At 42.4% G+C, this 72089-nt stretch overlaps 1 protein-coding gene and 1 pseudogene across 2 annotated transcripts; both read left to right on the forward strand.

Annotated features, from left to right (window-relative positions):
- Positions 1 to 3133: 3133 nt before the first annotated feature.
- On the forward strand, positions 3134 to 13346 carry PROC (protein C, inactivator of coagulation factors Va and VIIIa). 2 transcript variants are annotated; one of them, XM_044240958.1, is made up of 9 exons: positions 3134 to 3199; positions 4720 to 4810; positions 6138 to 6304; positions 7802 to 7826; positions 7976 to 8113; positions 8241 to 8375; positions 10381 to 10520; positions 11380 to 11497; positions 12655 to 13346. In XM_044240958.1, the coding sequence occupies exons 1-9, from the start codon at positions 3134 to 3136 to the stop codon at positions 13230 to 13232; spliced, it is 1458 nt and encodes a 485-aa protein (XP_044096893.1). In that variant the 3' UTR covers positions 13233 to 13346. The 2 variants fall into 2 exon arrangements, with proteins under 2 accessions (XP_044096893.1, XP_044096894.1); XM_044240959.1 differs by having other exon boundaries at positions 3146 to 3179.
- A 12878-nt stretch (positions 13347 to 26224) lies between these two features.
- LOC122903541 lies at positions 26225 to 26975 on the forward strand (annotated as a pseudogene).
- The last annotated feature ends 45114 nt before the right edge of the window (positions 26976 to 72089 follow it).

Below are 72089 nucleotides of genomic sequence, written 5' to 3' on the forward strand. Positions count from 1 at the left end.
GGAAAGAAGTTGAAGTTTAAACCCATGTGAGGAACACGTGGGTGGCTCAGTCACTTGAGCGGCTGCCTTTGGCTCAGGTCATGATCTCAGGGTCCTGTGATCCAGCCCCTTATTGAGCACTGCATCGGGCTTCCTGCTCAGCAGGGAGTATGCTTCTCTCTCTGCCCCTCACTCTGCTGGGTCTCTCTCTCTCTCTTAAATAAATAAATAAACAAATAACATCTTAAAAATAAATAAATAAATAAAAGTTTAAAAACAATAAGCTTGTATGAGCCTGACAACAAAAGTGAGGTTTCTGAATCCCCCACTGCTCGATGACATCTCCTGGTTTTGGCTTTCTTTCTGTAGCCCCCCCCCCAAACTCCTCTTCCTCCCACCTTCCCTCCAACCCCACCCCTTTGCATCTTATTCCTCTGCCCATGTCCTCACAAATGCAGTCAGTTCCCTGCGCACGGACGGCCTTCCTCTCTCTGAATCATGGCTGGCTGTGACGCCAAAGTCCTGCTCTGGCATCAGGAGAAAGTTAGGCCCAGCAGGGTGACTCACAACTGGGAAGGAACACCCCAGCGTCAGACAAGACAAACCAGCAGCGGCCACCAAGCCAGGCAAGGCCATCCCTTGGAACAGCAGCCCAGACTGAATTGGGCGGACCAGGGCAGTGGCCCTTGCTAGAAACCTGTTGCCAGTGAGCCCAGACACCTGGATTCCCAGCAGCACTCTCCCAGGGATGGCAACTGTTCAGTCAGCGCAAACTTGGGGAACAGCAGGAGGGGGCCCTCCCTGCTTCAGGGAGATGACTCTGGTTTCCTGAGCTGCCAGCCAATAAGGAGGCCTGAAGCAGGCACCCCTACTGCAGTGCCCAGTTGGCCAACAAGCATGAATCGTTCAGCAAGAAGAACCATCCTGCCCGACTCTGGGCAGCCTTCAAGGCATGAGTCCACCCCTGGCACTGGTCACTTCTCCCACTGCAGCTGCCTTGGCTCTTCAGGGGGTCAGGCTTTGGGCATCGGGGCTGGTTTGGATGTGGGTGCCTCAGGCAGAGTCTCTCATCCATATTCGGGACCAACGTGTGAACCCCATGCAGCCATCACATGGAACTGACCACCAGTGCCAGCTGGGGAGCAGGTGGTGGGTGAGGAGCTTGGTGGGGAAGGCAAGGAGGATGGAGTCCCAGTGAACAGCCCCATACCTTGCACTCGGTAGCCATGGAGGAGAAGGGGTTATTAGGGGAGAGAAGTGGAAGTGAGGAGAGCCCAGACCACTAGCTGCTTTGGACTTAGACTTACTGGGAGGCCACCTAGCACAAGAACATGGGCGCTGGAGGTATTTGGCAAGGTCCTCGGCTGCTGAGCCGCCCCTCTTGTGTGGTCATGCCCATGGTCTCTGGGCTTCCTGCCTGAGTTCTGAGGAACACATGTCCCCTTCTAGAGGCAGCTGCCACAGACCCTCCAAAGACAGCTACTGGCTCCCCACTTGCTGGAGGCTCCACTCCACACGCCATACTCCATTATTTCCTCCTCCCTCTCTTCTACCCCTCCTTGCTGCGATGTTTGCTCCACTGTTTGTCTCCTGTGCCTCCATTCCCTCCCCTCCTGAGGGGCCTTCTTCTGTTCCCAGGGTCCTTCCTGCTCTCTGACCTCTAGGTGTAGCTGTACCTCCTCCAGGCAGCCTTCCTGGGCCACCCCAGCTCGTGCTTATGTCCCCCCATTCCTCTTGCCTTCTCAGGTGGCCTGTGGGCCTGTAGCCCCACAGCTCAGGGAAGGTGCTGTGCCTCTGGAGGAGATATCCTGTCCTAAGAAATGCAAGCTGCCCCAGTCAGTTTAAGGGAACTTAAGGAAAGAGGGGATTTCTAGGAGGGCAGGGACCCTCATGAGCCTAAAGCCAGGATGTGCTCTCTCTGGAGGGTAGGGGCCTACCCCTGCTGCTCCCTCCCACTCCTGAGTGTCCAAGGTCTCCTCTCTCAGCCTCTCTCCTGAGTTTGTATCTTCCTCTTCCTCAGCTTCCTCTGCTTTAGGCCCAAATATGGATGCCTGGGCCCCGGCTTCAAAATCTTCCCAGTCCAGTGCTCACTGTGGAATGAGGGCACCCAGACCGTACTACTAGGGGCTGGGGTAGAGAACTGGGTTGACCCCTGGGTCAGGTGACTTTCCTGGGCAGTCCTGGAGGCCAGCAGGACAGGGTCACATGATCCCTGCAGGAGCTCTGGCTTTGGGGGGTGTGGTTAAGCCCTGGGGTGGGGGTGGGGGTTGGAAGAGCAGGTACGGTAGGGAGGAAATAGGTGTGGATCCCACACAGTGGGTACAGGGAAGCAAGATACCTCATAAATGTCGACAGACTCAAGAACTGGCGCCAAGGCTTCAGGCTGGACCTTGTACTTCTGCCCTTTTCATTCCCAGCATCCCAGCCACGGACTCAAAGCAGCCTTTCCAGAACCCAGTTTGTTTTTCTCCCTTGTTTACAAAGGTGGCCAAGAGGTGCCAGGAAGACCTGAGTCTACGCCAGGCCTGCCACTCAGCAGCTTGGTGAATCTGAGCAACTAACAAGAGATTTCTGAGTGCTCTTATCTACAAAGTAGAGATTCCAGGAGCAGCCACAGGCTGCTGTGCGGGGCAGCTACAGGAGCTATTGGAGCCCAGGGTAGAGCTGAGTGGCCAGCGCTCACATGGGAGGGACCCAGAGAGGGGTGTCTTTTCATAGTGAAAATTGGAAATCAGGATGCTGTGATTCTGTGTACCTGACAGTGTTTCTGCCACATAAAATAGGTGCATTTTATAATTAACGGCGTCCTCGATTTGGTGAAACACAGAATCATCACCAGTAGTGCTAATCTGGGGAAAACTAGTATCTTTGGGTAAAAGTGTCCCCATCTGCAACATAGCCATGATGTCCCTCCTACAGCCAGCCACCTTCGAGGCCCAAATGAGACCACATCGGTAGACAGTTTGACGCTGCCCATCCCTTCCCGCCCTCCCTCCTGGATGGCACCCATTGGTGGACAAAAGTGGGCTTTGGGCAAACAGGGCCATCAGGAGCTGGGAGCCCGTTTGTTTATCTGTGGAGGGGGAGGTCTCAGCACTGAGGGCCAAGCAAATATTTGAGGTTATGGATTAACTCACGCGCGGTTCAGGCTGTCATGGCGGCGGGACAGCGACCTTGCAGCCTCTCCCTGGCCCACCCCAGTAAGGCCCCTTCATGGCAGGTCTGTGAGGGGGGACGGGGGTGGGAACAGCAAATGTGAAGGGTGAATGCTCCAGCCAGGGTTCCAGAAGCTGGCTGGAGCTTGGGCTAATGGGACGTCAGGACTCCGCCACAGGCCAGGCCAGGGCGCTGGCTGGCATTTTTCAGGCCTGGGTGCCACAGTTCCCACGGGCCTTCTTCCCAGACTTGGAGGCAAGTGGAAATAGTCTGAGGGTCGCCAGGGACCTGGGACATCGTAAGGGCAGCTTGGAGCCCAGGACTCCCCCTACTCCCCACCTCACCCCCTCCTCTAAACCTAGGGTGTCTGATTCAAACAAATATCACAAACAGCCTCCGGCGGGGGTGGGGGTGGTCAGTGAAGGCGGAAAGTGAGGTCAGATGGAGTGGGGGAGGTTGCGGGTGGGGCCGGCAGGCCTACCGTTTGGGCTTGGAGGCAGTGGAGGGATTGCTCCTCAGTTTCCAGCCTGCAGGAGTACTTCTGGGGTTTCGTGAAGCAGCAGGTAGTTTGAGGCAGGGGTTAAGATTCGAGGCCTGGACACTGGGCTGGGGTCCTAGCTCTGTCAGGTCCCAGTTGTGGGTTTTCAGTAAGCTCCTTCTCTCCTCTAAGCTTTGATGTGACCACCTTCTATGAAATGGGGTGAAGACACCTCACTCGCAGGCATTGTGAGCTTTTTTTTTTTTCTAAAGATTTTATTTATTTATTTGACAGAGAGAGAGAGAGAGAGAGTGATCACAAGTAGGCAGAGAGGCAGGCCAGAGAGAGGAGGGGTGGAGCAGGCTCCCTGCTCAGCAGAAAGCCCGATGCGGGACTCGATCCCAGGACCCTGAGATCATGACCTAAGCTGAAGGCAGCGGCTTAACCCACTGAGCCACCCAGGCGCCCTGTTTTGTGAGCTTTGACTGAGAGAATAAAAGCCAACATTCCCAAGCATTTGCTGTATACAAACCCTGTTTTAAGAGTATTATGTGGATTAATTAATTTAATTCTCATAGGGTTACTATAAGGCAGAAATACAGTTTTTCTAACTAGGAAACTGAGGCATGGAGCCGTTAGGTATCTTGCCCAGCATTGGTGTCCCAGAGCTGGGATCTGCACCAAGTGGTTGACTTGGTGGCCTGCTTTCTGAACTACGTATAAGTTGTTCGAAAAATACCATAAATGTCTGATAAATATTAGTTACGACTCTTAGCCTGGCCATTAGATCAGCAAAGTCACCACCCCCTGATCCTCAAATAACAGGGCAAGAGAGGGCATCTGCCATGGCCCTTTTGTGCTGAGTCCCTTTGATCTTTCCCAGGAATCTGTGTCCTTTCCACCTTTTCTCTTCATCCCTCAGATGCTGGGCAGCTGCTGTGATCCTAGCCCCACACAGGCCAGGACACTGAGGGGCTAGTAGCTATCTGGGTAGTGAACAAGGACCCCCCAAGCCCCGGCCCTGGCAGTCAGCTCCCATCTGGGGCAGGGGTGGCAGGCAGAGCAGGGGCTGGTGAGGCTGCTGGAAGCTCAAAAATCCTCCTCAGACAGGTGGCAGCAACTCCAGAATGTGGCAGCTCGCAAGCCTCTTACTGTTGGTGACCATCTGGGGAATTTCCGGCACACCAGTTCCTCCCGGTAAGGCCACTGTCCTTCCCTGGGATCATCAGGGTCTTCACAAGGCCCCACACAAGGCCCTCATACTTTGCAGCATATCCTCTGAGCCTGAGAGTGACAGGAGAGGCACCATGGGGAGGAGCAACCTGATAGTCCCTAAAGGCCAGCTGCTTGAAACCAGTAGCCCCCACCCCTCCACTCTGGGCAGGGGTGGGGGCACTGTGATGGCAGAGTACTGTGGTGACAGCAATGAGCCCCAGGGGGCATGTCATGAAGTTCCTACCTCCAGTCTGGGAGTGGGCCACAGAGTCCCCTGGGTCTTTCCCCTCCATCCACTCACTCCCTTAACTGTGAAAGCCCGAAAGCTGAAAGCCAGGACTGGCCAGCAACCACACTGCCACAGGGCAGCCTCTCCTCCTAGGCACGTGTATGGTGACTGCCCAGCTTCACCCCTTCACCCCCTTAACCCCCAGCCAACAGGAGGAAGCCAGGGTGCATGAGGAGGTCTGAGGGACAAAGAGCTACCAGTGCCTTGCAGCAGCCCCCCTGCCCCAGTCTCCTTGAGGCACACCAGCTGTTGTTGGCATTTGAGCTCCATCTTGAGCTGCTTATCTGCCTGGGGTGTCCCCACTCCTACCTGTGGTTCACTTGGCTCCTGTATCCAGAATCAGGTCAGATGCCTTCCTTTCCTGGACACTGCACTGCCTCCTCCAGCCTGTCTTGCTCACTCCCCTTACTTGGTCCCTCCATCCCAGCTATAACCAACAGACATCTCTCAGAGCCCAAGGCACAGGTCTGCTGTCTTCCAGGTCTGCCCTGCCCCTGAGGGGAAGGCAGAGGAAATGCTCCACTCAGGAGAGGTCAAGGGGGGTGGAGGTGGGGAGGGGTGGGAGATAGGTGGGACAGTCAAGATAGGGTTGCACAGGGGTACTGGGAGAATAGCAAGACAGGGTGACGTTTGCAGTCCTGGTAATAACAACATCCAGCCAACATGTGTCACTGAGTGCTCATTTCTAGGTCAGGCACTGTGCTGTTTGACACCATTACCTCATCCTCATGTTTGTACAAATAAACTGAAGTTTAGAGAGGCAAAGGCACTGGCTCAAGGTCATACGGAGGTCAGGTTGGGTCCAAAGGGAGGACTGTCTGTCCAGCACATATCCTCTGAATGGCCAAGTCTCCTGTCTTCCCCGGCTGGCCATCTGCTGTATGTGGAGGAAGAGAGCAGAGGAGCAGCAGAGTTTTAAGTCCTGAAGGCTCAAGATAAAAATATTTCCTGGGCCTCACTGCAGAGTGGCCTCACCCTAGACCCCTCTCCCTAATGAGCTTCCCCTTACCCCCCAACCAGACTCAGTGTTCTCCAGCAGCAAGAGTGCCCACCAGGTTTTGCGGATCCGCAAGCGAGCCAACTCCTTCCTAGAGGAGATCCGGCCAGGCAGCCTGGAGCGGGAGTGCATAGAGGAAATCTGTGACTTCGAGGAGGCCCAGGAGATTTTCCAAAATGTGGATTACACAGTAAGGCCATCTGGCTGGGTGCAGAGGACGAGCCTCAGGGGCAGGCTGGTGGCCAGCAGGGGTCTGGAGGAACAAGCTAGGGCCCCACTGCTGAGGCCCTCCTGGGAGTCTGGGGAGGCAATGGGCAACAGCCCCTTCTCCATCCAGCTTGCTCGGGGGTGGGGAGGGTGAGTGGAATGAAGGAGACGCTGGCCCTACAGTCTTGGTCAGGTCACACATGACTGCAAGGAACAGAACTCTGCAATTAGCTCCAGGAATAGGGAATTTGGGGAAACCTTAGGCTCAGATTCCCAATAACCCCACTGGAGGAAGTTCAGCCCGCCCTCTGCCCATAGCTGGCCCCTGCCTCCCCTGTTCTCTGTGACCAAAATCCCACCTTCTCTGTTTCCAGCCACACATCTGCCTATCAGGGGGTGTGTGACCCAAGATTCCCTGATGTCTGTCTACATACACTCCCTCTGTGCCTCAGTTCAAATTCTCAAGAGGCAAAATCTGATTGCTCAGGGGATCAGAAGGGAAGTCCACATCCTCTCTGGCTGCCAGGGCGCCGTGGTGGCAGCCCTGAGGCAGAAGGATGGATTGGTAAGGGAGGTAGCTCTCTGATACAAGGCTCAGACCCAGTCCATCTCAAGAGCTTACTTGAGCTACTAGGACGAGAAGTTGTGCTGCTACCTGGGATGCAGGTGTGTAAGGTCTATAAGGATGCCCTTCCTTATTAATTCAGGGCTTCCAAGACTAGGGTGGGAAACTCTGGTCTGTCCTTTCATCTGCTACCTCCTTACCTAGATCCCCACTGGCCTTTTTCCCAAACAACCTCCTCAACAGATGCCCAAAGGACTTTGTGCAGCCACCATCTGAGCACCTTACCCTAAGGTCTCCCAGGCCCAGCAGGGCAGAGCCACTGCTACAGGGAGGGGTTTAATGTTGCAGGCATCCAGCTGTGGATCTCCCGTGTGGTGGTCCCAGACCAGCAGCAGCAGCAGCAGAAACAGGGACTTGGTCAGACAAGCAGACCTTCTCAGCAATCCATGTCTAACCAACAACGTCTCCACTTTGAGAACACTGGCTTAGGGAAAGACCACATGCATGAGAGGTCCAGAAAAGCCCAAGAGAGTGACAGAGGCTGGAAGGAGGCAGAGCAGCTGGGGGAGATTTGGGTCGCTTCCAGTGTAAAGGTTGTTGCTGTAGCAGGCAGTCCAGAGAGCAGGGTTACAGCTGCACTGGGGGTGGGGTGGGGTAGGGTGGGGTGGAGTGGGGTGGCGGGTGGTACCTGGGATGTGGCTTGGACTTGGGCAGCAGGGTGCAAGGAGGAGTGTGGTGGTCCTCCTCAGAGGGCAGTTGCACCAGCGGCTGGCAACAAGCAGGGGTAGACCCCTCTTTGTCCAGAAGCCCTTCCCTCCCCTGCTCTACCTGGGCCAGACTCAGGGGGCACCCCCTGGGCTCCCTGTATACTTATACATGGGCTGAGGCCTTTGACTGTGTCCCTTTTCTTCACAGCTGGCCTACTGGTCCAAGTACGTCGGTGAGTGCGCTCTAGACCCCAGGCTGCGGTGCCCCTGCCAACCACCCCTCCCCCCCCCCCCGTTTTTTTTGAGCCGCTGTAGGGACGGGGCGGGGCGTGGGGCCCCCCCCGCTGGAGACACCAATGACGTCCCTCCTCCCATGTCGCAGACGGGGACCAGTGCGCGTCCCTACCTTCTGAGCACCCGTGCGACAGCCCGTGTTGCGGGCACGGCACATGCATCGACGGCATTAGCGCCTTTGGCTGCAACTGCGACGGGGGCTGGGAGGGTCGCTTCTGTAGGCACGGTGAGAGAGCCGGCCGCGGAGGAGGGTGGGGGTCGGGAGACGGGGTTCCTGGGGGGCCGGGGGGCGGGGCGGGAGTCGGAACGCGCCGCGCCACCCCCTCCTGGCGCCTCCTCCCGTGTCCGTCCAGAGATGATCTACTTCAACTGCTCGGTGGACAACGGCGGCTGCGCGCACCACTGCCTGGAGGAGGAGGGCGGGCGCCGCTGCCGCTGCGCGCCGGGCTACAAGCTGGGGGACGACCACCTGGAGTGCGAGCCCACAGGTGAGCGTCCCCAAAACCGGCGGTGGGGGCGGCACGAGAGGCTTCCAGGGAGTGGGCGAGGAGACGGGCCGCCCCTGCACCGACAGGGTGCTTGGTAGTGCAGTCAGCCTGGGAGTTGTGTGGGTGCCCTTGGGTCGCTTTCCCTCTCTTGCCTGCCTTCCACCAGGTTCCCCAGCTCACCTTGGGGACAACTTCCGGAGGAGCATGAGCCCATATGAGCTCATCTCCCAAACTCTGAGTGGGTGTTAGGGGCCAGGCCTCCAGCATCTTCCTCCATCCACCTTGGATAGCTTTATTTTCTGAAGACACCTCGTCCAGCTTGGCATCCCAGCTCCCCTCTGGCTTCCCTGAGGAGAGACAGGAACCTTGAGTCTGCCTTCTTTTCTGTTTTCCTTCTTATAACATTTTAATTTTTATCAACTTTGTGTATGTCCTAGAAGTGAGAATTTTACAACTCTTATCATGAATTTCAGCAGATTGTTTCCCAGTATGGGTCTTTTTGTCATTCGCTGAACAATGCCCTTGATGGAACCTTTTCATGTGGAAATTCCTGTCTACTGCCTCAGGCACATTTCCTTAGTTATTTCTTTCATATTCTCCCCTGCGGTCTCTTTTCTCACCTCTGGGACCTCCAATTACTCAGATCTCCGCTCCTTGGGATCGCTTCTCTAGGTTTATTTTCACTTCTGTTTTCCATCTCTTTGACTTGGCTTCGTGTTCTTTCAGGGAACTTTCCACAATGTTATATTCCAACCCTTTCACTGGGAAGAAATGTCTAACTTTTTATTTTGAAATAATGATTCACGGGAACTTACAAGGAAATGCCTGTGGACCAGTTGGCCTAAAGGCTTTCTAAGAGGCCATCAGAAGGCCCAGGTCACTGGTAGAATCCCTATTGCCAAGCTCTCAGTTCCTCCTCAGAGGCCGCTTCCTGAGAGGAATTCTCCAGATTCACGTTTGACTGGGCATAGCCTGCCTTCCAGCCCCCCTGGAGCAGAGTAGAGAAGAGGAGCTGGCATCTGCCCAGTCTGCAGATATCTGCGTGACTCCGTCTGGCCAGCCTTGCATGTCACTCTTTCCTGTGGCTGGAGGCCCAGATCATAGTCTCTGGTTCACCCTGTGCAGAGAAGGCACCTGTGGTCTTTTTCAGGACTGAGAGAGGAGCCAAGCCACTGGGGGCCCAAGACAGAGGACTAGGGCTTTGGCAGTTTCATTTCTAAACTCAGCGTTCCTGTCTGTAGTCCCAGCCTACACTGTGTCCTTCAGAAACACTGAGGCTTCTGGAGGGTTCTGTAATAAAAAGCAGTCTGCTGCTGGAATTGTATTACTAGCTAAGGTTTTTGCTTTCTCAGTCAGCCAAGTTAGTTACCATGTCTAGCTTCTGGAATTTTTTGCTGTTGTCTCTCTCTATTCTCTGCCACTATGCAATTCTTCTGCTGATGGTTGCCCATCAACTATCGTACAAGTCTAAATCTTTCAACCTAGCATGCATGGTCCATTATAAGCAGATGTTGAAAGCCCTCCCAGCCCTCGGTTCTCTGTCCTGTTCTCTGTCCTCTTGGCAGGGGACCTCACAACCGTGCTCAGAGCTACTTTGGGGGCTCCCCCAGGAATGCCCACCACTTCCTCCCCATAATTTCTTACCTGTGTTAAGAGCTTGGCGGTATCCCAGCATGAGACTTTATTTTACGTACCTCAGGGACTGCTCCCAGCAACTTCTGGAGGAGCAAATACTGAACTCCGCAAAGTTTAACCTGTCCGAGGACACACAGATAGGTAGTGATGGTGCTTGGTCTGGCTCTTACCATTAGGTGGCACTGTTTGTTGACTGACTGACTAACACAAGGGGATTTGCAGGCTACTCGAACTGGGTGCCTCAGCGTCACCTAGCCTTTTAACCCTACAATGGAGCAAACTAGCCTGCAGGCAGGAAGTAGACAAAGATGGGAGGGCAGTCTTGGGGAGTAGTGCCTGGCAGGAATTCACTTGCTTCCCCTATCTTCAGTGAAGTTCCCTTGTGGGAAGCCAGGGAAGCGATTGGAGAAGAAGCGCAAGCACTTGAAACGGGACACAAACCAAACTGACCAAGTAGATCCAAGGCTCGTCAATGGGAAAGAGACCAAATGGGGAGAGAGCCCCTGGCAGGTGAGATGAGAAGCAGCTGTTCAGCAGTTGGGGCAGGAATCTCTGAGCCCCTACTGGGAGTTCCTGATCAGAATGCACAGATGGAGAGAGGAAATGCTGCCTTCACTTGGGGTGGGGGGCAGTGCTAATGGCGAAGCAGTTTAAGGGAAATCCAGGGGTACCTGATGGGAAAGTAGTGGTCGGGGCAGGGTGAATTGGGCACAGGGGCAGGGGGCAGATGTGCAGGAAGGTGAGTTATAGTTATAACAAAGAGCTGGAAAGATCATGTGCTGCTGGTGGCACATTAGGCCAAGGCCTGGCTTATGACAGAGGTCTTGCTTGGGTTGACCCTGCTACCATGGGAACTAATACTTTAAATGGTCCCAGGCACTGGGTGGGAGGGAGGGGTACAGAAAATCAATAAGCAGAAGATTGGCAGGCCTTGGGGATAGATCCTGCAAGGGTCAGGCCCATAAAAACAGCCACTCAATGGGACCAAAGCCAGGATGGCCAGGGGGATAGGGGCTTATGGAATCCTGAGGGGGATACTCAATACAACCTTGAGGCTTCAAAGGCATCTTAGAGGACTTGAGTCCCAGCCTAAGTCTCAAGGGTGAGTAGAACTTTCTGGGTGCTGCTAAGGGTGACTGTAGCCATAGCATGGGCAGAGGCAAGGAGATGCCCTACAACAGTCCAACTCTGTAAGACAGAAAATGCCAGCAAGGGACCATAAGTCCATGCTGTGTGACCATGAAAAACTGACCAATGCAGCCAGTGCCTCAGGCTTGAGAACCATGCTGTGGCTGTGCCAAGAACTGTAGGCCCAGACTTGGAGCTGTCAGAGGTAGTGTTGTGATGTCACTGCCTACTCCCATTCCAGGTGATCCTGCTGGACTCAAAGAAGAAGCTGGCCTGCGGGGCAGTGCTCATCCATACCTCCTGGGTGCTGACAGCCGCCCACTGCATGGAGGACTCTAAGAAGCTCATCGTCAGGCTCGGTGCGGGCTGGGGCTAGGCAGGAGGGCGCCACCAGAGACCTTAGTGAGCTTTGGGGACCCTCGTCTTTGGGGTGCTTGAGCAAGAGGCTGCTTGAGTGAGTCCCCTGGAAGGTGTCTGGGGAGAAGAGGCCTGTGTGCTCCCCGCAGCTACTCTTGTGGTATTTTAGACACAGTGGCACCTGTTGTTCTGCAGGTAGGGGATTCTCTTCCAATCTGGTGCCCAAGTGCTTACATACACATGTTTGCAAAGTGAGGGGGGTCTCTCACACACACACACACACACACACATACCCTCGCCTCTTTATTCACACTCAGATGAACAGGCTGTGTGTGTGGGTGTCTGGCACCTTAGGTGCAGAGATCCACAAGGCATCCACATGGCTTGGGCTCAGGGCCATGCTTCACATGACTGACAGCAGTGCAGAGGCTGAGCTGAGCAGCAGAGGCCCCAGCATCTTCCCGGCTGCTTCCCTGCAGTAACCCAGGGCCACAAGCCTGGGCCCCGCTCTACCAACTTCTGGAGGGGGCTCTCCATTGCTCATGCAGAAAAGAAGGAAAAGATATATTGAGGATGACCAAATTCATATTCTCTACAATTGCCTCCAGCATGACCAAAGTCCCATGGCCTCCAGTGGCACTCAGTTTAGATTTCTCAGCTCCCTGCACTGCCCCTGCTGCTCCAGGAGCCATCAGCCTTGCTGGAGAGGATCTTGTCCCTTACGTGTGATCCAGATCTTCCCTGGCAGAGCCTTTGTCCCGTGGGTCCTCTCTAGGTCTTGCTGTTCTGGCCCTGTCCCCATCGTGGCTTGTCACTGCCTTGTTCTTGGGCCAGCACTGCTAGGAGAGTTGTGTCCCTCCACTGCTAGGAGAGTTGTGTCCCTCCACTTCCCAGTGTGGATCTGATCTGTGTTCTAGGCTGCCATGCTGACCACCCACAGCTGCTTACTTGCCAGGCCTCACTGCTCCATCTGGGACTGAGTATTAAATTCCAGCCGGAATAATGCCCCTTTAGGACTGACACCCCAGCTGTTACCACTGGCAGGGATATGAAGCACAGACTTTTGGCACTCGTAACTGCCTGGGAGAAACAGCGACCACTCCAGGTGTGGGCCCACTGGCTGCCCCAAACCGCTCTTAACTGCTCCTTTGTCCCACAGGGGAGTATGACCTGCGGCGCTGGGAGAGGTGGGAGATGGATGTGGACATCAAGGAGATCCTCATCCACCCCAACTACAGCAAGAGCACCACAGACAATGACATCGCACTGCTCCGCCTCGCCCAGCCTGCTGTCCTCTCGCAGACCATCGTGCCCATCTGCCTCCCAGACAGTGGCCTTGCAGAGCGTGAACTCACTCAGGTTGGGCAGGAGACTGTGGTGACCGGCTGGGGCTATCGCAGTGAGACCAAAAGGAACCGCACCTTCGTCCTCAATTTCATCAATATCCCCGTGGCCCCGCACAATGAGTGCATCCAGGCCATGCACAACATGGTCTCTGAGAACATGCTGTGCGCGGGCATCCTTGGGGACGCGCGGGATGCCTGTGAGGGTGACAGTGGGGGGCCTATGGTTGCATCTTTCCGTGGCACCTGGTTCCTGGTGGGCCTGGTGAGCTGGGGCGAAGGCTGCGGGCGCCTCCACAATTACGGCATTTACACAAAAGTTAGCCGCTACCTTGACTGGATCCATGGCCACATTAGAGCTGAGGAGGCCTTCCCTGAGAACCAGGTACCTTAGCATCCCTCAGGCTTGTGTCTGAACCCCAGAGGCCACTTGTGGAATGGGGGCTGGATTGCTGAATGGGAATATTTGAGACATTAAAGGGGACATGTGACATGCACCTCAGCTACAGTTCTGTCTGTCTTTGAATCCTTTTTCTGGGCTGTTCTGGAGAGAAGTAACATTTGTGGAGCATCTACTGCATTTCCCACACTTTAGGAACACAATCTTCTTTAACTGCCAGAGCAGCTCTGTGGGGTGGGGAGGAGGAGGTCCAAGTTCGGTGAGGTCTTAGGCTGATAGCATTTGGAGGGAGCTCTCTATATGAAGAAGAATAGAAAATGTGACTCTGAAACTGTGAGAGCCCCTCCCAGGGTCTTGGAAGGAGCCCACGCAAAACAGATCTGGAAGCCAGAGCTTTACAGTCAACCCAACAATGAAGGCAGAGGCTTTGAACTCCTGTTACAGAGGAGGAATCTGAAGTTCAGGAGGGTTTACATGGTGGAATCAGGATTCAAGTCTAAGTCTGACTCCCAAAGCCCTATGGCTCTGTCTGTTCTCCGCTGTTCTTGGAGAGCAGCTGTGTTGAGCACCTGCTGGGTGTAGAAACTATTATCAATCCAGTGGAGGAAGTAGCCAGAGACTCAGAAGGTGTTGGTTCAGCTCAGCATGAGCTCACAGTGTAGCTGGGGAAGCTGTTTAAGGACAATTTCACACGATCATGAACAGCAGTAAGCAAGAGGTTCTGTCTTGACCCAGCCTTCTAAAACTGACTGGAGGAGGCAGAGAAAGAAGCAAGGATGTACCCAATAAAAAGGGATAGAGGTGAGACAAGCTGAGACAATTAGCTGAAAGTTATACAAGGAATCTAACTCTGTGTGGCCTTGGCCAACTCATTCTCTCATCTGGGCATCATAAAAAAAGGGATTAAATGAAAGCTGTGGTTCTCAAGCCCATCTGTCCGTTAGAACCTCCTGGGGAACTTTCACAGACATCTAGCTAGAATTGCGCCCTTGGAGACTCTGGTTTAACTGATTTAGAGTAGGTGACCCAGGCATTGATACTTTAAAAACTCCCTAGGTGATTTAAAAGTGTAACTGAGGTTAAAAACCACTAGACAGATGGTCTTTAAGGGCCATTTCTGCTTGGATAGGCACTTTTTCCAAGCCTCAGGCAGCAATCTCAGAAAAGATAGCACAGTGAGTCAATAGTGAAGGAGACCTTGACTTGTGATTATAACCAGCTTGTCAGACCCGAGCTGCTAATCACATCGGAGAGATACCAGGACCCTTGGAGTTATCTATATTCAACCACAAGAGAAGAACTGTGCTGAGAAGGGGCCTGCAAGATTCATCTCTTAACACACCCAGGAGAGGGGTAGATGGCACAGCTAGGAACTGGGAGGAAGACAGGCCCAGAGTTGGAACCACCTCCCAATTAGTGCATTGGGCCAGCATCCCTGACACTTGTGGGACATAATGGATTGAGAGAGTGACAGCATGCTGGATGCCTCTGCACAAGGTGAGCTTCCCATAAAGATAGTTAACTAGCATGGATGAGAAAACCCGGGCATGACAGTATGAGGAGCATAGTGAAACTAGTGAAAATTATGAAAAAAAAAAAAAAAGAAAAAACATTTAAAGTCTCTGGAAATGGTCCTAAAGGCAAGAAAACAAGAACAAAGGTACATCTTTTAAACACACCCAAGAAAACTGCATCTGTCCAACAGAAAACAAAAAAGGAGACTAAAAATAAATAAGCAGTACACATAAATATATTTAATTCCTATATAATAACAATGAACATGTCCAAATCAAAACTAAAAACAATACCACTTCCAACCACCCTAAAGAAAATGAAGTACTTAGGGGAGCTTGGGTGGCTCAGTGGGTTAAAGCCTCTGCCTTCGGCTCAGGTCATGATCCCAGGGTCCTGGAATCAAGCCCCACATTGGGCTCTCTGCTTGGCAGGGAGCTTGCTTCCCTTTCTCTCTCTTTGCCTGCCTCTCTGCCTACTTGTGATTTCTGTCTGTCAAATAAACAAATAAAATCTTTAAAAAGGAAAGAAAATGAAGTACTTAGATATAAATTAAACACACAACTATGGGCATCTGATTTTTGACAAAGCTGCAAAAGTAATTCAATGGAGAAAGGAGAGACTTCTCAACACATGAAGCTGGTACCGTAGACCATCTGTAGGCCAAAGAATGAAACCCAATCTAAATCTCACACCTTATACAAAAAGTAAATCAAAACAAACATAAACTATAAAATGAGACAAGAAGAAAATATAGTTAATGGAAACTATGGAATGAGTTGGAAATAATGATAAATATAACTAGGTTAAACTTGCCAATTAAAAGAGAGAACTCACATGGACCAGATGGACTTAACAGATATATTCAGAACATTTCATCCTAAAGCAGCAGAATAAACATTCTTTTCAAGTGCACGCAGAACATTCTCCAGAATAGATCATATACTGGGTCATGAATCTGCCTTCAACAATACAAAAAGAGAGAGATCATACCATGCATATTTTCAGACCACAGGATTATAAAATTTGAAGTCATCCACAAGAAAAAATTTGGAAAGACCACAAATACACACAGGTTAAAGAACATCCTACTAAAGAATGAATGGCTCAACCAACAAGTAAAAGAAGAAATTTTTTTTTTTTAAGATTTTTATTTATTTGACAGACAGACCACAGGCAGAGAGGCAGGCAGAAAGAGAGAGAAGGAGGAGGCAGGCTCCCTGCTGAGCAGAGAGTGAGATGTGAGGCTCCATCCCAGGACCCTGGGATCATGACCTGAGCCAAAGGCAGAGGCTTTAACCACTGAACCACCCAGGCGCCCTTAAAGAAAAATTTTTTAAAAAATGTATAGAAGCAGATGAAAATGAAAATATGACATCCAAAACTTTTGAGATGCAGCAAGGATGGTCCTAAGAGAGAAGTATATTGCAAAATAGGCCTAACTCAAGAAGCAAAAAAACTCTCAAATATACAACTTAATATTACACCTACAGGAACTGGAAAAGGAACAGCAAATATAGACTAAAGCCAGCTGAAGAGGGGAAATAATAAAGATTAGAAAAGAAATAAATTATATAGAAACAAACAAACAAAAATCTGGAACAGATTAACAAAACCAGGAGTTGGTGCTTTGAAAGAATTAATAAAATTGACAAACCTCTAGCCAGACTTATAAAAAGAAAAGAGAAGTGACCCAAATAAATAAAATCACAAATGAAAGAGGACAGATCACAATCAACACCACAAAGATACAAACAATTATAAGACAATATTATGAAAAATTATAGCCATTGATCAATCTGGAAGAAATGGACAAATTCCTAGAATTACCAAATTAACAAATCTGAAATAGGAAGATATAGAAAATTTTAACAGACCCATAACCAGCAAAGAAGTTGAATCAGCAATCAAAAAACTCCCAGAAAACAAAAGTCCATGGCCAGGTGGCTTCCCAGGACCAAACGTTTAAAGAGTTAATACCCATTCTTGAACTGTTAAAAAAAAAAAAAAAAAAGGAAATGGATGGAAAACTTCCAGTCTCCTTCTACAAGCCCAGCATTACCTTGATTCCAAAATCAGACAAAGACTCCGCTGAAAAGGAGAATTACAGGGGTGCCTGGGTGGTTCAGTGGGTTAAGCCTCTGCCTTCGGCTCGGGTCATGATCCCAGGGTCCTGGGATCAAGCCCGCATCAGACTCTCTGCTCAGCAGAGAGCCTGCTTCCTGCCTCTCTCTCTGCCTGCCTCTGTGGCTACTTGTGATCTCTCTCTCTCTGTCAAATAAATAAACAAAATCTTTTATATATATATATATATATATATATATATATATATATATATAAAATGAACAACAGAAAAAGAAATATGAACAAAAAAAAAGAAAAGGAGAATTATAGTCCAACATTAACAATGAACAGGGATACAAAAATTTTCAACAAGAGACTAGCAAATTGAATCCAACAGTACATTAAAAGCATTATTCACCACAATCAAGTGGGATTTTTCTTGGCTGTAGGTGTGGTTCAATCAATCATGATACACCACATTACTACAAGAAAGGATAAGAACTATATGATCCTCTCAATAGATGCCAAAACATCATTTGACAATATACAGTACCCATTCTTGATAAAAACCTTCAACAGAGTAGGGATAGATGGAACATGCCTCAACATCACGCAGGCCATATATGAAAGAACCACAACTAATATCATCTTCAGTGGGGAAAACTGATGGCCACTCTCACCATTACTCTTTAACCATTATTGGAAGTCAGCCTCAGCAATCAAACAATAAAAAGAAACAAAAGATATCCAAATCAGCAAGGAAGAAGTCAAACTCTCACTATTTACAGACAACATGTTGCTTCATGTAGAAAACCAACAAACTTCACCCCAAAATTGCTAGAACTAATATATGAGTGTAGCAAAGTCACAGGATATAAAATAAATGCACAGAAATCTGTTGCATTTTAATAATGGAGTAGCAGAAAGAGAAATCAAGGAATTGGTCTCATTTACCATTATATCAAGAACCAGAGATACCTAGGAATAAACCTAACCAAAGATGTAAAAGATGTGAACTCTGAAAACTAGAGAACACTTATGAAAGATATTGAAGAGGACACAAAAAAATGGAAAAGCTTGGATTGGAAGAACAAACATTGTTAAGATGTCTATACTCCCCCAAATAATCTACACATTTAATGCAATCGTTATCAAAATACTACCAGCATTTTTCACAGGGCTAGAACAAATAATCCTAAAATTTGTACAGAACTACAAAAGACCCTGAATAGCCAAAGCACTCCTGAAAAAGAAAAGAAAAGCTGGAGGCATCACAATTCTGGACTTAAAGCTTTATTACAAAGCTGCAGTCATCAAGACAGTATGGTACTGTCACAAAAACAGACGCATAGATCAATGGAACAAAATGGAAAACCCAGAAATGGACCCACAACTATACAGTCAACTTATCTTTGACAAAGCAGGAAAGAATATTTAGTGGAAAAAGACAGTTTTTTCAACAAATGGTGTTGGGAAAACTGGTCAGCAACATGCAGAAGAATGAAACTGGACCACTTCCTTATACCATATACAAAAATAAAAATGGATGAAGGACCTAAATATGATATAGGACACCATCAACATCCTAAGGAGAAGACAGGCCACAAACTCTTTGACCTCAACCATAGCAACTTCTTACTAGAGATATTGCTGGAGGCAAGGGAACAAAAGCAAAAATGAACTATTGGGACTTGATCAAGATAAAAAGCATTTGCACAGCAAAGGAAACAGTCAACAAAACCAAAGATAACCAACAGAATGGGAAAAGATATTTGCAAATGACATATCAGATAAAGGGCTAGTATCCCAAATCTATAAAGGACTTAAACTCAATACCCAAAGAGCAAATATTGCAATCAAAAAATGGGCAGAAGACATGAACGGACATTTCTGCAAAGAAGACATCCAATTGACCAACACACACATGGAAAAGTGCTCAACATCACTCGGTTATCAGGGAAATACGAACCAAAACCTCAATGAGATACTGCCTTAAACAGTCAGAATGGCTAAAATTAACCAGTCAGGAAATGACAGGTATTGGAGAGGATGCAGAGGAAGGGGAACTCTCCTACACTCTTGGTGGGAATGCAAGCTGGTGCAGTCACTCTGGAAAATAGTGTGGAGGTTCCTCAAAAAGTTGCAAAAAGAGCTACCCTATGACGCAGCAATTGCTCTATGGGGTATTTACCTCAAAGATACAAATGTAGTGATCTGAAGGGGCATGTGCACCCCTATGCTTATAGCAACAATGTCCAAAATATCCAAACTTTGGAAAAAGCCTAGATGTCCATCAACAGATGAATGAATAAAAAAGATGTGGTGTATATATACTATGGAATATTATGCAGCCATCAAAAATGAAATCATGCCGTTTGCAACAACATGGATGGAACTAGAGGATATTATGTTAAGCAAAATAAGTCAATGAAATCAATTATCATGTGATATCATTAATATGTAGAATTTGAGAAATAGGGAGAGGATCATGGGGGAGGAAAGGAAAAAATGAAGTGGGACGAAATCAGAGAGGGAGACAAACCATAAGAGACTCTTAATCTCAGGAAACAAACTGAGGGTTGCTAGAGAAGAGGGTGGTGGGAGGAATGGGGTGGCTGGGTGATGGACACTGGGTAGGGCATGTGCTATGGTGAGTGCTGTGAATTATGTAAGACTGATGAATTACAGACCTGTACCCCTGAAACAAATAATATATTAAATGTTAATTTAAAAAGAAGACATATAGATGGCAAATAAACATATGAAAATATGAAAAAAAAGAAAATCTTACCATTTGTGCAACATGAATGGACCCTAAGGTTACTATGCTAAGTGACATAAGTTGGACAAAGAAAGACAAATACTGCAGTTTCTCACTTATATATGGAACCTAACTAACTAACGGACCACCCAACCAACCAACTAAATTCATAGATGCAGAAAACAGATTGGTGGTTGCCAGAGGAGGAGAATTTGGGGGTGGGAAAAATGGGTAAAGAAGGTCAAAAGGCACGAACTTCTAGCTATAAAATAAATAAGCCTTGAGGATGTAATGTGCAACATGGTGACTATAGTTAATAATACTGTATTGTATTTGAAAACTGCTAGAAAGTAGATCTTGAATGTTCTCCTCACAGAAAACAAACTTTGTAATTATGGCAATGGATGTTAACAAGACATTGTGGCAATCATTTAAAAATATATATAAATAATCATTATTTTGCACACCTGAAACTAATATGATGTTAAATGTCAATTATATCTCATAAAAAATAAAATAGCAAGGAGAAGGAATTAAGAACTGTTTTGCTAGAATCTAATAAACTCGAAAACATAAATGAAATAGATACATTCCTGAAAACACAAAAAGAAAACTGAAGTGGTGCTGAAAGCCATCTTTCTCCCCTTCCAAACCTCAGCCATGTGTTGTTTTGTGCCTGTGAATTCTATCAAACTTTTTTTTTTAAGATTTTATTTATTTATTTGACAGAGAGAGAGAGAGAACAAGTAGGAAGAGAGGCAAGTAGAAACAGAGGGGGAAGCTGGCTCCCTGCTGAGCAGAGAGCCTGATGCGGGGCTCAATCCCAGGACCCTGAGATCATGACCTGAGCTGAAGGGAGAGGCCCAACCCACTGAGCCACTCAAGCACTCCTCTATCAAACTTTTAAAGAACAGACAGTTTCCAACTTAAACAAGATCATACTTTAAAATGAACAGCAATAACTGCAAAGCCAGCAACAGCTTCCCAGCTCATGTCATATGTAATGCCATAGATATCTCCCAGTTGGTGCCTAAGACTTGCTGCATTACCCGGAACCTTCATATCCTCATCTAAGAACTTGGGTTCATATCTACTATATCCCTAGTGATTGTAAGGATAAAAGACAATAAAAATCTGCAGAGTCCCTGGAGGTATCAGTGAGCTCCTCCCTCCCCTTCTGTCCTTACTCCTTCATGCAAAGTTTGGGACTGAGGGTCACAATAACTGAAACTTCTTTAGAGATGGGAGTGTTCTGCACAGGCTGAGTCATCTATGAAAGTGGGAGTTCAGTACTCCATTGGAAGCCAGTCATGTGCAGAGAGTCCTACACTGGGGTTGCTGGGCTGAGGAATTGGGGTTTCTGCCTCCTAAGGAGTCCTCCACCCAGCTTAACCAGGGGCAGAGCAGGGGTGGAAGGACAGATGGGAAACTGCTAGCTGAACTGAGGCCAAGAGGACCAGGGAGAGATGGAGGGAGGTGGCAGGGGGTGGGGTTTGTGAACTCGTGGGCACAAGTTCAGGAATAGATGGACCAAGTCCCAAGGGAAGCCAGGGGAGACTGAGCAGGGAGATGGACCCCAGGGAAGAGATGGCTAGCCAACCCCAGCTGTCTCAGGGGAGGCTGCAGGCTGAGGACAGAGATGAGGGTAGCTGTATTGATCACCCTCACTTAGCTAACCTTGTGATGGCAGTGGTCTCACAGCAACTGGGAGGGAAAGTACTACTAACTCTCTTCATATTGATGAGGAGGAAAGAGACTCAGTGGGACTCCCTAAATTGTCCCTAATGAAGGAGTTATGTGGAACTTGTGGTAAGCTTCAAAGTCTCTGTTCTGTCCCCTGTGACATGGACCCAGGTTGCAGGTGAAGGAGAGAAGTCATGTATGGTTGGGCAATGGCAGAACTTGGGCTCTGTCAATATTTAGAATAGGTCAATCGTTAGCCAGTTTCAGACTTGCTCCTTGTCAGGCTCCACTGGCAGGTGCTGGACTAGGCCTGATCCTAGCTATAGCCCTTCTGGGGACTTCATGGGGTTTGGCCGGGAAAGTAAGTTTTAAGCAAACCCAGATCACACCGCAAGTCAATGGGAGAGCTAAGCATGAAGTCCAGGTCTTCTGGTTTCTAACCTATGTCCTTTCCCTTCCCATCACCCTGCGCAATGAGTGCAAGGGTCAGTGTGGACACTGAGGTCCCACAGAACCCCTCATCAGACAGGAGAGCACTGTACCTGTTTAAAAAAAATCATGCATGTGCTTAAACAATCACATGGTGCAGAGGACTTCATAAGATTAATCACAATCTGCCATTTCATCTCTCCTTCTTTCTTTTTTCTTTCTTTCTTCCTTTCTTCTTTCTTTCTTTCCTTCTCTCTATGCTGATTTGAGGAGTTTCTATCAATCTGTCTTCAAGTTCAGTAATTCTGTCTTCTGTGTCCAATCTCTATGAAAGCTGTGCAATGAATTATTAATTTCAGAAGTCAAAGTTTTCACTTCTGGAATGTCCACATGATTTTTCTTTTCATATTCCATTTCTCTGTAGAAAATCTCCAAATTTCCACCAATTTGGCCCACTGTTTTCTCTATCTTCTTTAATACGTTGTGGGTCTGTTTGTGGGTCTACGTATATTGGTTCATTGTTTCTTATTTATTGGTTACATTTTTTGCTTCTTTGCCTGTCTCATAATTTTTTTAGAATGCTGAAAATTATTTAAAAAGGAATCATAACAGCTTAAGATTGTATTTTTTTTCATATCAGAATATGTTTCCCCTTTCTGGTTCAATCAAGAACTAAGTTGGTATCAGCTGGTCTTTCAGCAGACATTGAAGGCCATAAAGGAGTGGATGATACATTCAAAGTGCTGAAAGAAAAAAATTACAACCAAGAATATTCTATCTAGAAAGTTTCAGAATAGAAGGAGGGATAAACAGGATAGGAACAAACAAAAAAAAAAAGAGAGAGAGAGAGAGAGATAGTGTTTCCCTGAAAAACAAAAGTTAAATTTCATCAACACTAAACCAGCCTAATAAGAATAAAGGGGAAAAAAAAGAATTTATTTATTTATTTGATAGACAGAGATTACAACAAGTAGGCAGAGAGGCAGGCAGAGAGAGAGGAGGAAGCAGGCTCCCTGCCAAGCAGAGAGCCCGATGCAGGGCTCAATCCCAGGACCCTGAGATCATGACCTGAGCCGAAGGTAGAGGCTTTAACCTACTGAGCCACCCAGGCGCCCCCCAAAAAAATAATTGTTAAAAGGAATTTTTTACATGGAAAGAGAAGGCCATGAGTAGAAGTAAAAAAATTAAGAAAGGAAAAAATTTCATAGGTAAAAGCAAAATACAGTAAAGGTAGTAGGTTAATCACTCATACAGCCAGTATGAAGGTTAAAACACAAAAGTAGTAAGATCAATTATATCTACAAAAATTAGTCATGGGATACACAAAATAAAAAGATGAAAAACATGACATCCTATACATAAAATGTGGAGGGAGAAGTAAAAACTTAGTTATCTTAGAGTGTGTTCGATCACTTGGACCATCAACTTAATATAGACTGCTACACACATAAAACGTTCTATATGGACTCAAGGATAACCACAAATTTTAGAAAAAGATACACAAAAAATAAAAAGAAAGGAATCCAAGCATAACACTAAAGAAAGCCACCAAGCCAAAGGGAAGAAAACAGCAGAAGAAGAAAGAGAGAAGAACTACAAACACAGCTGGAAAACAACAAAATGGTGATAATTACTTTGATTGTAATTGACTAAATGCTCAAGTCAAAAGACATAGGGTGACTAAATGGCTAAAAACAAAAACAAAAACAAAAGCCATCTATATGCTGCCTACAAGAGACTCACTTTAGACCTAGATAATACAGATTGAAAATGAAGGGATAGAAAAATATATATCATACAAATAAAAAAGGCTGGGATAACAATACTTACATCAGACAGAATAGGCTTTAAAATAAAGATGATAGCAAGAGACAAAGACATAGTGATAAAAGGGTCAATCCAATAAGAGGATATAACAGTTGTAAATATTGATACATCCAATGTAAGAGCACCTAAATACATAAAGCAAATAGTAACAGACATAAAGGAAGAAATCAACAATAATTCAACAATAGTAGGGGACTTAATAGCAGATCATTCAGATAGAAAATCCACAAGGAAACAGTGGTTTTGAATAAAACATCACATTAGATAAACCTGACAGATATATACAGAACATTCCACCCAAAACAAATAGAATACACATTCTTTTCAAATGCATATGGAGCATTCCCTAGGATTGATCACATTAGGCCACAAAACAAGTCTCAATAAATTTAAGAAGACTGAAATCATATCAAACAACTTTTCCAACTACAACTGTATGAAACTGGAAATCAATTACAAGAAAAATCTGGAAATAATCCCAAAACACGGAGGCTAAACAACGTGCTACTAAATGATAAATGTGTCAACTCAGAAATCAAAGGGGAAACCAACAAATACATGGAGACTAGTGAAAATAAAAGCACAAGGGTCCAATATCCTTGGGACACAACAAAAACAGTTCTAAGAGGGAAGTTTAAAGCATTAGATATCTACCTCAAGAAATAAGAAAAATCTCAAATAAACACCTAAAGGAGCTAGAAAAGGAGAACAAACAAAACCCAAAGGTAGCAGAAGGAAGGGAATGATAAAGATCAGAGCAGAAATAATGAAATAAAAATTAAAAACACAGGGGTGCCTGGGTGGCTCAGTGGGTTAAGCCTCTGCCTTCAGCTCAGGTCATGATCACAGGGTCCTGGGATTGAACCCAGCATCAGGCTCTCTGCTCAGCAGGGAGCCTGCTTCCCCACTTCTCTACCTGCCTCTCTGCCTACTTGTGATCTCTCTCTCTGTCAAATAAATAAATAAAATCTTAAAAAAAATTAAAAACACAATAAAAAAGACTAATGAAAACAAGAGCTGGTTCTTTGAAAAGATAAACAAAATTGGCCCACTTTTAGCATGATTTATCAAGAAAAAGAGAGAACTCAAAATCAGAAATTGAGGAGAAATAGCAGACACCATAGCAAAACAAAAGATTATAAGAGAATATTACGAAAAACCATACGCCAATAAATTGGACAACCTAGAAAAAATGGATAAATTCCTAGAAACACACCATCTTCCAAAATTGAATCAGGAAGAAATAGAAAATTTGAACAGATTAATTACTAATCAAATTGAATCAATTTAAAAAACCAACAAATAAAAGTTCAGGATCATGCTTTACTGATGAATTCTATCAAATTTTAAAGAAGAGTTAATACCTATCCTTAAACTATTGCAATAAAATAGTAGAGGAAGGAAAACATCCAAATTTATTCTATAAGACCAGTCTTACACTAATACCAAAACCAGACAAAGACACTACAAAAAATGAAACAGGCCAGTATCTCTGATGAACACAGATGCAAAAATCCTCAACAAAATATTAATAAACCAAATTTAACAATATGTTAAAAAAGTCATCTACCACAATCAAATGGGATTGTGGTTGCAAGGTTGCAAGAGTGAGTCAATATTCATAAATCAATCAATGTGACATATCACATTAACAAGGGAAAGGCCAAAAAATGTACGATCATCTCAATAAATTCAGAAGCAGCGGTGTGGGGAGTTAGGTGAGCCTGGTGGTGGGTATTAAGGAGGACATGTATTGCATGGATCACTGGGTGTGGTGCATAAACCATGAATTCTGGAATACTGAAAAGAAATAAAATAAAAGGAAAAAGGAAAAAAATAAATTCAGAAGGAACATTTGACAAAATACAACATACATTACAAAATACAACATACACTCTCAACAAAGTGAGTTTAGAAGAAACATACGAGATTATGCTGAGTGAAATCAGTCAAGCAGAGAGAGTCAATTATCATATGGTTTCACTCATTTGTGGAGCATAACCAATAGCATGGAGGACAAGGGGCGTTAGAGAGGTGTAGGGAATTTGGGTAAATTGGAAGGGGAGGTGAACCATGAGAGACTATGGACTCTGAAAAACAGTCTGAGGGGTTTGAAGTGGCGGGGGGGTGGGAGGTTGGGGTACCACGTGGTGGGTATTATAGAGGGCACAGCTTGCATGGAGCACTGGGTGTGGTGAAAAAATAATGAATACTGTTTTTCTGAAAATAAATAAATTGGGAAAAAAAAAAAAAAGAAGAAACATACCTCAACATAGTAATGGCCATATATGAAAAACCCACAATAACATCATACTTAATGGTGAATAATTGAAATATTATCATCTAAAATCAGGAACAAGACAAGGATCTCCATACTCAATACTTTTTTTTTATTCAACACAGTCTTGGCAGTCTTGGCTGCAGCAATCAGACCAATAATAATAACAGTAAATAAAAGGAATCCATCTATATTGGTTAAAAAGGAATAAAATTGTCACTCTTTGCAGATGACATACTATATATAGAAAACCCAAAAGACTCCACCAAAAATCTATTAGAACTGATAAATGAATTCAGTAAAGTTACAGGACACAAAATTAATATGTAGAAACTGTTCCATTTCTATACACTAATAATGATGTAGCAGAAAGAGAAATTAAGAAAACAATCCCATTTAAAATTATACCACTCTCTCCTCCAGCAATCCAAGATGCCAAAGGGAAAGAAGGCTAAGGGGTGGTCCCAGGCCTTGCTCTTGTGAAGAAGCAGGAGGCTCAGAAGGCGGTCAGTCCCCTGTTTGAGAAAAGACCCAAGAATTTTTGGCATTGGACAAGACGTTCAGCCCTAAATTTACCTCACCTGCATTGTCAAATGTCCCTGCTACATCCAGCTGCAGCAGCAAAGGGCTATTTTCTACAAATGTCTAAAAGTGCTTCCTGGAATTAACCAGTCCACCCAGGTCGTGGACTGCTAAACAGCTATTCAACTGCTTAAGCTGGCCCACAAATACAGACCAGAGACAAAGAATGAGAAGAAGAAGAGATTGTTGGCCTGGTCTGAGAAGAAAGCTTCTGGGAAAAGGGATGTCCTCACTAAGAGGCCACCTGTCCTTCGAGCTAAGGATAATACTGTCACCACCTTGGTGGAAAACAAGAAGGTTCAGCTGGTAGTTATTGCACATGGTGTGGATCCCACTGAGCTGGCCTGTGTCATAAGTTTGGTGTTCCTTACTGCATTATCAAGGGGAACACCAGGCTGGGGTGTCTTGTTTCACAGAGGTTAACTTGGAAGACAAAGGAGCTCTGCCTAAGCTGGTGGAAGCTATTAAGACCAATTACACTGACAGATATGGTGTGATACACTGTCACTGGGGAGACAGTGTCCTAGGTCCAAAGTCAGTGGCTCACATTGCCAAGTTGGAAAAAGCAAAGGCTAAAGAACTGGCCACCAAACTGGACTGAGTGGATGCTGTTGAATTTTCTGTAAATAAAACTAACAAGAAGTTGTCTTTTAAAAAATAATAAATTAATAAAATGACACCAAAAATTTTTTAAAAACCCTAAGAATAAATTAAATCAAAAGGTGAAAGACCTAAACTCTGAAAACTATAAGATACTGATAAAAGAAATTGAAGATGACCAGAACAAATAGAAAGGTATGCCATGCCCATGGATTAGAAGAATTACTATAATTAAAATAAATGTCCATACATACCCAAAGCAATCTACAGATTCAATGCAATGCTTATCAATACAAACAGCATTTTGTACAGCATTTTGTACATTTTGTATTTTGGAGCAAATAATTATAAAATTTGTATAGAGAGTATTATGCTAAACAAAATAAGTCAGTCAGAGAAATACAAATACCATATGATTTCACCATATGTGGAATTTAAGAAACAAGACAAATGGGAGGGGGGAAAAGAGAGTGAGGGAGACAAACAAAGAAACAGACTCTTAACTATAGAGAACAAACTGATGGTTACCAGAGGGGACATGGGTGTGGGGATGGTTAAATAGGTGATGGGGATTAAAGAATGCATTTGTTGTGATGAGTACTGGGTGTTGTGTGAAAGTGTTAAATCACTATATTGTACACCTGAAATTAATATTATTCTGTATGTGAACTAACTGGAATTTAAGTAAAAACTTTTCTTTTTAGTAGGCTACACACCCAGCATGGAGCCCAATGAAAGACCTCAAATAGCTAAAGCCATCTTGAGAAATAATACCAATGCTGGAGGTATCACAATCTCAGATTTCATGATATACTACAAAGCTATCGTAGTCAAAACAGTATGATACCAGCACAAAAATAGACACATAGATCAATAGTACAGGAGAGTGCCAAAATAGATCCACAAGTATATAGTCAATTAATCTACACCAAAGGAGGCAAGAATATTGTATGATGGGGAAAAGACAGTCTTTCCAATAAATGGTGTTGGAAAAACTACGAGACAATTACATGCAAAAGAATGAACCTGGCCCCAGGAGGCTCAGTCAATTAAGTATCTGACTCTTGATCTCAGCACACGTCTTGATCTCAGGGTTGTGAGTTCCAGCCCCACAATGGGTTCCACACTAGGCATGGAGCCTATGATTAAAGACTTCAGAGTAAGACCTGAAACCATAAAACTCCTAGAAGAAAACATAGGTAATAAATTCCTTGGTGTTGGTCTTAGTGATATTTTCATTGGATCTGACTGCAAAGGCAAAGGAAATAAAAACAAAACCAAACAAATGAAACTACACTGAACTGAGAAGCTTCTGCACAGTGAAGGAAACTATCAACAAAACAAAGAGACAACATACCGAATGGCAGAAGATATTTGCAAATCATACATTTGATAAATTGTTCATGTCCAAAATATATAAAGAACTCATATAACTCAATGTCAAAAAAGCAAATGGATAAAATAAGAGAATAAATAATAATGGAGACTCTGAATAGAAATTTTTCAAAAGAAGACATACAGATATCCAACAGACATATGGAAGGATGTTTAATATCACTAATCATCAGGGAAATACAATAAAACCACAATGAGATGTATCACACCTGCCAGAATGACTATCAGCAAAAAATAAAAAACAAAAACAAAAACAAAAAACAAGAAATATCAAGTGTTGGCAAGGGTGTGGAGAAAAGGAAACCTTGGTTTATTGTTGGTGGGAATGTAAATAGGTGCAGCCACTATAGGAACAGTATAAAGTTTCTCAAATTAAAATAGAATTACCATATGATCTAGGAATTCCACTACTAGATATCTATATGAAGAAAATGAAAACACTAATTTAAAAAAGATATATTCACCCTTATGTTCACTGCAGCATTATTTACAATGGCCAAGATACAATGGAAACAACCTAGGTGTCCATGGATGAAGATAGCGTAGCATAAGCACACAAAATAATACCACTCAGCCATAAAAAAGAATGAAATCTTACTACATGCAACAACACATTTGGACATAGTGGGTATTATTCTAAGTGAAATAAGAAAGAGAAAAAAGAATACTGCATGATTTCACTTATAGGTGGGATCTACAAAACAAATGAACAAATAAACAAAATAAAACTTAGACTTATTAATATAGACAACAGATTTGTGCCTGCCAGGAGGAAAGGGGATTTGTGGAAGGGTGAAATGAGTGAAGGGGATCAAGAAGTACAAACTTCCCATTATAAAATAAGTCATGGGGATATAATGTACAGCATGGGGAATATAGTCAATAATGTTGTATTAACTGGGTGGTGACAGATGGTGACTACACTTTGGAGATAATTTTATAATGTATGCAAATGTCAAATCACTATGTTATATACCTGAACATAATATTATATATCCATCATATCTCAGTGATTAAAAAAATAACTATGCTGGATGAAACTTGACCTCAGTTGTAGTTAGAAACTTGACCTCAGTTGTAGTTAGATACAGATCCCATCTGGTTTCAAATGATAGTAAGACACTCTCAGCTTTGGACTGAGAGACTGAAGGGTCTACTTTGTGCACTTCAAAGATGCAGAAAGTTGTTCTTCCTCTTGGCAGTTTTAAAGTCCACTCTTCAGTTTCCTACCCCAGAATGCTCCCAAACTTGTCAAATCTTTTATGAAAAAGATGGGCACTTGGTTTGAGCTAAGTAAGCCCTTTTTCTGGATAGGACTTTGTCTCCCAGATACCAAAGACTAAGGAAGATTAGGTTCTACCATTTAAAAATACTCCAATCTATCAACAAGTCAGGAAATGACAGATGCTGGCGAGGATGCGGAGAAAGGGGAACCCTCCTACACTGTTGGTGGGAATGCAAGCTGGTGCAACCACTCTGGAAAACAGCATGGAGGTTCCTCAAAATGTTGAAAATAGAACTGCCCTATGACCCAGCAATTGCACTACTGGGAATTTACCCTAAAGATACAAACGTAGTGATCCAAAAGGCCACGTGCACCCGAATGTTTATAGCAGCAATGTCCACAATAGCCAAACTATGGAAAGAACCTAGATGTCCATCAACCGATGAATGGATCAAGAAGATGTGGTATATATACACAATGGAATACTATGCAGCCATCAAAAGAAACGAAATCTTGCCATTTGCGACAACATGGATGGAACTAGAGCGCATCATGCTTAGCGAAATAAGTCAAGCAGAGAAAGACAACTATCATATGATCTCCCTGATATGAGGGAGTGGTGATGCAACATGGGGGCTTAAGTGGGTAGGAGAAGAATCCATGAAACAAGATGGGATAGGGAGGGAGACAAACCATAAGTGACTCTTAATCCCACGAAACAAACTGTGGGTTGCTGGGGAGAGGGGGGTTGGGAGAAGGGGTGTAGGGTTATGGACATTGGGGAGGGTATGTGCTTTTGGATAAATTGGAAGTAGAGAGGAACCATGAGAGACTATGGACTCTGAAAAACAATCTGAGGGGTTTGAAGTGGCGGGGGGGGTGGGTGGTTGGGGTACCAGGTGGTGGGTATTATAGAGGGCACAGCTTGCATGGAGCACTGGGTGTGGTGAAAAAATAATGAATACTGATTTTCTATAAATAAATAAATTGGAAAAAAAAAATACTCCAATCTCCTGGCAAGCATCCAGATGCACCAAATCAGCAAATAGATTGAAGGGAGGGGGAATAAAATGGCTGCCATGTTTAAAAAATTTATAGGCGAGATGGAAGATGGTGGTGGAGTGGGAGGAACCCAAGGCCTACCTTGTCCCATGAACACAGATAGATAACTATCAAACCATCCTAAAAGACTGGCAAAACAACCTCCACAACTAAAGGGAGAGAAGAGGGGTACCTGGGTGGTTCAGTTGGTTAAGCATCTGCCTTCAGCTCAAGTCATGATCCCAGATCTTGGGATTGAGCCCCATGTTGGGCTCCCTGCTCAGCAGGGAGTCTGTTTCTCTCTTTCCCTCAGCTCCCCCCCCCAACATGATCTTTCTCACTCTCTCTCTCAAATAAATAATATCTTTATAAACAAACAAACAAGCAAATAAATGGAGAGAAGAGGTCACCTTGAAGAGAGCAGGGAGTGCAGAGACTGGTTTGGGAGAGAAACAGATCGTGCTTATGGAGAAGAGCAAGAGAGAAGCTAACACACAAGAGGCACACAGAGAAAATGAATCCCATAGAAATTGGCTTGGACATCAAAAGAAACGAAATCTTGCCATTTGCGACAACATGGATGGAACTAGAGCGTATCATGCTTAGCGAAATAAGTCAAGCGGAGAAAGACAAATATCATATGATCTCCCTGATATGAGGAAGTGGTGATGCAACATGGGGGCTTAAGTGGGTAGGAGAAGAATCCATGAAACAAGATGGGATAGGGAGGGAGACAAACCATAAGTGACTCTTAATCTCATGAAACAAACTGTGGGTTGCTGGGGGGAGGGGGGTTGGGAGAAGGGGGGTAGAGTTATGGACATTGGGGAGGGTATGTGCTTTTGGGTCAATTGGAAGGGGAGATGAACCATGAGAGACTATGGACTCTGAAAAACAATCTGAGGGGTTTGAAGTGGCAGGGGGGTGGGGGGTTGGGGTACCAGGTGGTGGGTATTATAGAGGGCACAGCTTGCATGGAGCACTGGGTGTGGTGAAAAAATAATGAATACTGTTTTTCTGAAAATAAATAAATTGGGGAAAAAAAAAAAAAAAGAAATTGGCTCGGAAAGTAAGTGGGCCCAAATGTCATAGTCTAACAACCAGTTGGGCTTAAACGTGGAATGTTAAGGTCAATGGGCATGGTGCATGGGAAGAGTTCAGAGTCTTCAAGGCTGCTCTTGGAGAGAAGGCAGTGCAAACAGCTTGTAGACATACAATGTAGAAACAGCAATCTGAACAGCACCTGGAACACAGAGGGGGGAGGTTATTTACTCATTTTGGACCACGTTCCAGAGAGGCAGTGTTCATGAAGAGATACTTCTGGGAACAAAGGAAATGGCAGGTGCCATTTTCCACCCCCACCCCTCCACATAAGCACAGGGCCACCTGTGGGAACCAGCACAGCACTGACACTCACTACCTAATTTGCTTATACCAAGCCCTGCCCCCCTGCACCCTGGTGGAACCACCCTTCCTAGTCATGCTTGCTTCAGTCCCAGCACCATGGGCCACCTCCTCCAGAAGACTGGTCCAAACTCCTGCTCACACCACACACCCAGATTTGGGAGTTTTGTGGAGCCTTGGTCCTTGTGGTGGTGGTGACAGATCTCATTTCACAAGCAGACTGGAGCATACCTAGTTAAAATGCACTACATTCAAGCCAGGGAAAAAACCTGCCCACATCAGGCAAAGAGAGCCTTTGCTGACAATTGGCCTGAAGGATAAAGCAGCCAAGGACAAAACAGCAGCATACATTGGAAACACTCCTGGAAGCACCAGGCCTGGGAAACAGGGAATACTACATCTCAGGGTCACTACAAGACCTCTTCTCCATAAGGTCATTACCCTCAGGAACACAAGATGTAGCTGACTGTTCTAACACAGAGAAACAAGCATAGAGACTTAAATAAAATGAGAAGAAGAGAAATTTGTCCCAAATGCAAGAAAAGGACAAGGCCACAGCTAGGGACTGAAGTGAAAAAGATAGAAGTAACATACTGATGGAGTGTTTAAAGCAATGATCACAAGACAAATCCACTAGACTTTAGAAAAGAGTGTAAGATATTAGTGAAGTCCTTAACATAAAGATAAAACAGAACCAATCAGAGGTGAAGAGCGCAACAAATGAGATCAGAAACACATCCAAGAGAATAAAAAGCAGGCTAGAAGTAGCAGAAGAGCAAATTAATGACCTAGAGGACAGACTAATGGAAAATAATCAAGCTGAACAAAAGAGAGAAAAAAGAATTATGCAAATGTAAGAATAAACTCCATCAAATGTAATAATACTCACATTATAGGAGTCCCAGAAGAAAAAAAAGAGAAAGGTGGGCAGAAAATTTATTTCAAGAAATAAAAGATGAAAACTTACCGAATCTGGGGAAGGAAACAGTCCTAGATCCAGGAGGCACAGGGAACCAACCCCCCCCAGGAAATCAACAAAAGCAGATCTAACCAAGACATATTGTAATTAAATGGGCAAAATATAGTGATAAAGAAAAAAATTTTTAAAGCGGCAAGACAGGGGGAAAAAAAGGTAACATACAAGGGAAACCCTCTAAAGCTACTGGGGGATTTTTCAGCAGAAATTTCAAGTCAGAAGGGAATGGCATAATATATTCAAAGTGCTGAATGGGAAAAATCTACAGCCAAGAATACTTTATCCAGCAAGGCTGTCATTCAGAATAGAAAGAGATAAAGAATTTACCAGAAACACAAAAACTAAAGGAGTTCATGACCACTCCATTAGCTCTACAAGAAATATTAAAAGGTACTCTGAATGGAAAGGAAAGGAAAAAAGTGACATATGAAGGCAAGAAAGACAGAGGCAGTAAAAATGAATATTTCTGTAAAAAATCAGTCAAGGAACTCACAAAATAAAAGGATGTAAAATATGACACCGTATATCTAAAACATAGGGAGTAAAGAATAGGTTCAAACGTAAATGACCATCAACTGAATTTAGACTGTTATTTGCAAAAGTTATATAAAAACCTAATGGTAGGGATGCTCAGGTGGCTCAGTTGTTAAGCATCTGCCTTCAGCTCGGGTCATGATCCCAGGGTCCTGGGATCAAGTCCCACATTGGGCTCCCTGCTCAGTGGGGAGTCTGCTTCTACTTCTCCCACTTCCCCTGCTTGTGTTCCCTCTCTGGCTGTGTCTCCTCTCTCTGTCTTATTTATTATAAATAAATAAAATCTTTAAAAATAAATAAATAAATAAATAAGTAAATAAAAAATAAAGAACTAACAGTAACAATAAAGAATCACTAATAAATATGCAAAGAATGAAGAGAAAGATACCCAAATATATCATTAAAGAAAACCAGCAAACCATGAAAAGAGAAAATCTTCAGAAACAGCCACAAAACTAGTAATAAAATTACAATACATATCTATCAATGATTACTTTCAATGTAAATGGACTAAATACTGCAATCAAAAGACATAGAGGGACAGAATAGAATAAAAAACAAGATTTATCAATATTCTGCCTACAAGAGACTCATTACAGGGGATGGAGAAATATCTACCATGCAAATGGATATCAAAAGCAAGCCAGAGTAGCAATACTAATATCAGAGAGAACAGACATTCAAAGGCTATAAGGAGAGACAAAGAATGACACTATATAATAATAAATGGAACAATCCAACAAGAAGATATAGCAATTGTAAATATTTATGCACCCAACATGGGAGCACTCAAATATGTAGAACAGTTAACAGCATTAAAAAACTAATCCATAATAATACAATAATATGGGGGATTTTAATACTCTGATTTCATCAATGGACAGATCATATAGACAGAAAATCAACAAGGAAACAATGGCTTTCAATGACAGAGTGGACCAGATAGATTTAACAGATATATTCAGAATATGCCATCCTTAAGAAGTAGAATACACATTCTTTTCAAGTGGAATGGAATGGAACATTCTCTAGAATAGGTCACATACTAGCCCACAAAACAAGCCTCAACAAATTCAAGAAGACAGAAATCATCCCATGTATCTTTTCTTTTTTTTTTATGATTTTATTTATTTTGAGAGAGCTACAGAGAGAGAGAGAGAGCATGACAGGGGAGGGCAGGGGAAGAGAGAGAAGCAGACTCCCTGTTGAGTTTGGAGCCTGAATACCATGCATCTTTTCTGGCCACAATGTTATGAAACCAGAAGTCACACAAGAAAAAAACGTGAAAAGATCACAAATACGTAGAGGTTAAATAGCATGCTACTAAACAATGAATAGGTCAACCAGAAAATAAAAGAAGAAATTAAAAAGTACATGGAAACAAGTGAAAGTGAAACACAATGGTCCAAAACCTTTGGGATGCATCATAAGTTGTGCTAAGAAAGATATTTAGAGCAATACAAGCCTACCTCAAGAATTAAAAAAAATCTCCAACATGCAACTTAACCTTACACCTGAAGGAGTTATAAAAAGAATAAAAAATGAAGCCTAAAGTAGGAAGAAGGGAGGAAATGATAAAGATTAGAGCAGAGATAAATAAAAACAAAAACAGAATAAAACAAAATTTTAAAAAACTATAGTAGAATAGATCAATGAAACCAGGCCCTGGTTCTTTGAAAAAAAAAAAAAAAATCGAATTGGTAAACCCTAGCCAGATTTATCAAGAAAAAAAGAGAAGGACTCAAGTAAAATCACAAGTGAGAGAGGAGGAAAGCAACTAATACTACAGAAATTCAATTATAAGAGAATATTGTGTGGCAATTTGTGCCAACAAATTGCACAACCTGAAAGAAATGGATAAATTCCTAGAAACATATAACCTACCAAAACCGAAACAGAAAGAAATAGAAAATTTGAAGAGACTGACATTCAGCAAATAAATTGAATCAGTAATCAAAAAACTTCCAATAAAGAAAAGTCTAGGGCCAGATGGTTTCACAGGCGAATTCTAACAAACATTTAAAGAAGAGTTAATACATATTCTTCTCAAACTATTCCAAAAAATAGAAAGGGAAGGAAAACTTCCAAATTCATTCTATGAGGCTACATTACTCTGATACTAAAACCAGATAAAGAAACCACACACACACAAAAGAAAATTACATGACCATATTTCTGATGAACAGAGAGATGCATAAACTCTCAACAAAATATTAGCATATCTAATCCAACAATACATTTAAATATTTTTTTAAAAAAGTTTTTATTTATTTGAGAGAGAAGGCGAGAGTTTGAGCAAGAAGGGTGGTGAGGAGCAGAGCAAGGAGAGGCAAACCCCTCAATGAGCAGGGATCCAGATGCAGGGACTTGATCCCAGGACCCCAGGATCATGACCTGAGCCGAAGGCAGCCATTTAATCAACTGAGCCACCAGGAGTGTCCAATAACACATTAGAAAAAAAATCATTCACCATAATCAAATGGGATTTACTCCTGCATTGCAAAGGTGGATCAATATTCACAAATCAGTCAATGTGATAAAAGAAAGGATAAGAACCATTAGATCATTTCAACAGACACAGAAAAAGCATTTGACAAAAGACATCTTCCATTCATGAGAAAAACCTCAACAAAGTAGGTCTAGAGGGAACATATCTCAATATAGTAAAGACCATATATGAAAAGCCCACAGCTAGTATGCTCCTTAATGGGGGAAAACTGAGAGATTTTCTTCTAAGGTCAGGAACAAGAGAAGGATCTCTACTCTCACCACTTTTGTTCAACACAGTACCACAATTCTGAGCCACAGCAAACAGACGACAAAAAGAAATAAAAGCCATCCAAATTAGTAAAGAGGAAGCAAAATAGTCACTATTTGCAGATGACATGATATGATATATAGAAACCCAAAAGACTCCACCAAAAAACTGCTAGAACTGATAAACAAATTTAGTAAAGCTGAAGGATACAAAATCAATGTACAGAAATCTGTTGCATTTCTATATAGCAATAATGAAGCAGCAGAAAGTGAAATTAAAATTTATATCTGTACCAAAAATAATAAGTTATCTAGGAATAAACCTAACCAAAGAGGGAAAGATCTCTATTTTGAAAACTATAAAACACTGATGAAAGAAACTGAAAAGGACACAAAAAATGGAAAGATATTCTATGGTCATGGATTGGAAGAACAAATATTGTTAAAATGTCTATACTACCCAAATGCACACAAATCTACACATTTAATGCAATCCCTAACAAAATAACAACAACATTTGTCACAGAGTTAGAACAAACAATTCTAAAATTTGTGTGGAACCAAAAAAGACCCTGAATAGCCAAAGCAATCTTGAAAAAAGAAAAGCAAAGATGGAGGCATCACAATTCTAGACATCAAGTTACATTATAAAACTGTAGTAATTGAAATAGTATAATACTGGCACAAAAACAGACACAGAGATCAATGGAACAGAATAGAAAATGCAGAAATGAGCCCACAATTACACAATTAATCTTTGACAAAGCGAGAAAGAGTATCCAGGGAAAAAACAGTCTCTTCAACAAATGGTATCGAGAAACTGGACAGCAACATGCAAAAGAATGAAACTGGATCAACTTCTTACACCACACATGAAAATAAATTCAAAGAGGATAAACGTGAGACCTGAAACCATAAAACTCATAGAACACAGGAAGTAACATCTCTGACATTGGCCAGAGCACCTTTTTTTCTAGACAGGTCTCCAGAGGCAAGGGAAACAAAAGCAGCATAAACTATTGGAACTTCATCAACATAAAAAGCTTCTACACGGGACGCCTGGGTGGCTCAGTTGGTTAAGCAGCTGCCTTCGGCTCAGGTCATGATCCCAGCGTCCTGGGATCGAGTCCCACATCGGGCTCCTTGCTCGGCAGGGAGCCTGCTTCTCCCTCTGCCTCTGCCTCTGCCTCTGCCTGCCTCTCTGTCTGCCTATGCTCGCTCTCTCTCCCTCTCTCTCTGACAAATAAATAAAGAAAATCTTTAAAAAAAAAAAAAAAGCTTCTACACAAGGAAGAAACCAACAAAATTAAAAGAAAATCTATGGAATGGGAGAAGATATTTTCAAATGACATATCTGATAAAGAATTAGTATCCAAAATATATAAAAAACTTATCAAAGTCAACATCCAAAAAGCAACCCAATGTAAAAAATTAGCAAAAGACATGAATAGACATTTCTCCAAAGAAGTCATACAGATAACCAACAGACACATGAAAAGATGCTCATCATCACTTATCATCAGGGAAAGGCAAACAAAACTACAATGAGATATCATCTCACACCTGTCAGAATGACTAAAATTAACAACACAGGAAACAATGGGTGTTGGTGAGGATGCAGAGAAAGGGGAACCCTCTTATACGATTGGTGGGAATGCAAACTGGTGCAGCCACTCTAGAAAAGGGTATGGAAGTTCCTCAAAATGTTAAAAATAGAATTACTTATGATCCAACAACTGTACTACTAGGTATTTATCCAAAGTTTACAAAAATACTGATTCAAAGGGATACATGCAACCTGATGTTTATAGCAGCATTATCAACAATAGCCAAAGTATGGAAAGAACCTAAATGTCTGTTGAGTGAAGAATGGATCAAGAAGATGTCACATGCATGATTCTTTATATGGAAAACCCAAAAGACTCCACCCCCAAACTACTAGAACTCATACAGCAATTCAGCAACGTGGCAGGATACAAAGTCAATGTACAGAAATCAGTGGCTTTCTTATACACTAACAATGAAAATACAGAAAGGGAAATTAGAGAATCGATTCCATTTACTATAGCACCAAGAACCATAAGATACCTTGGAATAAACCTAACTAAAGAGGTAAAGGATCTGTACTTGAGGAACTATAGAACACTCATGAAAGAAATTGAGAAGACACAAAAAGATGGAAGACCATTCCATGCTCTTGGATCGGAAGAATAAACATTGTTAAAATGTCTATACTGCCTAGAACAATCTATACTTTTAATGCCATTCCGATCAAAATTCCACCGGCATTCTTCAAAGAGCTGGAGCAAATAATCCAAAAATTTGTATGGAATCAGAAGAGACCCCGAATCGCTAAGGAAATGTTGAAAAACAAAAAATAAAGCTGGCGGCATCACCTTACCTGATTTCAAGCTTTATTACAAAGCTGTGATCACCAAGACAGCATGGTACTGGCATAAAAACAGACACATAGACCAGTGGAACAGAGTAGAGAGCCCTGATATGGACCTCAACTCTATGGTCAATTAATCTTTGACAAAACAGGAAAAAATATACAGTGGAAAAAAGACAGTCTCTTCAATAAATGGTGCTGGGAAAACTGGACAGCTATATGTAGAAGAATGAAACTCGACCATTCTCTTACACCGTACACAAAGATCAACTCAAAATGGATAAAAGACCTCAACGTGAGACAAGGAATCCATCAGAATCTTAGAGGAGAACATAGGCAGTAATCTCTTCGATATCAGCCACAGCAACTTCTTTCAAGATACGTCTCCAAAGGCAAAGGAAACAAAAGCGAAAATAAACTTCTGGGACTTCATCAAAATCAAAAGCTTCTGCACAGCAAAGGAAACAGTCAAAAAAACAAAGAGGCAACCCACGGAATGGGAGAAGATATTTGCAAATGACAGTACAGACAAAAGGTTGATATCCAGGATCTATAATGAACTCCTCAAACTCAACCCACACGAAACAGACAAACACATCAAAAAATGGGCCAGAAGATATGAACAGACACTTCTCCAATCAAGACATACAAATGGCTATCAGACACATGAAAAAATGCTCATCATCATTAGCCCTCAGGGAGATTCAAATTAAAACCACATTGAGATATCACCTTACACCAGTTAGAATGGCCAAAATTAACAAAACAGGAAACAACATGTGTTGGAGAGGATGTGGAGAAAGGGGAACCCTCTTACACTGTTGGTGGGAATGCAAGTTGGTGCAGCCTCTTTGGAGAACAGTGTGGAGATTCCTCAAGAAATTAAAAATAGAGCTTCCCTACGACCCTTGCAATTGCACTCCTGGGTATTTACCCCAAAGATACAGATGTCGTGAAAAGGGCCATCTGTACCCCAATGTTTATAGCAGCAATGGCCATGGTCGCCAAACTATGGAAAGAACCAAGATGCCCTTCAACGGATGAATGGATAAGGAAGATGTGGTCCATATACACTATGGAGTATTATGCCTCCATCAGAAAGGATGAATACCCAACTTTTGTAGCAACATGGACGGGACTGGAAGAGATTATGCTGAGTGAAATAAGTCAAGCAGAGAGTCAGTTATCATATGGTTTCACTTATTTGTGGAGCATAACAAATAGCATGGAGGATAAGGAGAGATGGAGAGGAAAAGGGAGTTGAGGGAAATTGGAAGGGGAGGTGAACCATGAGAGACTATGGACTCTGAAAAACAATCTGAGGGTTTTGAAGGGGCGGGGGGTGGGAGGTTGGGGGAACCAGGTGGTGGGTATTAGAGAGGGCATGGATTGCATGGAGCACTGGGTGTGGTGCAAAAATAATGAATACTGTTACGCTGAAAAGAAATTAAAAAAAAAAAGTAAAAAAAAAAAAATCTCCCAACAAACAAGAACCCAGGGCCAGATGGCTTCCCAGGGGAATTCTACCAAACATTTATTAACAACTATTCTCTGAAACTGTTCCAAAAATAGAAATGGAAGGGAAAACTTCCAAACTCATTTTATGAGGCCAGCATTTTCTTGATCCCAAAACAAGACAGAGACCCCATCAAAAAGGAGAATTATAGACCAATATCCCTGATGAATATGGATACAAAAATTCTCACCAAAATACTAGCCAATAGGATATAACAGTACATTAAAAGGATTATTCACTATGACCAAGTGGAATTTATTCCTGCATTACAAGGTTGGTTCAACATCCACAAATCAACCAATGTGATACACTACATTAATAAAAGAAAGAACAAGAATGACATGATACTCCCAATAGATGCAGAAAAAGCATTCGACAAAGTACAGCATTCTTTCTTGATCAAAACTCTCCACAGTGTAGGGATAGAGGGTATATATCTCAATATCATAAAAGCCATCTATGAAAAACTCACAGCAAATATCATTCTCAATGGGGAAAAACTAAGCTTTTTCCCCAAAGTCAGGAACACAGCACAGATGTCCACTATCACCACTGTTACTCAACATAGTACTAGATGTCCTAGCCTCAGCAGTCAGACAACAAAAAGAGACAAAAGGTGGGGTGCCTGGGCGGCTCAGTCATTAAGCATCTGCCTTTGGCTCAGGTCATGATCCCAGGGTCCTGGGATTGAGCCCTGCATTGGGCTCCCTGCTCAGATGAAAGCCTGCTTCTCCCTCTCCCACTCCCCCTGCTTATGTTCCCCTCTTGCTGTGTCTCTCTCTGTCAAATAAATAAATAAAATCTCAAAGAAGAAAGAAAGAAGGAAAGAAAGAAAGAAAGAAAGAAAGAAAGAAAGAAAGAAAAGGCATCCAAATCTAAAGAAGAAGTCAAACTCTCACTCTCTGCAAATGATATGATACTTTATGTGGAAAATACAAAAGACACCACCCCAAAACTGCTAGAATTCACCCAGGAATTCAGTAAGGTGGCAGGATATAAAACCAATGTACAGAAATCAGTTGCATTTCTATACACCAACAACAAGACAGAAGAAGGAGAAATTAAGGAGTCAATCCCATTTAAGCTGCACCCCAAACCATAAGATACCTAAGAATAAATCTAACCAAAGAGGCAAAGAATCTGTACTCAGAAAAGTATAGAATACTTATGAAAGAAATTGAGGAAGACACAAAGAAATGGAAAAACATACCTTGCTCGTGGATTGGAAGAGCAAGTATTGTTAAAATGTCTATGCTACCCACAGCAATCTATGCATTGAATGCAATCCTTATCAAAATACCATCAACTTTTTTCATAGAACAAATAATTCTAAAATTTGTATGGAATCAGAAAAGACCCAGAATAGCAGAGGAATGTTGAAAAAGAAAACCAAAGCTGGTGGCATCACAATTTCAGACTTCAAGCTCTATTACAAAGCTGTAATCATCAAGACAGTATGGTGCTGGCACAAAAACAGAAACACAGATCAGTGGAACAGAATAGAGAGCCTAGAAATGGACTGTCAACTCTATGGTCAACTAATCTTCAACAAAGCAGGGAAGAATGTCCAATGGAAAAAAGACAGTCTCTTCAGCAAATGGTGTTGGGAAAATTGGACAGTCACAGAAGAATGAAACTGGACCATTTTCTTACACCACACATAAAAATAGACTCAAAATGGGTGAAAGACCTAAAATTGAGACAGGAATTCATCAAAATCAGAGGAGAACACAGGTAGCAACCTCTTCAACCTCAGGCATAGCAACGTCTTGCTAGACATGTCTCCAAAGGCAAGGACAAAGGCAAAAATGAACTGTTGGGACATCATCAAGATAAAAAGCTTTTGAACAGCAAAGGAAATAGTCAACAAAACCAAAAGACAACTGACAGAATGGAAGAAGACATTTGCAAATGATATATCAGATAAAGGACCAGCATCCAAAATCTATAAAGAACTTCTCCAAAGAAGACATCCAAAAGGCCAATAGACACATGAAAAAATGCTCAACATCACTCAGCATCAGGAAAATTCAAATCAAAACCACAATTAGATACCACCTCACACCAGGCGGAATGGCTAAAATTAACAAATCAGGAAATGACAGATGTTGACAAGGGTTCGGAGAAAGGAGAACCCATTGCCATTTTGTTGGTGGGAATGAAAACTGTTGTAACCACTCAGAAGACAGTATGGAGGCTCCTCAGAAAGTTGAAAATAGAGCTACCCTACAACCCAGCAGTTGTGCTACTGGGTATTTACCTTAAAGTTACAAATGTAATGATCCAAAGGACACCTACACCCCAATGTTTATAGGAGCAATGTCCGCAATAGCCTAACTATTGAAAGTCCATCGACCAATGAATGGATAAAGAACATTTGGGGGGAGCCTGGGTGGCTCAGTGGGTTGAGCCTCTGCCTTCGGCTCGGTCATGATCTCAGGGTCCTGGGGTCAAGCCCCACATCAGGCTCTCTGCTCAGCGGGGAGCCTGCTTCCCCCCTCTCTCTCTGCCTGCCTCTCCACCTACTTGTGATCTCTCTCTCTGTCCAATAAATAAATAAAATCTTAAAAAAAAACCCATGTGGGATATATATATTATTCCACCACATATATATGGTGGAATATTATGCAGCTACCAAAAAATTAAAACCATGCCATTTACAATGATGTGGATGGAAATAGAGGGTATTATGTTAAGTGAAATAAGTCAGTCAGAGAGAGAATTATCATAAGATCCCACTGATATGTGGATTTTAAGTAACAAAGCAGAGGATCATAGAGGAAGACAGGAAAAAATGAAATGGAATGAAACCAGAGAGGGAGACAAACCATAAGAGACTCTTAATCTCAGGAAACAAACTGAGGGTTGCTGGAGGGGAGGTAGATGAGGGCATGGTGTGGCTGGGTGATGGACGTTGGAGGTGTGTGTTGCGGTGAGGGCTGTGTATTGTGTAAAATGATTAATCACAGGCCTGTACTCCTGGGGAAAAATGAAATAAATGGAAATTATATTTGTCTTAAGAAAATATGTATAGTTTATCTCTATATTAATTTTTTTTGCATGTGGACGTCCAGTTGTTCCAAAAGCATTTGTTGAAAAGATTATCCTTTATCCATCAAATTACCTTTGCTTCTTTGTCAACAATACACTACAGTTATACAGATCTATTTCTTGCTCTTTACTCTCTTCCATTGATCTATTTGTCTGTTCATTAATACCAATTAATTAATTAATACCAATCTTGATCACTGTAGCTTTAGAGTAATTATTGAAGTCAAATAGTGATGATCTCCAATGCTCTAAATTTCCCTCTAATACTTTTCTTGACATCTAACAAATTTTGATTAAGTTGAATTTTCATTTTCATTTAGTTGAAAGTATTTTAAACTTCCCTTAAGACTCTTTGATCCAGGGGCACCTGGGTGGCTCAGTGGGTTAGAGCCTCTGCCTTCAGCTCAGGTCATGATCCCAGGGTTCTGGGATCGAGCTCCGCATCGGGCTCTCTGCTTGGTGGGGAGCCTGCTTCCCCCTCTCTCTGTCTCTGCCTGCCTCTCTGCCCACTTGTGATCTGTCTGTCAAATAAACAAATTTAAAAAAAAAGACCCTTTGATCCATGTGGTATTTAGCAATATGCTGTTAATCTCCAAATATTTTGGGGTTTTCCAACTATCTTTCTGGTGTTAATTTCTAATTGAATTCCACTACATTCTGAAAACAGACATTGTATGATTTCTATTCTTTTAAAGTCTGTTTTTTAAGGTGTGTTCTATGGCCAAAAATGTGGTCAAACTTAGTGAAAAGTCCATGTGAGTTTGAGAAGAATGTGCATTCTGCAGTCATTGGATGAAGTGTTCTAGAGATGTCAATTAGGTCCAGTTGATTAATGGTACTATTCATTTCAACTATGTCCTCACTGATTTTATGCCTGCTGAATCTGTCAATCACTATAGAAGGAATTTGAAATCTCCAACCATGAAAGTGAACTCTTCTATTTCCTTTTGCATGTTTATCAAGTTTTTGCTTCACATAATTTGACACTCTGTTGTTAGGTACAAACATGTTAAGTATTGTCATGACTTTTTAAAGAATTGACCCTTTTATCATTACATAAGTCTCTCATTATCCCTCATAATTTTCTTGCTCTAAAGTCTGCTTTTAAAAAAAAAAGCCTGCTTTGTCTGAAATTAATATAACTACCCTAGCTTTCTTTTGATTAGTCTTGACATGGTATATCTTTCTTTACCTCTTTTTTTTTTAAGATTTTATTTATTTGATAGAGAGAGATCACAAGTAGGCAGAGGCAGGCAGAGAGAGAGGAAATGAAGCAGGCTCCCCATCAAGCAGAGAGCCCGATGCGGGGCTCAATCCCAGGACTCTGGGATCATGACCTGAGCTGAAAGCAGAGGCTTTAACCCACTGAGCCACTCAGGCATCCCCTTTCTTTACCTCTTTACTGTCACTATGTCTTTTTTTTTTTTTAAGATTTTATTTATTTATTTGAGGGAGAGAGCATGAGCAGGGGGAGTGGGAGAGGGAGAAGCAGACTCCCCACTAAGCAGGGAGCCCAATGCAAGGCTCCATCCCTGGACTCTGGGATCATGACTTGAGCTGAAGGCACATGCTTAACCAACTGAGCCACCCAGGTGACCCACTCTGTCTCTGTCTTTACCTATGAAGTAGACCTTATCTGTTTTCTATTCATTGCCATTGTTCTTTGTTTCTTTTTTCTTTGTAATATTTTTCTGTCTTCTGTGATTTTAATTGAACATTTTTATGATTCCCTTTTTCTTCTCTCTTAGTATATCAATTAGGCTTTCTTGGAAAGATATGTATTTATTGCCATTTTACTTGCTTTGTTGTTGTTTCTGGAGATTTTTCTCTGATCCTTTCTTGTTTTTGTCACTTCTGGTCCTTCCTTTCCACTCAAAGGGTCCTTTTTAATATTTCTTGTAGGCGTGGTTTAATGGTCATGAATCCCTTTAGTTTTATTTGTCTAGGAAAACTTTTTTACTATGTTTCCCTTGAGTTTGTAATATACATTTGCATCTAATCCAAATCCTCTTTCAAATAATACTATAGCACTTCATGGGGAGTGTGAACACCTTATAACAGAGTATTCCCAATTTCTCTCTCTCATCTTTTAAAACATTTTAGTCATTCTTTTTTTTTTTTTTAAAGATTTTATTTATTTATTTGACAGAGAGAGATCACAAGCAGGCAGAGAGGCAGGCAGAGAGAGAGGAGGAAGCAGGCTCCCTGCTGAGCAGAGAGCCCGATGCGGGACTCGATCCCAGGACCCTGAGATCATGACCTGAGCCGAAGGCAGCGGCTTAACCCACTGAGCCACCCAGGCGCCCCATTTTAGTCATTCTTATCCATAAGCTACAATCACTATTATTATTTGGAACAAATGGTTACCTGCTAGATCAATTAGGAATTAAAAAATTAAATAATCAATCTTTTAATATAGACAAGAAATAACAAGTGTTGGCAAGGAAGTGGAGGAAAGGGAACACTTGTGCACTATTGGTGGGAATGTATATTGGTACAGCCACTCTGGAAACATTTCAGCCACAAAAAAGAATGAAATCTTGCCATCCATAAGAACATGGATGGCCATGGAGTATATTATCCTAATGAAATAAGTCAGAGAAAGACAAATACAATGACTTCACTTATATATGGAATCTAAAAAAACAAAACACACACACACACACACACACACACAGAAACAGTATCATAAATATGGAGAACAAACTAGTGGTTGCCAGAGTGGAAGGAGTGGAGAGTGGGTAAAATAGCTGAAGGGAATTGAGAAGCACAAACTTTCAGTTACAAAGTAAGTCAGTCATAGGGATGAGAAGTACAGCATAGACACTCTAGTCAGTAACAACATATAGAATTGTCATCACCATGTTGTACATCTGAAACTAATAAAACACTGTATGTTAATTATACTCCAATTTTACTTTTTATTATTTTTAAAGATTTTATACTCCAATTTTAAAAATAAAGATTTAAAATTTTTATTTTACCTTGATTTATTTTTTTCCTTCCTTTATGTAGATTTGACTTTCTGACTTACATACTTTTCCTTCTCTATGAAGAATTTAACATTTCTTGCAAGGCAAGTGTACTGGTGACAACTTCTGTCAATTTTTTTTCAAAGGAGGGCTCTATTTCTCCTTTATCTTTCAGGGATAATTTGCTGAATATGGAATTCTAGATTGGTAGTTCTTTTCTTTCAACAGTTTAAATATTTCATATCACTCTCTTCTTGCTTGCATAGTTTCTGAAAAGAAGCTTGATGTAATTCTTTTTTTTTTTTTTAGATTTAATTTATTTATTTGACAGAGAAAGACACAGCAAGAGAGGAAACACAAACAGGGGGAGTGGGAGAGGGAGAAGCAGGCTTCCCATAGAGCAGGGAGCCCAATTTGCGACTCGATCCCAGGACCCTGGGATCCCATGGGTCAGATCCCATGACCTGACCTGAAGGCAGATGCTTAATGGCTGAGCCACCCAGGAGCCCCAGAAGTTTGATGTCATTCATACCCTTGTTTCTGTATAGGTAAAGTGTTTTTCCCCTCTGGCTTCATTCAAAATTTTCTCTTTGCATTTGATTTCTGTGGTTTGAAATGTGTGCCTAGATATATATTTTTAGTATTTATTATCCTTGGTGTTCTGTATCTGTGACCTGGTATCAGAAATTAATTTTGAAAAATTCTTAATCATTATTACTTCAACTGTATTTCTTCTTTCTTTCTTTCTTTCTTTCTCCTTTCTTATTTTGGTATTCCCATTATGTATATGTTACACCTTTTGGATTTTTCCCATGGTTCTTGGATATTCTGTTCCATCTTTTCATTCTTGTTTCTCTTCGCATTTCAGTTTTGGAAGTTTCTATTGATGTATCTTTAAGCTGATTGAATCTTTCCTGGGCTAGTGTCCAATCTATTGATGAGTTCATCAAAAGCATTTTTCATTTTTATTACAGTGGATTTTTAAAATTTATTTTTAAATTAACAAATAATATATTATTTGTTTCAAAGGTACAGGTCTGTGAATCATCAGTCCCACACAATTCACAGTGCTCACCGTAACACACACCCTCCCCAATGCCCATAACCCAGCCACCCTATTGCTCCCCCCACAACCCCCAGCAACCCTGTTTGTTTCCTGAGATTCAGAGTCTCTTATGGTTTGTCTCCCTCCTGATCCCATCTTGTTTCATTTTTCCCTCCCTACCCCCCCATGAACCTCCACCCTGCCTCACAAATTCCTCATATCAGAGAGATCATACGATAATTGTCTTTCTCTGATTGACTTATTTTGGTTAGCATAATACCCTCTAGTTACATCCACCTCTTGCAAATGGTAAGATTTCATTTCTCTGATAGCTGCATAGTATTCCATTGTACATTATGCCCACATCTTCTTTATCCATTCATCTGTTGATGGACATCTAGGTTCTTTCCATAGTTTGGTTAGTGTGGGCAATGCTCCTATAAACATTAGGGAGCACATGACCCTTCGGGTCATTACTTTTGTATCTTCAGGGTAATTAGCCATAGTGAGATTGCTGGGTCATAGGGTAGCTCTATTTTCAACTTTCTGAGGAAGATCCATTTGGAAAAGCTGTATGGAAAACAGCTTGCATTCCCACCAACAATATTACAGTGCTTTTTGATTCCTAGTACATCCATTTTTTTCCATTTCTCTGCTTATATTGCCCACTTGTTCTTGCACATTATCCACTTTATCCATTAAAGATCTTAGAATATGAGTCATGTTGTTTTAAATTCCCAGTTTGGCAGTTTCAATATTTCTGCCATAACTGAGTCTTATTCTGATCCTTGCTGTCTCTTCAAAATGTATTTCTTGTCTTTTTTTTTTTTCCCAATTTATTTATTTTCAGAAAAACAGTATTCATTATTTTTTCACCACACCCAGTGCTCCATGCAAGCTGTGCCCTCTATAATACCCACCACCTGGTACCCCAACCTCCCACCCCCCCGCCACTTCAAACCCCTCAGACTGTTTTTCAGAGTCCATAGTCTCTCATGGTTCACCTCCCCTTCCAATTTACCCAAATTCCCTACTACTCTCTAACGCCCCTTGTCCTCCATGCTATTGGTTATGCTCCACAAATGAGTGAAACCATATGATAATTGACTCTCTCTGCTTGACTGATTTCACTCAGCATAATCTCTTCCAGTCCCGTCCATGTTGCTACAAAAGTTGGATATTCGTCCTTTCTGATGGAGGCATAATACTCCATAGTGTATATGGACCACATCTTCCTTATCCATTCATCCGTTGAAGGGCATCTTGGTTCTTTCCATAGTTTGGCGACTGTGGCCATTGCTGCTATAAACATTGGGGTACAGATGGCCCTTCTTTTCACGACATCTGTATCTTTGGGGTAAATACCCAGGAGTGCAATTGCAGGGTCGTAGGGAAGCTCTATTTTTAATTTCTTGAGGAATCTCCACACTGTTCTCCAAAGAGGCTGCACCAACTTGCATTCCCACCAACAGTGTAAGAGGGTTCCCCTTTCTCCACATCCTCTCCAACACATGTTGTTTCCTGTTTTGTTAATTTTGGCCATTCTAACTGGTGTAAGGTGATATCTCAATGTGGTTTTAATTTGAATCTCCCTGAGGGCTAATGATGATGAGCATTTTTTCATGTGTCTGATAGCCATTTGTATTTCTTGATTGGAGAAGTGTCTGTTCATATCTTCTGCCCATTTTTTGATGTGTTTGTCTGTTTCGTGTGGGTTGAGTTTGAGGAGTTCATTATAGATCCTGGATATCAACCTTTTGTCTGTACTGTCATTTGCAAATATCTTCTCCCATTCCGTGGGTTGCCTCTTTGTTTTTTTGACTGTTTCCTTTGCTGTGCAGAAGCTTTTGATTTTGATGAAGTCCCAGAAGTCTATTTTCGCTTTTGTTTCCTTTGCCTTTGGAGACGTATCTTGAAAGAAGTTGCTGTGGCTGATATCGAAGAGATTACTGCCTATGTTCTCCTCTAAGATTCTGATAGATTCCTGTCTCACGTTGAGGTCTTTTATCCATTTTGAGTTGATCTTTGTGTACGGTGTAAGAGAATGGTCGAGTTTCATTCTTCTACATATAGCTGTCCAGCTTTCCCAGCACCATTTATTGAAGAGACTGTCTTTTTTCCACTGTATATTTTTTCCTGTTTTGTCGAAGATTAATTGACCATAGAGTTGAGGGTCCATATCAGGGCTCTCTACTCTGTTCCACTGGTCTATGTGTCTGTTTTTATGCCAGTACCATGCTGTCTTGGTGATCACAGCTTTGTAATAAAGCTTGAAATCAGGTAAGGTGATGCCGCCAGCTTTATTTTTGTTTTTCAACGTTTCCTTAGCGATTCGGGGTCTCTTCTGATTCCATACAAATTTTTGGATTATTTGCTCCAGCTCTTTGAAGAATGCCGGTGGAATTTTGATCGGAATGGCATTAAAAGTATAGATTGCTCTAGGCAGTATAGACATTTTAACAATGTTTATTCTTCCGATCCAAGAGCATGGAATGGTCTTCCATCTTTTTGTGTCTTCTTCAATTTCTTTCATGAGTGTTCTATAGTTCCTCAAGTATAGATCCTTTACCTCTTTAGTTAGGTTTATTCCCAGGTATCTTATGGTTCTTGGTGCTATAGTAAATGGAATCGATTCTCTAATTTCCCTTTCTGTATTTTCCTTGTTAGTGTATAAGAAAGCCACTGATTTCTGCACATTGACTTTGTATCCTGCCACGCTGCTGAATTGCTGTATGAGTTCTAGTAGTTTGGGGGTGGAGTCTTTTGGGTTTTCCATATAAAGAATCATGTCATCTGCGAAGAGAGAGAGTTTGACTTCTTCATTACCAATTTGGATACCTTTTATTTCTCTCTGTTGTCTGATTGCTGTTGCTAGGACTTCTAATACTATGTTGAACAAGAGTGGTGAAAGTGGGCATCCTTGTCTTGTTCCTGATCTCAACGGGAAGGCTGCAAGCTTTTTCCCATTGAGGATGATATTTGCTGTGGGTCTTTCATAGATAGATTTGATGAGGTTCAGGAATGTTCCCTCTATCCCTATACTTTGAAGCGTTTTAATCAGGAACGGATGTTGGATTTTGTCAAATGCTTTTTCTGCATCAATTGAGAGGACCATGTGGTTCTTCTCTCTTCTCATATTAATTTGTTGTATCACATTGATTGATTTACGAATGTTGAACCATCCTTGTAGCCCAGGGATGAATCCCACCTGATCATGGTGGATAATCTTTTTAATGTGTTGTTGGATCCTGTTGGCTAGGATCTTGTTGAGAATCTTAGCATCCATATTCATCAGTGATATTGGTCTGAAACTCTCCTTTTTGGTAGGGTCCTTGCCTGGTTTGGGGATCAGGGTAATGCTGGCTTCATAGAAAGAGTCTGGAAGTTTTCCTTCTGCTTCAATTTTTTGAAACAGCTTCAGGAGAATAGGTGTTATTTCTTCTTGGAAGGTTTGGTAGAATTCCCCAGGGAATCCGTCAGGTCCTGGGCTCTTGTTTTTTGGGAGATTTTTGATCACTGCTTCAATCTCGTTATTAGATATCGGTCTATTCAGGTTGTTGATTTCTTCCTGGTTCAATTTTGGTAGTTTATATTTTTCCAGGAATGCATCCATTTCATCTAGGTTGCTAAGCTTATTGGCATATAACTGTTCGTAATAACTTCTGATGATTGTTTCTACTTCCTTGGTGTTAGTTGTGATCTCTCCCTTTTCATTCATAATTTTAAGAATTTGGGATTTCTCTCTTTTCTTTCGGATTAGTGTAGCCAGTGGCTTATCGATCTTATTGATTCTTTCAAAAAACCAGCTTCTAGTTTCATTGATACGTTCTACTGTATCTCTGGTTTCTCCCTCATTGATCTCAGCTCTAATCTTGATGATTTCCCTTCTTATGTGTGGAGTTGGTTTGATTTGTTGTTGATCCTCCAGTTCTTTAAGGTGTAGAGACAGCTGGTGTGTTCTGGATTTTTCAATTTTTTTGAGCAAGGCTTGGATGGCTATATATTTTCCCCTTAGGACCGCCTTTGCTGTATCCCATAGGTTTTGGACCGAAGTGTCTTCATTCTCATTGGTTTCCATGAATTGTTTCAGTTCTTCTTTGATCTCCTGGTTGATCCAAGCATTCTTAAGTAAGGTGGTCTTTAGCTTCCAGGTGTTTGAGTTCCTTCGGAACTTTTCCTTGTGATTGAGCTCCAGTTTCAAAGCATTGTGATCTGAGAATATGCAGGGAATAATCTCAGTCTTTTGGTATCGGCTGAGTCCTGATTTGTGACCCAGTATGTGGTCTATTCTGGAGAAGGTTCCGTGTGCACTTGAGAAGAATGAGTATTCTGCTGTTTTAGGGTGGAATGTTCTGTATATATCTATGAGGTCCATCTGGTCCAATGTGTCATTCAATGCTCTTGTTTCTTTGTTGAGTTTCTGCTTCAATGATCTGTCTAATTCTGAAAGAGGCGTGTTAAGATCACCTATGATTAGTGTATTCATATCAATATGACTCTTTATCTTGATTAACAGTTTTCTTAAGTAATTGGCTGCTCCCATATTGGGAGCATAGATATTTACAATTGTTAGATCATCTTGGTGGATAGTCCCTTTAAGGATTATGTAGTGTCCTTCTGTATCTCTGACTACAGTCTTTAGTTTGAAGTCTAATTTATCTGATATGAGAATCGCTACCCCAGCCTTCTTTTGAGTCCCATTGGCATGAAAGATGCTTCTCCACCCCTTCACTTTCAGTCTGCGTGTATCTTTAGGTTCAAAATGGGTCTCTTGTAGACAGCATATGGATGGGTCCTGTCGTTTTATCCAATCTGCAACCCTGTGCCGTTTTATGGGTGCATTGAGGCCATTCACGTTGAGAGTGATTATTGATAGATACGTTTTTATTGACATCGAGTTACCTTTGAAGTCTTTCTTTCTGTAGACTGTCTCTATATTTCTGTTCAATGCTATTCTTGGGATTTTTCCTCTTTTATAGAACCCCCCTTAATATTTCCTGCAGTATCGGCTTGGTGGTTGCATAGTCTTTTAAGCCTTGCCGGTCTTGGAAACTCTTTATCTCTCCATCCATTTTGAATGTCAGTCTTGCTGGATAAAGTATTCTTGGCTGCATGTTCTTCTCATTTAGTGCCCTGAATATATCTTGCCAACCTCTTCTGGCTTGCCAGGTCTCTGTGGACAGGTCTGACGTTATTCTGATGGGCTTCCCTCTGTAAGTAAGGAGCCTCTTTGCCCTGGCAGCTTTCAAGAGATTATACCTACAATTATAATTTCTCAATTTGACTATCAGGTGTCGTGATGTTTTTTTGGAGTGTATAATCTTGGGTGGAGACCGTTCAGCCTCTAGTACATGAACGCTGGTTTCATTCGCGAGATTCGGAAAGTTTTCATGAAGGACTTGTTCCACGACATCTTCTAGACTTCTTTCTTTCTCCTCCCCTTCAGGAATTCCAATAATTCTGACGTTGGAACGCTTCATGGCATCACTTATTTCCCTAATTCTGCTTTCGTGGGATCTAAGCTGTTTGTTCCAGGCTTCCTCCTGATCCTTTCTCTCTATCTGTTTGTCTTCCAGATCACTAATTCTATCTTCTGTCTCAGTTACCCTAGCTTTGAGAGAGTTTAGATTGGATTGGAACTCATTGAGAGCATTGCGGACCTCCTCCCTGGTGGCTTTAAGCTCCGCCCTAACATTGTGAACATCCTGTCTGGTCGCTTTCAGTTCGGCCCTAATCAATTCTGTTTGGTCATCCATGGCTTTCTCCAACCTAGCTATTGCCTGGATAATTGTTAGCCTGAATTCTCTTTCCGACATATTGTCTATGTTGATAGCCGTTAGCTCTATTGCGGAAGGTCCATCCTCTGTATTTTTCTTCTGTTGGGCATTCCTCCTCCTAGTCATTTTGGTGGGAGAAGACTGAACAGATGTAGCTGGATGTATCAACTCTGGTGCAGTCAAGGTGCACCCTGGAACACTTCCTGATCTCCGTTTCTGAAGCCTCAGTCTGGGTGCAGAAGCTGAATAAATTCCCCCTTGGACGCTGGCAGTGCAGGTTCCAAGTTAAAGACCCTGGGGGCGCAGGATCTTTTGCTCGTCCCCAAAGCCAAGGCAGTGGCGGCTGTCTGGGAGCTCCTGACCGCCAGAGAGGTTCCAAGCAGCGATCGCACAGAGATTTTGCCGCTGGCCGGGGCTGGGAGTGCCCGGCTTGCGCGCACCTCTTTTCAGAGGCGGCTGTGGGTCGGGCGCGCGTCTGGGGCACTGAGAACGGGGCGCTGGTCCGTAAGCCGCAGGCTGGGCTTTTGCGCGCCTCTGTCCGGGGAAGAGTTTCGCGGGCGCGCGGCTTAGACTTTGAAACAATGGCCCGGGTCAAGAAGCGCCCCAGGGCCTTAGAAACCCAGGAGAGCTGGAGCGACGTGCACGCGCATCTCAAGCTTTGTGGTAGGGCTAGCGCGCGTTCTGCAGACCGGCTCCCATCCCCTCACAGGAGCCGGAACCCGGCGCTCTGGGGCACGCTGGCGGCTTAGGGACCAGGAGCCGGTTTCTCCGCCGCACTCTCTCTGCCTCCGCGCCGGGGAGGCCGTCTGGGACCGGGGACTCAAGCCCCTGTCCCTAGCCGCCCCGATTCCCACAATTTGCCCCCGCGATCCTTTGCTCTTTTGGAGTGCTTTCAACCAGTCTCCGAGTTAATGCTGGTCCCCAGACGCAGGGCACTCTCGCTCGTATCTGGGTATTACTTTTGCACCGGTCGCCTCTGGTGGCTCCCTCCCCCTTTTGTTTATCTTCCGATATCAGTCCGCTGTTCCCATTCCGCTTTACCTGCTCACTGGCGTCTTCTGCCCCTGTAGAGACCCAGACGTGTATAATTCTGATCTCAGGCTGATTTCATGGGTGATCAGAGTTCTTTGGTAGGTAATCAGCTCACTTTGGGGTACCAGCTGAAAAGACGCCTCTTCCTAGTACCCCGCCATCTTGTCCCCCGTATTTCTTGTCTTTTAATACAACTTGTAATTTTTTGGTTAGAAGCCAACATGATGTATTGAGTAAAAATGAACTGAGGTAAATAGGGTTTCAAGTGAGTTTTTGGAGCCTTCTACTTTGCATACCCCAGGATAGAGGACCCATCATCCACTAGCCACAGATAAAATACCCCTGGAAATCTCTGATTCAAATACCCTCTGCTATGCCACTAAGCAACACCTTGTGGACACACAAATCCTCTCTTCAATTCTCCTCTTCCTCAGGAATTCTTTTGCCCTTCCCCCTCCTTGCAGGTGGTCCCTGTATTGAAGACTCTGGATGGCCTCATGTGATAAGGGAATTCCCCGCATGCCACCCTGTCAGTGTTGCCCAAATAAAGCTCATTGTGTGCTCTTGCTACTTCATGGTCATTTCTTTTTTCCTATTTAGCCCCAAATCTCTTGAACTCAATATAAGTGGTGATTAAAAAAAAAAAAGGCAGGGTGGAAATTTTGGAAATGATGAAGAAATTGATATGGGGTCCATCCAGTCAGTGGGACAATCAAACAGCAAAATGATCATGGACAGCCTTAGTGGTTGGAACTCAAAAATTTGGAACACTGCCATGTCAATTTAGTGTGGCATTGATGAGGAACAGAAGGCTGGCTGAGGACAAAGCAAAAGGCTGACACCTTTGCAAACCGCCCCCCCTACTCCTGGGTGGAACATACATGACATTCTTTGGGAATCTCTCATCTAAATGTTAATACCTTGCTAGAGGGCAAAATGACCTTGGCAATGGCAAGGCCTCTGGTATCTGGTATCTTGTAGGTCCTCTTTAGCATATGAAAGTTCTATTGAAACCTCCCTTTCCCTTACCTTCCTCCAACCACATGGTACATAACCTGTCACCCCTCACAACCCTGGGGCTGCAGCTCTTCCTGCCCATAGGACCTGTCCCCATGCTAAAATAAACCACCATTTTACACCAAAGATGTCTCAAGAATTCTTTTTGGTCATTGGCTCCAGACCTCACCCCACCAAACCTCACCTATATTCTAGAACTTCATCATTTGGCACCCAACGTGGGGCTGTGAATCTTTACATTTGGACTCTGAGCTTTGGTGCAAAATTGGAGAGTACTTTCTCTCTTCTTCACTTACTCTCATTTCAGGGGCTTTTCAAGGAGTATGGTCTTATTGGACCACTTGCATGTTGATTGCTCAGGCTGTAATCCTCTAGCCCGTGACTACTCTATGGGGAGGAGAAAGTCTGCCTTTTGGCTGGAAGTCAGTACCCTGTCTAGAATGGTAATAAGACCCAGAAACTTGATGCCCACTCTTTATTCCTGTTCTTACATAAAGTTGTCTCTCTTGGGTATGGGACAGCCACCTAAGTCACCAGGATGGCTGCCAATCTTAAGACTCCCATGTGAGGTTTCCTCCTGTTTGATCTAATGTGATCCCCTCCACATCCCTGCTCTAGCAACTTCTGGTCACAGGACCTCCATGGGGAACTGGCCGAAACCAGTACCCAATTGAATTAAAACACAACTGGGGACCGTTTCCTGGGGAAGTTGGCTGCAAGGACCACATGTGTTGGAATGTCACCATGATGGATTTCAGTCTTTATTGTCTCTTGTCAGTGTCTTCTACAAACTACTTAAAGCTACAAAATTGGGTAAATTTCCCCTTGCCAAACTTTTCTAGTATTTCCATGGGTTAAAATGGCAAAACAATATGCAATCTACAGGACAGACGATGGCATGGCATGGCACAGTATTTTGGTTCATTCACCAGGTACCCACTGGCAGCCTAGGATGTGATGGGGAAGAGGAGGGACACCGGCACTTCTTCAGGGCCTTTTATGGCAGGAATGCCTTCCCAGGGAAGGCAGGATCGTGATCAATAGCGATGTCTTGAGGGACACCTCCGGTCGCTTTTGACACATGGGAACCTCTGACATATCTTGCGCATGATGCCACCCAGGCATCAGGGGTGATCTGGTAATGGACCTTCTTTACTTTACTGGGAGCATGGCCTCAGTAGGCTTCTTCAGTTCCCAAGGACTCTACCTTGGGGTGCCTTTTAACCCGCTGGAAATAATTTGGATTGAAAAACTTAGGAAAGGACTGAGCTCCTGTAACACTGCATGGCCTCCGTAGGCCTCTCATACCTAGGCCTTCATTGCTCTCCACCAGGACCCCGACCTTAGGGCCTTTTGCAGAATGTGTTTCCCCAAATGAGTCAGCTAGTAAACTCCCTCCTGACCTTTTAGACGATAATTACATAAGTAAGGCTTCTCCTAGTAAACCCAGGTTGCTGGAGGATACACAGGCCATCCCTAGCAAAGGGGACTCTGACTTTATCTCTCTCTCTGTTCCTCCTAATAGATGTGGGGGCTTCTCCCTCACTCATTTCCTGTGTTAGTGGCTTTTACTGGAGCCAACTGGGGTTTAACTCAAGAGGAGACTTTAAGGAATATGCCTAAGCAGCTGCTGAAACTTCCTTTGTTTCAAGGAAATTCCATCTTCTCTGGCCAGATGTGGACTGCCTGACCTCTCCCTCCTTGTTGGTGGGAAAGCATGGCGTCTGCTCCTCTGTTAGAGCTGATGAGCTCTAAAACTGGGAATCCTTTCTCTGCCTTCTGACAGCACTTTGTTTCTTCTGTCTCCCCCTTCTACTGTTTCTGCACCAACACGGGTGCAGCTTGCATGACTAGCCTCTAGACCATGCACCAAGGCTCCTTCTCTCTTCACTGTCAAGGAGCAAGAAGAGAATCCCCTGGACCTAACACCCCCACACTCCAGATTTCCCCACCTGTGTCTCAGTTAAATACTGAAAATGGGGTAGGCCCAGGTGGAACATAAATCAGTATTTAAACTAAGTAAAGTCTGTTGGTTTAATTAAGATAGCCATGTCTTTGAAGTTACAGCAGTAAATGTGAAACTTCTATCAATGTTTACTGAAGGTCAAATAACCTTGTGTTAACTCTGTTGGGTTGTTCATCAAAAAGATGACTGAACTGATGGTTCATTGTCTGTCTCAGAGTTTTTTGGTAATTGTTGGGTAATTGTTAATATAGCTTTCAAACTCTTGGCAACCTGAAAGTTTATAAAGTTTTGGCTTGGATGACAAATGGAATTAAATTCATTGGACATATAGGTCTCTCAAATAGGATAAAATGCTAAGTCATTAATTACTGGATGTAGGTTTGTGGTTTTGACTTCTTATAGCAAAGAAAGAAAAGGATATTTAAATCTGTTGATAAACACGTTTAGTGCTTAACTGATTCATAAATTTTCCATCTAAAAAAATTCTGTTACAACAGTTCACAATTAATACTTAACTGACCAGAGACTAAGGTGTTTCTAAGAGTACAAAATTCTAACTGTAACTAAGACTAATGGAAATAAGGGAAACAGGGCGCCTGGGTGGCTCAGTGGGTTAAGCCGCTGCCTTCGGCTGAGGTCATGATCTCAGGGTCCTGGGATCGAGTCCCGCATCGGGCTCTCTGCTCAGCAGGGAGCCTGCTTCCCTTCCTCTCTCTCTGCCTGTCTCTCTGCCTACTTGTGATCTCTCTCTGTCAAATAAATAAATAAAATCTTTAAAAAAAAATAAATAAGGGAAACAACTCTGTATGTGGAAAAGTAGGTATGGAATAAAGATAAGGAATGGGAATGCATTTTGTTAAAGATAAAAGGCAATTTTGTTCTAAATGAGATAGTTGTTTGGAAAGAAATGGCTTGGGACAAAATCTAAATGTAAAAGAAAGTTAGTAGAAGGTTTGTGAAGGGAAATCTTCAGAAAAAGTTTTAGATGTGGTCAGGACTGACTAAGATTGAAATGAATGGGTTTTAAAGGTACGTTGGTATAAGATTAAAATTGTCTCGGGGAGGAGTCAAGATGGCGGAGAAGTAGCAGGCTGAGACTACCTCAGCTAGCAGGAGATCAGCTAGAGAGCTTATCTAAAGATTGCAAACACCTGAAAATCCATCGGCAGATTGAAGAGAAGAAGAACAGCAATTCTAGAAACAGAAAAACAACCACTTTCTGAAAGGTAGGACTGGCGGAGAAGTGAATCCAAAGCGACGGGAAGATAGACCGCAGGGGGAGGGGCCGGCTCCCGGCAAGCGGCGGAGCAGCGGAGCACAAAATCAGGACTTTTAAAAGTCTGTTCCGCTGAGGGACATCGCTCCGGAGGCTAAACCGGGGCGAAGCCCACACGGGGTCGGCGTGACCTCAGGTCCCGTGGGGTCACAGAAGGATCGGGGGTGTCTGAGTGTCGCAGAGCTTGCGGATATTGGAACGGGAAGGCCGGCTACAGAGACAGAGCCAACAGTAACTCGCAGCTCGGAGTTGCCTTGAACTGGTCGCAAGCTCGGTGAGCTCGGAGCGCGGCGGGAGGTTAGGCAGACGCGAGTTACTAGGAGCTGTTCGCTGAGGGCGCACAGGGGAGCGGGGCCCCGGGGTCTCGGCTCCTCCGGGCCGGAGACCAGGAGGCCGCCATTTGTGTTCCCGTCCTCCGGAACTCTAAGGAAAGCGCTCAGGGAACAAAAGCTCCTGAAAGCAAAGCCGAGCAGATCACTCAGCCCGGCCCCTGGTAAGGGCGGTGTAATTCCGCCTGGGGCAAAGACACTTGAGAATCACTACAACAGGCCCCTCCCCCAGAAGATCAACAAGAAATCCAGGCAAGACCAAGTTCACCTACCAAGGAGTGCAGTTTCAATACCAAGGAGAGAGCAGCAGAATTCCAGAGGAGGAGAAAACAAACCACAGAACTCATGGCTTTCTGCCTGTGATTTTTTAGTCTTGCAGTTAATTTAATTTTTTCCTTTTTCATTTTTTTTTCACTTCTTCTGCTAAAAATTTTTATAACTTTTACCCTTTTCTTTTTTAACGTTTTTTAACTAGATTATCTAATATATATATATTTTTTTCTTTTTTATACTTTTCTTCATTCATTTTCTTTTTTTAAATTTTTTTTTTCTTTTTTTTCTTTCTTTCTTTTTGAACCTCTTTTTATCCCCAAATCAGAAGAGATCCTAATCTCTTCAATCTTTTTTTTTCTTAATTCTTTTTTAAATTCTTGATTGAATTTTTAATTCAATCTCTTTTTTTTAATTCTTTTTTTATTTTTTTCTTTCTTTCTTTCTTTTTGAACCTCTTTTTATCCCCAAATCAGAAGAGATCCCAATCAGAAGAGATTGGGAGATCCCAATCAAAGGAGATCCCAATCAGAGGAGATCCCTCACCCAATTGTGAGGGAGGAGAAATCCCCCCTCACGATTTGGGATCTCTTCTGATTTGGTTAAAGCATATTTTCCTGGGATTGTTGCCACCCTTTTAGTATTTTACTTGCTCCTTCATATACTCTTAGCTGGACAAAATGACAAGGCGGAAAAATTCACAACAAAAAAAAGAACAAGAGGCAGTACCAAAGGCTAGGGACCTAATCAATACAGACATTGGTAATATGTCAGATCTAGAGTTCAAAATGACAGTTCTCAAGGTTATAGCCGGGCTTGAAAAAGGCATGGAAGATATTAGAGAAACCCTCTCCAGAGATATAAAAGCCCTTTCTGGAGAAATAAAAGAACTAAAATCCAACCAAGTTGAAATCAAAAAAGCTATTAATGAAGTTCAATCAAAAATGGAGGCTCTCACTGCTAGGGTAAATGAGGCAGAAGAAAGAATTAGCGATATAGAAGACCAAATGACAGAGAATAAAGAAGCTGAGCAAAAGAGGGACAAACAGCTACTGGACCATGAGGAGAGAATTCGAGAGATAAGTGACACCATAAGACGAAACAACATTAGAATAATTGGGATTCCAGAAGAAGAAGAAAGAGAGAGGGGAGCAGAAGGTATACTGGAGAGAATTATTGGGGAGAATTTCCCCAATATGGCAAAGGGAACGAGCATCAAAATTCAGGAGGTTCAGAGAATGCCCCTCAAAATCAATAAGAATAGGCCCACACCCCGTCACCTAATAGTAAAATTTACAAGCCTTAGTGACAAAGAGAAAATCCTGAAAGCAGCCCGGGAAAAGAAGTCTGTAACATACAATGGTAAAAGTATTAGATTGGCAGCTGACTTATCCACAGAGACCTGGCAGGCCAGAAAGAGCTGGCATGACATTTTCAGAGCACTAAACGAGAAAAACATGCAGCCAAGAATACTATATCCAGCTAGGCTATCATTGAAAATAGAAGGAGAGATTAAAAGCTTCCAGGACAAACAAAAACTGAAAGAATTTGCAAACACCAAACCAGCTCTACAGGAAATACTGAAAGGGGTCCTCTAAGCAAAGAGAGAGCCTACAAGTGGTAGATCAGAAAGGAACAGAGACAATATACAGTAACAGTCACCTTACAGGCAATACAATGGCACTAAAATCATATCTCTCAATAGTTACCCTGAATGTTAATGGGCTAAATGCCCCAATCAAAAGACACAGGGTATCAGAATGGATAAAAAAACAAAACCCATCTATATGTTGCCTCCAAGAAACCCATTTTAAACCTGAAGACACCTCCAGACTTAAAGTGAGGGGGTGGAAAAGAATTTACCATGCTAATGGACATCAGAAAAAAGCAGGAGTGGCAATCCTTATATCAGATCACTTAGATTTTAAGCCAAAGACTATAATAAGAGATGAGGAAGGACACTATATCATACTCAAAGGGTCTGTCCAACAAGAAGATCTAACAATTTTAAATATCTATGCCCCCAATGTGGGAGCAGCCAACTATATAAACCAATTAATAACAAAATCAAAGAAACACATCAACAATAATACAATAATAGTAGGGGACTTTAACACTCCCATCACTGAAATGGACAGATCATCCAAGCAAAAGATCAACAGGGAAATAAAGGCCTTAAATGATAAACTGGATGAGATGGACATCACAGATATATTCAGAACATTTCATCCCAAAGCAACAGAATACACATTCTTCTCTAGTGCACATGGAACATTCTCCAGAATAGATCACATCCTCGGTCCTAAATCAGGACTCAACCAGTATCAAAAGATTGGAATCATTCCCTGTATATTTTCAGACCACAATGCTCTGAAGCTAGAACTCAACCACAAGAGGAAGTCTGGAAAGAACACAAATACATGGAGACTAAACAGCATCCTTCTAAAGAATGAATGGGTCAACCGGGAAATTAAAGAAGAATTGAAAAAAATCATGGAAACAAATGATAATGAAAATACAACGGTTCAAAATCTGTGGGACACAACAAAGGCAGTCCTGAGAGGAAAATATATAGCGGTACAAGCTTTTCTCAAGAAACAAGAAAGGTCTCAGGTACACAACCTAACCCTACACCTAAAGGAGCTGGAGAAAGAACAAGAAAGAAACCCTAAGCCCAGCAGGAGAAGAGAAATCATAAAGATCAGAGCAGAAATCAATGAAATAGAAACCAAAAAAACAATAGAACAAATCAACCAAACTAGGAGCTGGTTCTTTGAAAGAATTAATAAAATTGATAAGCCCTTGGCCAGACTTATCAAAAAGAAAAGAGAAAGGACCCAAATAAATAAAATCATGAATGAAAGAGGAGAGATCACAACTAACACCAAAGAAATACAAACTATTATAAGAACATACTATGAGCAACTCTACGCCAACAACTTTGACAATCTGGAAGAAATGGATGCATTCCTAGAAACATATAAACTACCAAAATTGAACCAGGAAGAAATAGAAAGCCTGAACAGACCCATAACCAGTAAGGAGATTGAAACAGTCATTAAAAATCTCCAAACAAACAAAAGCCCAGGGCCAGATGGCTTCCCGGGGGAATTCTACCAAACATTTAAAGAAGAACTAATTCCTATTCTCCTGAAACTGTTCCAAAAAATAGAAATGGAAGGAAAACTCCCAAACTCATTTTATGAGGCCAGCATCACCTTGATCCCAAAACCAGACAAGGATCCCATCAAAAAAGAGAGCTATAGACCAATATCCTTGATGAACACAGATGCAAAAATTCTCACCAAAGTACTAGCCAATAGGATTCAACAGTACATTAAAAGGATTATTCACCACGACCAAGTGGGATTTATCCCAGGGCTGCAAGGTTGGTTCAACATCCGCAAATCAGTCAATGTGATACAACACATCAATAAAAGAAAGAACAAGAACCATATGATACTCTCAATAGATGCTGAAAAAGCATTTGACAAAGTACAGCATCCCTTCCTGATCAAAACCCTTCAAAGTGTAGGGATAGAGGGCACATACCTCAATATCATCAAAGCCATCTATGAAAAACCAACTGCAAATATCATTCTCAATGGAGAAAAACTGAAAGCCTTTCCACTAAGGTCAGGAACACGGCAGGGATGTCCATTATCACCACTACTATTCAACATAGTACTAGAAGTCCTAGCCTCAGCAATCAGACAACAAAAGGAAATTAAAGGCATCCAAATCGGCAAAGAAGAAGTCAAATTATCACTCTTCGCAGATGATTTGATACTCTATGTGGAAAACCCAAAAGACTCCACTCCAAAACTGCTAGAACTTATACAGGAATTCAGTAAAGTGTCAGGATATAAGATCAATGCACAGAAATCAGTTGCATTTCTCTACACCAACAACAAGACAGAAGAAAGAGAAATTAAGGAGTCAATCCCATTTACAATTGCACCCCAAACCATAAGATACCTAGGAATAAACCTAACCAAAGAGGCTAAGAATCTATACTCAGAAAACTATAAAGTACTCATGAAAGAAATTGAGGAAGACACAAAGAAATGGAAAAATGTTCCATGCTCCTGGATTGGAAGAATAAATATTGTGAAAATGTCTATGCTACCTAAAGCAATCTACACATTTAATGCAATTCCTATCAAAGTACCATCCATCTTTTTCAAAGAAATGGAACAAATAATTTTAAAATTTATATGGAACCAGAAAAGACCTCGAATAGCCAAAGGGATATTGAAAAAGAAAGCCAAAGTTGGTGGCATCACAATTCCAGACTTCAAGCTTTATTACAAAGCTGTCATCATCAAGACAGCATGGTACTGGCACAAAAACAGACACATAGACCAATGGAACAGAATAGAGAGCCCAGAAATAGACCCTCAACTCTATGGTCAACTAATCTTCGACAAAGCAGGAAAGAATGTCCAATGGAAAAAAGACAGCCTCTTCAATAAATGGTGTTGGGAAAATTGGACAGCCACGTGCAGAAAAATGAAATTGGACCATTTCCTTACACCACACACAAAAATAGATTCAAAATGGATTAAGGACCTCAATGTGAGAAAGGAATCCATCAAAATCCTTGAGGAGAACACAGGCAGCAACCTCTTCGACCTCAGCCGCAGCAACATCTTCCTAGGAACATCGCCAAAGGCAAGGGAAGCAAGGGCAAAAATGAACTTTTGGGAGTTCATCAAAATCAAAAGCTTTTGCACAGCAAAGGAAACAGTTAACAAAACCAAAAGACAACTGACAGAATGGGAGAAGATATTTGCAAATGACATATCAGATAAAGGACTAGTGTCCAAAATCTATAAAGAACTTAACAAACTCAACACCCAAAGAACAAATAATCCAATCAAGAAATGGGCAGAGGACATGAACAGACATTTCTGCAAAGAAGACATCCAGATGGCCAACAGACACATGAAAAAGTGCTCCATATCACTCGGCATCAGGGAAATACAAATCAAAACCACAATGAGATATCACCTCACACCAGTCAGAATGGCTAAAATCAACAAGTCAGGAAATGACAGATGCTGGCGAGGATGCGGAGAAAGGGGAACCCTCCTACACTGTTGGTGGGAATGCAAGCTGGTGCAACCCCTCTGGAAAACAGCATGGAGGTTCCTCAAAATGTTGAAAATAGAACTGCCCTATGACCCAGCAATTGCACTACTGGGAATTTACCCTAAAGATACAAACATTGTGATCCAAAGGGGCACGTGCACCCGAATGTTTATAGCAGCAATATCCACAATAGCCAAACTATGGAAAGAACCTAGATGTCCATCAACAGATGAATGGATCAAGAAGATGTGGTATGTATACACAATGGAATACTATGCAGCCATCAAAAGAAACGAAATCTTGCCATTTGCGACAACATGGATGGAACTAGAGCGTATCATGCTTAGCGAAATAAGTCAAGCGGAGAAAGACAACTATCATATGATCTCCCTAATATGAGGGAGTGGTGATGCAACATGGGGGCTTAAGTGGGTAGGAGAAGAATCCATGAAACAAGATGGGATAGGGAGGGAGACAAACCATAAGTGACTCTTAATCTCACGAAACAAACTGTGGGTTGCTGGGGGGAGGGGGGTTGGGAGAAGGGGGGTAGGGTTATGGACATTGGGGAGGGTATGTGCTTTGGGGTAAATTGGAAGAGGAGATGAACCATGAGAGACTATGGACTCTGAAAAACAATCTGAGGGGTTTGAAGTGGTGGGGGGGTGGGAGGTTGGGGTACCAGGTGGTGGGTATTATAGAGGGCACAGCTTGCATGGAGCACTGGGTGTGGTGAAAAAATAATGAATACTGTTTTTCTGAAAATAAATAAATTGGAAAAAAAAAGATTAAAATTGTCTCCATTCAAAAAGACAGTTTTATTAAATCTGCTGTTAGGAAGAAAATGTAAATAATTGTTCCTCTTTTCCTGTTCAGAAAAACCATTTTCCACATTTTGCCTATACCAGGTCTTAAAATCCTTAATTATATTTAGACACCTGCCTTAAAACTTTACAAGATTTTAGCAAATGTTGACAAGATTTAAATTGTAAATGAAATCTTTATAATTTATTAGGCTTTTCCTTGGTATCCTAAGTTACTCAGGAAGTACTGCTAAACAAATGATAAACCTTGGGTTACAGTTGGGTAAATGCTATAACTATTCTAAAGGTCTATACATTTCCTAGAGTTTTAACGTTTTGATAAGGTCATCACTTGATATTCTAATTATTGAAATGTTCTGTGCCACAGAAATAACCTGATTTCCTGCCAGCTATATTGTAAACTCTAATCACATCAACTCTTTAACCATATCTATTCTGAGTTTTTGTCATTTATAGTTTTAATTCTCATGTAAAATGAGTTTCACCTTAAAGGAGATTCATATAAAGGACTTTAAGGACAAATACAGATATTTGATATATTTGAAAATTCTAAAACTGAAATGGGTAAGAATTTCCAGAACTAACTGAAGTTGCATTCAAACTAAATCAGAATTAGTAACATGGGACTAGCTGAACTAAAAGATTATAGTGTTGTGTCTCTTATTTTAGACATTGCTCATTCTCTAATGTTTACTCTTCCAGACTAAGAAAAATTAAAAATATTCATTTGTAAACAAATCAAAGAATTTAACTTTTCTCTCTATCTGAATCCTCTGAAACTCAAAAGGTCTCAGTATTCTTCCATGGCAATCAGTCGTTTGTATAAGTTCAATAAGAATCTGTTCTCCTTATAACAGGACACTATTGGAAACATTGGTTATTTTACCAAGGCTTTGACTGGAACGTCATATTTGAGAAAGACATGCATAGACTAAGATATGACCAGACAGCTTTAAGGAACTAAGGATGACTTTATGAAACCTGGAGCCATAAAGCCCCTTGGAACTGTTGGCCTGATACCTTACTTACAGAGTTCCTGGCAGCCTCATCAGGTGAGTAAAGGATGTCACTTCCTGGCAGGTTCAGGAACCTCAGGATACTTTGAGGACCCCATGAAGAGGAATTCACCCAAATTGACAGGTATTGCAGGCATGTCTGATGGCAAGTACTTGGCTTGGCTTCTGGAGAGGCAACTAAAAGTTCAACCTAGAGAGTCCTTATAAGAAGTTCCAGCAAAGCAGATTCTAAAAGATCTATATGATCACTCAGTGTTCTTGCTGAGCTTATGTAAATAATTAGGTCAAGTTTGTTAAAACTGGACTTGTTTTTCAAATAATTTAGACCTGATTTGGCCATTTCTGGAAATGAGGGTTATTTTAGAGAGAAAAATTATGTTTCAATAACACACCTTTGTGGATGTTAAGTTCTAGATTTGAATGTCTTTAAATGTTTGTTGTTTACCTACACTAGACAACCTGAGGTAAACTTCAGAGAAGTTGCACAATAGCTTGTTTAGATGATCTTGCTTAATATTCTGTAGGAATAATAACAGAACCCCATGGGCACATAACTGTTTAAACAACTGGAAAATGGGATTGATTCCCCCACAAATATATAACTTAACTATCACCTTGTGTGTGGCGGGGATAATGAAATTGCCTAAAAGCCAGCACACCCCACTCCAAAGGATTAACTATGGACTTGTGGAGATAATGGATGACCCCACTTTCTTTATGATTGGATTGAATGATGCATGTGGGACTACCCTTATCTCTTGATAAGTTTTCTCCCACTTGCCAGTGATCCTTCGTAATTAGGATATTGTTAAGGCTGGACCACTCAAAGGGCTTAATGGTTTCATCCCTTAGTCATATTTATCCTAGAAGGTACAGTTGCAAACAAATGCTTTAACTAAGCATAGAATAGCCCTCCTCATAAAAAGAGCCTCAAAGCTCACTATGGGACAGTCCCTGACTGTAAGGACTTAACATCAGGTCCATATTTGTCTTAGAAACCAAAGGCCATCATTGGATGATGGAGGCCAACTTAAATACTGGGCTATGCTTACAGATATGCCTGAAATAATACTTAAAACTTGTCAAACTTTAAACCCAGTTACCTGTGTATGTATGATTGAACCTGACCCTTGTACTTCTCTATAGAGCAAAACTGTTCAGAGGTTATTGATCTTACTTTAGTTGGCCATATTTAAGATTCCCCTATTAAAAATACAAATGACAGTTGGTTGATTGATGACAGTGGTTTTCATAAAAAGAATAAGAAAAGCTGGGTATGCTGTAGTGCTCACTAGCACCTTGCAATTGCCAAATCCTTACAAATTGATATTAATACTGAGTCCAAATATGCTTTCCTAGTCCTACATGTCCATGGAGCAATTTGGAAGAAAAGGGGTTTATTATCAAGCCATAAATCCACAATCAAATACAGGCCTAAAATTATTACTCTTCTTAAGGCTGTACACCTACCTAAGGAGATAGCTGTAGTTCACTTCAAGGGATGTCCAAGGATATGACCTTAGGAACCAATGAAAGTAATACAGGGTTTACACCAGGCCACTAATGTGGGCAAAAAGGCCATGGAGGTGACAAATTTTGTGACAAATAATTGTCCCTAGGTTTGGAATCCCTTGGTCCCTATAAAGTAACAATGGACTGCCTCTTATTACAAATTTAATAGATGGCCCTCCAAAACTAAATAGCCCTTGATATCTTGACTGCAGTTACAGAAGCCCAGAACTGGAGGACTGTCTCCTAGTGGGACCCAATGGTTATATGACTCTAATTTGTGCTCATGGTTTCCCCCAGACTGCATAGGCCACTGTACTCTGGGTTTTGCCTGGAATCACAAATGCATGATTAAAACCATTACCAACCTGGCCAACCTTCCAAAACTTCCAAAAACAGTGGTGAACTCATTCTGTCTCATTGGTATGACCAAATAACAACCACTTTGTTCCCCCTTTGGAACTGGAGGATGTTTGGCACATGGAAGCTCTTGCAAAGTACATGGTCAGTCCTAAATAACCCTTGAAGCAACACTTATCTATTAAAATGCTATGGTAATACAAATGTGTAAAGCAGATTTACAAAACAGAATGGCAAAATACTATATTTATGTTCCAGATTATCACAAAATATTTCTTTGGTTCTAACATACTCAAGTTGGCACTTTAAATAGTCCCTCTTTCCTTTAGTGATTGATTAAACTCCTGGACTACGAAAGGGTGTTTTGTCAACTAGCAAAAAACTTATTTGAGCTTCATTTTCTTTTTGTTACACTAATCATGTTTTGCTGTTTTCTCCCATGTCTCCTCACCTGACATTGACTCCTTTACTGCCATAACTTCCACAGATGATCCTTTCCATTTGGGAAGGTCACCTGAGCAGTCTCCCCTGGATTCAGCTGTCTCTGGATTCATTCCCTCTGATCAGTGTTGACCCGAGTAGGTAGGGACAACTCTATGCCCCTGTTCAGCAGGAAGATGTTAGAGAAGCTGAGACCTTCCACCTTCAACAACCTTAAAGATTTAAGCGTCTAAATTGTTCAGGGGGGAATGAGGAGGGAAGAGAAGCCTGGCTGAGGACAAAGCAAAAAGTTGACACCTTGCAACCCACCCCCCCCCCCGTGGGAAATAAGTGACATTCTTTTTTTTTTTTTTTTTTTTAAAGATCTTATTTATTTATTTGTCAGAGAGAGAGGAGCGAGAGTGAGCACAGGCAGACAGAGTGGCAGGCAGAGGCAGAGGGAGAAGCAGGCTCCCTGTCAAGCAAGGAGCCTGATGTGAGATTTGATCCCAGGACGCTGGGATCATGACCTGAGCCGAAGGCAGCTGCTTAACCAACTGAGCCACCCAGGCATCCCCATAAGTGACATTCTTTAGGAATCTCCCACCCTTCTTAATGTTAATACCTTGCTAGAGGGCAAAATGACCTTGGCAATGGCAAGGCCTCTGGTATCTGGTATCTTGTAGGTCCTCTTTAGCATATGAAAGTTCTATTGAAACCTCCCTTTCCCTTACCTTCCTCCAACCACATGGTACAGAACCTGCCACCCCTCACAACCCTGGGGCTGCAGCTCTTCCTGCCCATGGGTCCTGTCCCTGTGCTTTAATAAACCACCATTTTACACCAAAGATGTCTCAAGAATTCTTTTTGGTCATCGGCTCTGGACCTCACCCCTCTGAACCTCACCTATATTCTAGAACTTCATCAGCATTGCTCTGCATCATATTGTACTCTATATTTTTTGTAGTCTCTCCCAGTGCCTCATCATCTTGGACAAATGGTACCACCAGTATCTGAGTGAACCAATGCCACTGGAATAGAATTTTGGGGCCAGAGGCCCTTAGTAGCCCAAGGGAGGTTAGTTCACCCACTTGGTCTTCCATTAGGCAAGCACTGGACAATGTTAAGACTTTTGGGTCTGAATAGTGAAAAAAAAGTCATAACACAGTCTCTGCAGAAAGGGTGGGCTAATTCCAACTCTGTAATAGGCTATAGCAAGAGGAACTCTCTACAGCAGAATTGTGATCCAGGAAACTCCTGAGATGGGAGAGAGGCAGGTAAAAGTTGATAAGGCCAAAATGTGATAAGGCCAAAATGTCAGCCTGGGCTGGTCTCCTTAGCAGAGTTTTGGGGAGTGCTTTTGTAAAGGGCTAGCATGCCTCTGCTGCTTGGATTTACAGCAGCCAACAGTTGGGCTGAGCTGGCTAGAGCATTACTTAATGAGACTCAATGCAAGGAAGTTTATATTCTCAGGACCTCTCAGGACTCCAACGGAGGTAGCTGTCTTACGTGTTCCAAACCTTGAGATGAGACACTTGTTGGGGTCTGTTTGCCACTGCTGCTCACAGAGACACTCTCTTCAGAATGCCATTGGGCAGTAGGCGGGAACTGGAACGCCCAGGGAGATGACCAAAGGGAGGGTTCTAGGGAAGATGACTGGTGCCCTCTAGAGGAAAAGGCCACACAATACCACGATGATAGTCGAAAAGGGTTCTACTCTAAAGAAACAGAATAAAAAATCTGGGGATGATTAGCGCAGTTAGTGGAGATGTTGGCATTTCAAGGTTAAGTGTTTTCATTCTGGTATTGCTGATAAAAACTGGCTTTTGCCTCATGACCCTAAAGCAAAGCCTGCCAATCAGTGGGCGTTGTCAATGCATATGGCTTTCCCTGTATTTTAAAAAATTACCTCCTTCTTAAATTTAAAAAAATGACTGAATACCCAACTATAGTATTTATACATGCACATTTGCATGGTGTCAAAACTATTTTTTTAAAGGAGACGATTATGGCTAGCTGGGATATTAATAAGCTGGTAGAGAGAAAGTTAGAGTATAATGACAGGCAAGAGGCATATATACAGAAGCTTCTAGAGTGCCGGTAATGTTCTATTTCTTGATTTGAACAAAAATTCATTCAGTTGAACACTTGTTTTCATGCTTTCTTTTTTCTGTACATGCGTTACTTATTTTCCACAATAAGATGGTTTAAAGGAAAAAATATGAACTAAGGCTCACTGGATATTTGAAGAAAATCCTTGATGTGAAAGTAAAAAACCCAAATAAAGAAAGAAAAAACAGACTCTAGAGGGAAGACAGAAATTCAGAAGATGAAAGAGAACTTAAAAAGAAAAAGTTAATTTTGCCAAAGAGATCTTTTAAAAATTACATCCTTAGGCAAAAAGAAAATGCAATTAAAAATGAAATAGAGAACCAATTTCAAAAATGGGCAAAACATCTAAATAGACACCTCATCAGAAAATATACAGATGGGAAATAAGTATATGAAAGGGTGCTGAACATCATATGCCATTAGGGAATTTCAAATTAAAACAACAAGATACCATTACACGGCTATTAGAATGGCTAGAATCCAAACCGCTGACCATACCAAATGCTGTCAAGGATGTGGAGCAACAGGAAATTTCATTTATTGCTGGTAGGAATGCAAAATAGTACAGCCACTTTGGAAGGTAGATTGGCAGTTTCTTACAAAGCTAATCATAGCCTTACCACATGATCTAGCAATTGTGCTCTTAGGTATCTACCCAACTGATTTGAAAACTTATGCCCAAACAAAACCTAAATAGATATATTTATAGCAGCTTTATTTACATTTGCCAAATGTAGAAACAACTAAGATATCCTTCAATAGGTAAACAAATAAACAAATTGTGCTATGATCATAAACGGAATATTATTTGGTATTTGAAAATTAGCTATCAAGCCATCAAAAGATATGGATGAACCTTAAATGCATAATGCTGATTGAAATAACTCAGTCTGGAAATGCTACTTACTGTATAAGTCCAACTAAAGAGGTTAAATGGATGAAGCAAAAGGGATTTTTTAGGGCTGTGAAACTATACTACTACTATAATACTTAAATGATGGATACAGGACATTCTTCATTTGTCAAAACCCATAGGAATTTAGAGTGTGCAAATTTTAAAAAATTGTTTAGGATGTTGGGAAAATCCTATGATGGAATACAGACTGTGAGCCTCCCCCGCGTCAAAAAAAAAAAAAAAAAAAAACCAAAACCCACTAATGTATTACTAATACATGAAACAACCTCACTGGAGGGGGTTGGAGTAAAGGTGTCGACCTGCATAAAGGACTGCATGTAAGCACTGTACTTTTGTTGATAAAGTTGTTTCCTATAGGTGAATGAGTTAGCAATTCTGATATTGTTCTTTAGAGATTCTAGAACCAAACAGTAAAAGGATGGCAGAGGGTGAAATCCAGATTCTTCAGTGGTAGACTGGGAGTTTGCAGATAAGGAACAGGAAAGGCTAGAATAATCCATATGGTAATAGAGAACACCAGTATGAACTCATGTGTAGCTTAACACAGATACAGATGGTTACACACAGAAATATTTAGAGATCTACTTACATACATGGATTAGTACACACACACACACACACACACACACATATCCTTGCTCTGTCAGCAGAGAAGACCTAGATGCAACAACACCCCAGTAGCAACAAGCAGACCTAGTGCCCAGATCTTGGTTTCTAATACCATCCTCCAATAACAAGAACCAGGGATCTTTGGAGAAATGGGTGATTCTACACCTGGAGCAAGAAATATCCAAGATAAGCTTACAGCATTTTACAGTGCCATAAAGGAAGGAATTGCTCGGGTGGCTCAATGGGTTAAGGCCTCTGCCTCCGGCTCAGGTCATGATCC

Source organism: Neovison vison, chromosome 3, assembly GCF_020171115.1.
Source record: "Neovison vison isolate M4711 chromosome 3, ASM_NN_V1, whole genome shotgun sequence".
Classification (NCBI taxonomy): Eukaryota; Metazoa; Chordata; class Mammalia; order Carnivora; family Mustelidae; genus Neogale; species Neogale vison.

Coding starts and splice junctions, on each gene's coding strand:
- PROC (XM_044240958.1), top strand. CDS start 3,134: ATGGCGGCGGGACAGCGACCTTGCAGCCTCTCCCTGGCCCACCCCAGT. Junction 7,827..7,975: donor CTACTGGTCCAAGTACGTCG/GTGAGTGCGCTC, acceptor CCCATGTCGCAG/ACGGGGACCAGTGCGCGTCC. Junction 11,498..12,654: donor GAAGCTCATCGTCAGGCTCG/GTGCGGGCTGGG, acceptor TTTGTCCCACAG/GGGAGTATGACCTGCGGCGC.